This window comes from Lathyrus oleraceus, chromosome 7 (assembly GCF_024323335.1).
Source record: "Lathyrus oleraceus cultivar Zhongwan6 chromosome 7, CAAS_Psat_ZW6_1.0, whole genome shotgun sequence".
In the NCBI taxonomy this organism is placed as follows: domain Eukaryota; kingdom Viridiplantae; phylum Streptophyta; class Magnoliopsida; order Fabales; family Fabaceae; genus Lathyrus; species Lathyrus oleraceus.
This window is the reverse complement of record NC_066585.1, coordinates 434,442,142-434,514,230: the sequence shown is the minus strand read 5'-3', so window position 1 is coordinate 434,514,230 and position 72,089 is coordinate 434,442,142. Positions and strand designations below refer to the sequence as shown.

The 72,089-nt window shown below is 38.7% G+C and overlaps 1 protein-coding gene across 1 annotated transcript; it reads left to right on the top strand.

Moving 5' to 3' along the window:
- The first annotated feature begins 38,918 nt into the window (after nucleotides 1-38,918).
- Nucleotides 38,919-41,496, top strand: LOC127104213 (uncharacterized). The gene is made up of 3 exons (XM_051041411.1): nucleotides 38,919-40,020; nucleotides 40,102-40,888; nucleotides 41,196-41,496. Exons 1-3 carry the CDS (start codon nucleotides 38,919-38,921, stop codon nucleotides 41,494-41,496), a joined length of 2,190 nt encoding a protein of 729 aa, XP_050897368.1.
- The last annotated feature ends 30,593 nt before the right edge of the window (nucleotides 41,497-72,089 follow it).

Here is a 72,089-nt window from a genome sequence, read left to right as displayed (position 1 = left end):
AAGTAAACCCTTGTAGAGGGTTACCATCCCCGGGTAGGGGTGTGGATGTGGAAGTATCCTTCCTTTTATTAGTCTCATATTCCCTTGCCAACATGTTGGTAATGACTCTAGTGAGTTGATCCATCTTATTCTTCATTTCCTCCATATTTACGTTGACCGAGTCCATGTCCACCATATGTGTTTCCTGGTTCTGTTCAAGTTTCTCTATGACCTTCTTATGTTGAGCTCGAGTTTGGAGAGTCAGGTTGTCACATTCGAAGGTACTGGGAAAGTATGAGGAAAGTGATTTTCTTTTCTTTTCAATGCATATGAAATGAAGTATGCATGAATACATGATAATGTATGCAAAAATATTTTGTTTTTATTTCTTTAGGGAACATTCAAAATCCATTATCGCACATTTTTATGAATATGAACACTATTGTAAATATCATAGAAATAACTTTACTCATAAATCCAAAGTAAAGGTTCGTACGAGGGTGATTCCCCACTTATAACAATACATCAAGCAATAATAAAAAAAACAGAAAGATAAATTCTCAAAAGAAAATAAAAACTAGAGTGGTGCCTCCATGGCCTTCTTTAAGTGGGCCTTGAATTCTTTCAACATGATGCCACATAGCCTGATAAACTCGAGTACTTCTTAGGGAGTGTTGTGGAAGTTTGACACACCATCAGCTCTTCTGAACATCCTAGGAATGTATCTCACTAAGTTGTTGACGAACTCGACCAAATTGGAATGTTTGATCCTCCATGCTTCAGCTTGGTCACCTTGTTCTTGAATTATGACTTGAGCAACAACGGAGAGGTCCCTTAGGTGCTAGATTTCTCCCTCTAACTGTGTGACTTGAGCTGTTAGGACTTAATAATCTTGATTTTGAAGATGCACCTGTTCTCTTAGGTTCAGGATCTCTTGGTAGATCCTTCTCCAATTAAGTGGCAGCATCTACTCAGCTTCTATTCTTAGTTGTCGTTGCCTAGCAGCAATAGCTTGGGATTTCATAAGTGCCTCTTTGAATCCATGGATCTGAGTCATTACATCACTTTCTCTTTCCTATTGTTCCCATACGACTAACTCCCATGCCCTCTTCCACCCCTGACCTTTAGATTGGACCTCTTTTAACTTACCATTGAGATTTTCAAAGTTAACTCCGGCACTGTATAAACCCCCAAAGTCTTTTGTCTTTTACTTCTTTCGGTCCAGAGTTCTTCCATATTCTCAAGGAGTTGTTTGTCCTTTTGCTCCAGGTCATAGCTTATTTGGTTCTTTTCATAGGTCGTGTCGTAAAGACTATGTTCTAGGATTTCCTTATCTTGTTCCAGTCTAGCAATAGTGGTTTTAAGACAACCAACCCCTTTAGTGGTCATTGTAATAGGGTTAGTTATGTTTGAGACATAAGTTGGGTCAATTACGAAAGGAAGCTTAAACTAGACGTACCCTTTCCTTAATACAATGGGTGTAGGACTCTTCGAACGAAGTATCCTTCCTTTTTGGCTTGTTGTCCTGGACGTGCACTTTTTCCCACGCCCGAGTAACCTTCCTAAGAAGTTCTATACATGAAGCCTCTCCCTCATGCAATATAAACTCCTCTATCTCGTCTTCTTTAGGTCTCTCCCATATGGGGTGACCCAACTGTCTTAGAGCCAGTACATGATTGTAATTAATGCATACCTTGGAACCAATGAGGGGTACATTGGGAAAACTCCCACAACTGATAATTATGTTTCTGGTGTCTATCTTTTTCGGATACCAGAGGATCAATCCTTCATTGAGGGACGCCAATTTTTAAGCCCAAGCATGATTACCCTTGGTCTCTATTATATGGATGTCCCTATAAAGATGTGAGGCAAACCATTGGTACAACAATGGAATGCAACAGTGTAGTGATCCCTTCTCCCTACTATGGCAGATGCTCATGGTATAGTAGACATCAGCGACTAAAGTAGGCACTGGATCTATTTCTATATTTTTTACAGCCCAAAAGATACTAATGGTAGCGACATCCACAAAGTCACTCACATTAGGGAAGAGGACTATCCCAAACATTATTAAAGCTACTACATCAATATAAACCCCCCACCTTTCTTCCCCAGCCATTCTCCGGGCTACCCCCTCCAAGTAACTTCTTCTGAGACCATGGGCGTCCATATCTTCTTTATAATGTGACAGAAGGTCCTCAGTGGATATCCTTAAATTCATTGCCAAGTCTTTAGGCTTTACCTTCTGCCTCATTCCCATGTAGGGTCCCTTTCTGTTTTTAGGGGTGTTTACATATAACCCAAACTCTTCTAGCGTGGGGTTAGGAGAAAGTCTTGAAAGAGGAAACACCGCAAGGATGGATCATATAATTGAGCTAAGGCAATGATTGCCTCTACCTTCACAGAGACTCTCAAGAGGTCAAGAATCCCCCCATATTTGAGTGTAAACTTCCGTTGAATGGAGTTGGGCATCAACCCCTGAAGAATCTTTAAACTTTGGAGATTTGGCATGGTTTCCTTGATGTGGAGAGTTGTCCTTTTATTCATTTCCATTGGGTACCTAAAACAGATTTTGAAATTCCCCAAAGGATGGTAAATATATGTAAACGCTTTACTTTAATGGTAATGGCATGATGATATGAATGTTTCTTAACTTTAAAGATTTTTGTTGGGGTAGTCATGTAAGTAAGCCTTGTATTGGGTAGGATGCTTGAGATTATGTTGGATCTAAGGTTAGACTACCCAATCCCTTCACTTGTAGGATATAAAGCTTTGGGTAAGATAATGGCCCTAGAGTCATGGATTATACCCTTATTTTACCATGAGAAGGAGAAAGCCTTCCTACGGTAATCCTTCGAGATAAGTCTCGTCTAGGTGGGACCTTAGTAATAACCTTTGCAAGTTGATAACATAAGGTCACCCTAAGTTAAGAGAGTTCTAGAAGAGGTTCCTAGAGTCATGGACCGAACTCAAAGTTCTATCATGAAAAAGTGTTAGCCTTCTCATGACAAACCTTTTGAGTTGATCTATTCTGGGTGGAATCGTCATCAAAGACCCTACGGGATGAGAACCCCGGTTGCTGAGACAGGACGACTCCTTACTTAAGCTTTTTTTTTTCTCGAGCTTGGGTTTTAGCTTATCATATAGTATCAATCCCAACCAATGACAGTTTCATATGAGAGAGTAATAAGAAGAATAGAATTTAAAATAAAATGAATAAATGAGAAGCGATAAAAATAGATAAATAAATAAAAAGGAAGAAAACCAAGAAAACACACAAAACCCTAGAACTGTAGGTTAGGACAGACTCTCTTTAGGGAATGTATAAGAACTCCCTAGTAGAGTCGCCAGTTGTCGCGACTGGAAAAATGACAGCGTCACCATCATCATTTATTCATTCCCATTGAACAGGGAAATAATGATAAAACCTAATGGTTAAGGGTGAGAGACTACGTTCGGGAGTCAGTTAAGTAAGGGGAAGGTGTTAGGCACCCCTTACCTCCATTGTACTCAATGGTATCCTCCTACAACTCTAGGTCTAGTGTATGTTTCTAAGGTGTTTGCTTTAATATTTATTAATTATTAATTATTAATTTATTTACAAAAGGTATTACATTTAAATTGATGAGAGACCCAAAAAGGTTTTTCATAATTATACTTGCTAGAGTTTACAACTATATGCCTACGTACCTCTGCATTAGGCGAGGGATCAGAGTACCGTAGTTTTTCTTGAAAATGTTGATTGTTTTGTTGTTTTTATCCCTTGAAAACTCTCATGCATTAGGGGAAGAGAATTGTTTTTAAAAAATGCCTCAATACACTAGGGTAGAGGTCTTACGGTTTGAAGTGAATTTGAATTGATTTTATCCCTTTATCCCTCGCAAAATATCTTATTTTAAATTATTTAAGAAAATAAGATAGGAGTCATAGTCATGTGACAACCCCTTATCATGACTTTAATCCCAATTTAATATTTGATAACCCCTTTATGCTAAATTATATCTCATATCTTTATCACGTTTTAATTTGAGAATATTGTTTAATTTAATAATAATATATTAAATATATAATACAAAAATAAATCAAATTAAAGATAATGCAAATAATTTAAATAGGATGTCATAAGATATATCCTTCTTCCCAATTTTTATCCGATTTTACATCCCTAAAACCCTAATAATTATCCCCGATTTTATGCCCTAATTCATGATTTAATTAATCCTAATATAAATGATAAAAAACCCAACTAATTAAAATATTATAATCATACTTAATTAATTAGATAAACATGTCACACAAAAAATTAGAATAACAAAAAAATAATTTTTATTTTTATTTGAATTAATATTAAATGGATAAATCATAATTAATAATTAATTAAGTAATTAATTAAATAAAAAGTAAATGGATAAATAAAAATTAATAATTAATTAAGTAATTAACTAATTAAAAAATAAAACACGAAAGAGGGTGCATTTTAAACTGGGTTAGCAATTGGACTGGAGTTTGGGGGTGCTAAGAGAAATGGAGAGAGGCCCATTGGCCTTTCTGGGCCCACTGCATCACGAGGCATCCTAGGAGAGTCAACGGTGGACTTTGAACCAGAAGCGTCTGATACATTGACTGGAGAGTCAACAAGATCGACTCCCACGCGTTGGATAGGATGACCGGAGAAAGTCTTCCAGATGGAGGGATGAGATTGCGCTCAAACAAAGGTGCATCGTGGACTTAACCACTCGGGATAAGTCAAAGTATGTTCATCATATGACCATCAAGGGGTCACACGTCTTAGATCCAATAACAAAGAGAGAAGGTATATGAGTGTCACCCCTTCACAAACTCTCATTTTTCTCTTTTCTTTCTCTCCCTATGCTCTACTCTTCTATCAACTCTCTATAAATCTCTCTAAACTCTCCCCCTGAGCCACCCTTCTCCGCCTTGCGCCACCACCCAAAACCCCACCTTCCTCAGATTCCGGTTGATCTTCAATTAGAATCTTCAAATGTTCATCAACATTATTCCATAACCCCTTCTACCATTCAACCTGGGTTCCCAAAATGAACCCTAGGGTTTATAAGATGAACCCTAATCACCCCTTTCAACCCAAAAACCCTCTTCGAACGAAGAAACCTATGAACCCTAACTTGGGTTCGCGATGAACCCTAACCCTTATGAATCCTAGGGTTCATATGATGAATCCATATGAACCCTGACCCTAATTTTCCAGAAACCCCTAAATCAAACATAATTTATATTCGGAACATATCCATACAAGCAACAATTTAAGCCAAAGGTGAGAGACTAAGAAGACCAACCTTCTGTTCCCTTCTTTTTCTTTCGATTTAATTGCTTCTCTTTCCCCTTTTAACTACCTCGTTTTTCTCTTTTGTGCGAGGTTGCTTGATTGAGGCTTAGCTCAAGAGAGTTAGGGTTTAGATATTAAACCCTAACTTCTATTTGATTGGAACTTTGGTGGGGGTTTTGTGGATTGCAGGAACGAGATTGTTGGGGATTATCTTTAGGGTTTTTCTGCCTTCCTCTTCATCTCAATTCATATTATATTTATAGGTTAATTTAGGTTTTATGTTTTAATTAAATTGATTGTTTTAGGAAGTTTTTGAACCTGATTGATTATAATTTGATTTGATTAGGTTTAGGAATTTTTAGGGTTTTGGGATTTGATTATATCTGGTCAAAATTACCTTGTAAATTATATTGTATAATGTATTTATGAATTAATATGAAAAGTTTTGATTGAATTTGAAATTGCAGCTTTTTGATTCATTTTGTTTCCAATCATGCGTGCCAATTAGGGTTTCTGGATTGAATAGGAAAGAAGATGAACATGGTTCGAGCCAGGCTTGACCCAGTTCGGCGTTGGGTCATGGGTTTGATCCAATTGACCATTGGATTCTCTAATTGACCCAAGTGGAAGGAGGCCCGGATTGGGCCCAATTCACTTCCAAACTCAAACAAAAAGGCCCTAACAGACCAAAAAACAATAATGATCCAATTAACTTCAATTTAATTCTAATAATCCAATAATAATAATAATAATCCAATAATAATAATTGAAGATAGAGAAAAACAAGAGAAGGGGGGTTTGAATTGTTTTAGGAAAATAAAAACTTTTTAAAACTTGGACACACGCAGAAACAAAAGGAGTTCAACACAAAATTTTATACTGGTTCACTTGAAATTCAAAGTTACTCCAGTCCATCCGGCCAAGGTGATTTCGCCTTCAAAAAGGAATTAATCCACTAATCTTGAAAGATTACACAAACATCCGTCTAAGAGAATAATAATCTCTTAGCCCTCTCAAGTAATCAAACTTCACAAAGTCACTTGAGGAAATATCTTAGAATAATATGATTATAGTAATGAAAAGTGCTTCTAACAATAAGCAGATATTACACAAGATGAGTACAAAGGATATTCTCATGTTAGAGCAGCAGCTCGTGAGAGAAAGAATAATGAATGGTGGAAGTGTTGTATTCTCGTGTGTTTCAGACGTATTCTCTGGATGGCTTTCCGTCCTTTATATATGAGTAGAGAGCAGACCGTTGAGTGATGTTAATGTCAGAATCTTGAGCATTGAAGGATGATTAAAGTCATTAATCTTCGTGTTCTTTCCAAAGCAATATTTGGAGCGTCATAACATCCTTCTAAAAATAGTTTCTTTCCATAAGGGAGTTTCTTCGCGGTTAAGCTTTCTGGATCAGAGGATCCTAACGTTAGAGTCTTGATTGCCACTTCAGATGATGATTCTTGCTGACTGTCTTCAAAGTTTCTTTTTACTTTGACTATGTCAGAGCGTACGTCTTCAGATCTTGAGTCATTCTTCCACTTCAGAGTGTCTGACTTCTTTAGTTTAGCTTGCACTTGCGTTTGATCAGAGTCAGAGCTTCTGGTTGCGTATCTTCTGAGTAACATCTTAGCGCTTGATTCTGTATCTGATGATTGTCTATCTGATTGTTTTGATCAGAGTCCTGCACACTTAGAAAAAAAATTTCGTTAGGGTACCATTTTTGTTTCATCCTTTGTTATCATCAAAATCTTAGAGATACATTGTAGAACTAAATTTGTTCTTGTAGTCTCCCCCTTTTTGATGATTACAAAACGAGTCAGAGTGATGATGAAACAGTAAGTAATATCTCAGAATCAGATAAAGAGAATGGACTCCCCCTGAGTTAGAGCATCAGATTTAACAGAAGTTCTTACCGGACCTTCCTTGTATGGTAGTTTGTTTTGTACCTTAGCTATTATCCTGCATAACTTTAGTTCTCATAAGTCATTAAGATATTTAATGTTCGCGGTGCCTTAAGAGGTTTAGATATATATTTTCATCAGAGTTGTTTTAGTTCTCCCCCTTTTTGTCAGAGTCAAAAAGACAGAGAAATATAGGCAGGAAATGGATATTCATATATAAGAGAAAACAGGTACAGATAGGCAACAATGAAAGCATATATCAGAAAGCATAAGAAAAAACATCAGAAGAAAAGCAACAAGCAAAGAGCCTAAGTGCCTAAGGGTTTAGGGGCGGAGGCATCCTTTGGAGTAGTTGAGTCAGCAGATTCTGAATGTTGGTGTTGACGGAATCTTGGTGATCCAACCTTGCTCGTACCACTTATTGTTCCTTTTGCAGTTCCTCCAGAGTCTTTAAGACCAGAGGGGCAAAACCAGAGTTAGATTGCTCCCCCTGAGTCAAAGCATCAGCATTGGCCTTGGCAGCTTCCTCTACATCGATGTGTGTTGCTTCTTCACCTTCGGCTTTTGCTTGTGCCTCATCCTCAGCAGCAGTAGCTTCATCATTAGCCTTTTCTTCAACTTCTCTGATCCTTTGCTCTTCTTCCAGACAAGCTTTCTCTTCTGCTTCCTTCCTGGCCTTTTCCTCGGTCTCTCTGGCCAAGCGAGCTTGTAGCATTATTCTAGCATCTCTGATGAAGTCATTGCAGACTTGTTCAGAGAGGCCTTTCAATTTGAAGGCTTCATAGGTCATCCATCTGATCACTCTGTTCCAGTGGATTCTCACTGTAGAGGGATCATCACTGATGCCAGAGTTGACAGACAGAGACTTGATCTTCTCCACTAAAGACTTTGCAAATAAAGTTATTGCTTCTTCTAAAATGGGGAAGGCAGTTTCTGGTTCAGAGTTAGAGGCTGGGGAGGCTGGTGGAGTTGGATTAGTGTCAGCGGGATCATGAGTTGAAATGATGATGGAATCAGAGGTTGGTGGCGGGGGAATATCAGAGGGAGGTAGTGTTGTTTGTTCAGGTTATGGATTTGGTTGATGTTTAGATGGTGAGGGTATTGGTTATTCAGGAGGTGGATTAGGTTGTTGTTCAGGGGGTGAAGAGGTGACTTCAGGTTCAGGTTCATGTTGTGATGGCTGTTGTGAGGCTAGAGCACGTACCTAAAGTTGAGCTAGAGTGGGGGGTTGGAGGTCAGATGGTTCGTTGTCTGATGAGAGAATATAGTATGGTGGGGAGGAAGGTGAGGAAGATGATGGTGATGTGGTTTCGTTCAGCATTTCTGCTTCAGAAACGGGTAGGGTAGTGGTTGCGAGATTAAATTTGAGGGATTATGGGTTAGAAGTTCTGGTGGTTGAGGGAGGTGTTTATGATGGGGTGTAAATGGGAATGTTTTGAGGGAGAGAAGAAGAAATATATTTAATTTAACAGAGTGAGAAGGAGGCATAAACTTACTTGGAGAATTAGCCAGAGGGACTGGAGGTCTTGACCCGGAGGTTTCCCCCAACTTTGCCTTCTTTGCCATCTTAGACTTCTCAGAGGGATCTCGCATCCTTTTCATGAAGTTTAGTGGGTGCTCAGGTAGCCAGTCCACTGAGAACTCAGAAATGTACACCCCTTTGTTTGCAAGATCTTGCATATAGTGAGCTACCACTTCTGGAGGGTCAATCTTGGAGAACAGATAGAGATTGTTGGGGATCTTTCTCTGGTCCTTCAGTGCTTCCCAAGAAGTGTCTAGAGTTGGCTTAGCTCTGACCTGCTCAATCATCCCCATACTCTTCATATTTCGAGCATTCAGAGGTCTTCCCGTGTCAACAATGACATCTTTCATCAGATTGTGACGGATCAGATGATCCACCAATCCATTCTCAATCAGAACATCCGAGATAAGTCTTCCCAGAGGAATGTAGTTTCTGGTCTTCATGTTATTTTTGGTATCTTTGACAGAATCTCTGAGATACTTGAAGAGCAGCGCTGGCAGATTCAGTTTCAGCCCAGTGTGGATGTAGTAAAGGATACACTTATGATTTTTGTTGATGTAGTCAAAAGAGTTTGATGCAGGGCATTGATGGATGGTGCCCAGGATGATCTTTAGCCATACACGGAGATTCTGATGCAGTTCTTTGTTCTTGGAGTGTATACCCTCAGCGTTCTGTTGAAAAATGGTGGGGGCTATTTTCTGGGACAAGTATTTTGCCCTAGGATTGATGTTGTAGATTCTTCTTCCTCCTGTCTTTTCCATGTTCAGAAGGGAGGCTATTGATTTCTCAGTGATGAATATTTTGACTCCCAGAACGTGAGAGACGATATAGTGATAATCTGAGTCTGCGAAACGCCAGAACTTCTTCACCAGATAGGTGTACACTGGACCGTAGAGTCTCTGAAAGTAGGTTTCCCACCCTTGCATTCTTAACTCCTCAATAAGGTCTATGCCATTACGCTTCATATTGTCGAAATCTACCAACGATTTGCACAGTAACTCAAGCTTCTCAAATGGTGTTGCAAGATGGATGTGAGGTTCACGGTCAAGAATGTGGGGTTCTTTGTAGATGGGGGTTGAGACGACACCAGTCATGGCAGTTGTTTGTTGAGTAGAAATGGGTGTTTGATCAGTTGATTCCATCTATTGTGAGTAGTTGTAGACTGATTATTGTTGAGCATCCATGTAGAAATTGTTGAAATGGTTGAAGGATGAAGAACTTGCTTTGAAGATGACGAAGACCTTGATGAAGATGATGAACTGAGAGAGAGGGAGGGTTTGTGTAGGGCGTGAGTGTAAAGTGTGAGCTTGTGATGAGTGAAAAGTATTAATACCCAAATAGATGCATACAAAATGATAGTGTTAGAGGAAGTTTAGAAGTTATGAAATTAATGATGCACGTTATCCAAGTTTACACGATTAGGGGAGAAATGATTACAGCCCATGATGAAGGTCTAATCCCCAAATGTTTAATTCAGAGCCTTATTTTCCTATTTTAGAGAAGCACATTTGGGTTATTCTGGGCAAATTTGAATGTTTAAATTTTTCAAAATAAAAGAGAATCTGTCTTCAGCGAGGGGTTTAGTAAAAATTTCAGCCCATTGATGGTCTGTATCAATAAATTTTAATGATATTACCCCTTTTTGAACATAGCCTCTGATAAAATGATGTTTTATTTCTATGTACTTAGCTCTGGAATGCAAGATAGGATTCTTACTTAAACAGATGACAACAATATTATCACAGAAGATAGGAACGTTACTCTCAAAGATCAGAAGGTCCTCTAGTTGATTTTTCATCCAGAGCATGTGAGTAGTGCAGAGTGAAGCTATATATATTCTGCTTCTGCAGTAGACAAGGTGATGGTTGACTGTCTTTTGTTGGGCCATGATATGAGATTATTTCCCAAGAACTGACAGTTCCCAAATGTACTTTTACGTTCCATTATGTCCCCTACATAATCTTCATCGTAATAACCAGAGAGCCTATACTCTAATGTTTTCTCATACATCAGGCCAAGGTTAGGGGTTCCTTTCAGATACCTTAGGATTCTTTTAACAACTGCTAAGTGAGATTTCCTAGGATCTGATTCTAATCTGGTGCAAAGACATACACTAAAAAGAATATCAGGGCGTGTAGCAGTTAGATAGAGAAAAGAGACTATCATACCACGATAGAGCTTTTGGCAAACCTCCTGACTAGTTTCTTCTTTCTCCAAAATGTAGGTTGGATGAATGGGTGTCTTAGCAAGTTTGCATTCTGCCATTTCGAATTTCTTCAGAATATCTTTTATATACTTACTTTGATATACATAAGTAGCTTCTGAAGCTTGATTGATTTGAATTCCCAGAAAGAACTTTAGTTCTTGCATTAAGCTCATTTCAAATTATGCATGCATTAGCTCAGAAAATTCTTGACACACAGAGGGGTTAGCTGAACCAAAAATAATGTCATCAACATATATTTGGCATAGCATGAGATCATTTCTAATGTTTTTATAGAAAATTGTAAAGTCAACCTTTCCTCTAATAAAATCATGTTCCAGGAGAAAGTTACTCAATCTTTCATACCAAGCTCTAGGAGCTTGTTTTAGTCCGTACAGTGATTTCTTTAGTTTAAAAATGTGTTATGGACATTTAGAATTTTCAAAGCCTGGAGGTTGATTGACACACACTTCTTCTGATATATAACCATTAAGGAATGCACTCTTGACATCCATCTGATATAGTTTGATGGAATGATTTACAGCAAATGAAACAAGTAAGCGACGAGATTCTAACCTGGCGACTGGGGCAAAGGTTTCATTGTAGTCAATGCCTTCTTGTTGACTGTAACCCTGTGCCACCAGTCGTGCGTTGTTTCCGACTATTTCTCCTTTTTCGTTCAGTTTGTTTTTTAATACCCATCGTGTTCCAATAATGTGAGTTCCTTTAGGCTTTGGGACAAGATCCCAGACATCATTCTTTAAGAACTGATCCAGTTCTTCTTTCATTGCCAGAACCCAGTCGTTGTCTTGAAGTGCCTCATCGCATGAAGTAGGCTCGATTAGAGATATTAATCCTAGAGGAGTTTCTTCAGATACTTTGAATGTTTACCTAGTTCTGATAGGTTCATCCTTGTTTCCCAGAATCAAATCTTCAGAGATGTTAGGGCGACTTTTTTATATTTTCTGGATAATTGAGAATTCAGTTGCATCTGGACTTTGTTTCTCATATTCTTCTGATGCTTTAGTCTTTTCGTCAGAGCCTGCAAGAGTTATCTCCAAATCTACAAGTTTCTCAACTAGCTTTGACTTTTCAGGGTCAAGCTTATCATCAAATCTAACATGTATTGATTCTTCCATAATTTTGGTTTCTGTGTTGTATACTCTGTAGCCTTTAGAGCGTTCTGAGTATCCTAACATAATACCTTTTTTTACTTTTGAATCAAACTTGTTCAGATGTTCTTTAGTATTGAGAATAAAACAAGAGCACCCAAAAGGATGGAAATAAGAAATGTTGGGTTTTCTTCCCTTACACGGTTCATAGGGAGTCTTTTCCAGAATAGGTCTTATAGAGATTCTATGTTGAATATAACACGTTGTATTTACTGCTTCACCCCAAAAGTGCTTGGCCACGTTTGTTTCATTGATCATGGTTCTGGCCATTTCTTGGAGTGTCCTATTCTTCCTTTCTACAACTCCATTTTGTTGTGGAGTTCTAGGGCAGGAGAAGTCATGGGATATTCCATTAGAGTCAAACAGTTCTTCAAAGAACTTATTTTTGAATTCGCCACCATGATCACTTCTGACTCTGATAATTTTAGAGTCAAATTCATTTTTCACTTTAAAGCAGAAGCTAGGGAATATAGAGTAAGACTCACTCTTGTGCTTATGCATGTGTGTAGTGATAAGAAAAAGGAGATTTGAGTTTGTCATCTGTGGAAGATTTATCTTCACTAGGATCATACCCTATTCCTCTTTTATTATTCTGATTGACCCCATAAATCATGGATGCCATTCTGCTTCTTTCTATCCCATTTTTCAGAAACTTTTGAAAAGATTTTCATATTTATATATCATTGTGTTAGAAGTTTGTGGGGCTTGAGATAAATCTTCTTCAAGTTTTAAACATTGTTTATTTGTGGAGTCTCTTTCTTTTGTCAGAGTTAGATTTTCATCTTTTAGTTCTGAAACTGTCATCTCAAGCTTATCACATTCTTCGATGGTTCCTTCAAGAACCCTTTTTAGTGCTTTAAATTTTTGTTAAAGTTTCTGGTATGAGTTCAAAGATTCAGAAAGACATGATTCAAGGTCAGAGCGAGAAAGATCAGAAAATACCTCTTCAGGATCAGATTCTGCATCTGATGTGTTTTCAGAGGTGGTAGCCATGAATGCAACATTTACCTGTTCTTCAGAACCTGATTCAGAGGAATCAGATCCACTGTCATCCCAAGTGGCCATCAGTCCCTTTTTGGTCTTGAAGGAGCTTTTCTTGAAACTTTCTCTTCTGGAGCTTTCCTTCTTTAGCTTTGGACATTCGTTTTTGTAATGACATGTTTCCTTACATTCATAGCATGTTATTTCTTTGTTAGATTTACCTTCGGAAGTTGATTCTGAGCGATCTCCCTTGGGTCCTGGTCTTCTGAAGTTGTTGTTCCTTTTTCTCCAGAGTTGTTTTACTCTTCTGGTCAAAAGGGATAACTCTTCTTCATTGTCAGAGTCTTCCTTTTCAAAGTCGTCATTGTCTTCCTCTTCATCTTGGAAGGCTTTGTTCCTTTCTGGTTTGCATCTTTCAGATTTGGACTTCAGTGCTACAGATTTGATCTTCTTTTGAGGCTCATCTTCCTCAAGTTCTATCTCGTGACTTCTGAGTGAACTAACGAGTTCTTCAAGGCTGATATTGTTCAGATCCTTTGATAATTTTAATGTTGTGACCATGGGTCTCCACTTCTTGGGCAAGCTTCTTATTATCTTTTTGACATGATCTGCAGTTGTGTAGCCTTTGTCCAAAACCTTGAGTCCTGCAATTAAAGTTTGAAATCTAGAGAACACTACCTTTATAGCTTCACCGTCCTCCATCTTGAATGCTTCGTACTTCTGAATTAGAGCCAGAGCCTTTGTCTCTTTGACTTGAGAATTTCCTTCATGAGTTATCCTCAGGGAGTCAAGTATTTCTTTAGTTGTTTCCCTGTTGGTGATCTTTTCATATTCATTGTAGGAAATGGCATTCAGCAATATTGTTATGGCTTTGTGATGGTTTTTGAAGTCGCGCTTCTGATGATCTGTCATCTTGCTTCTGGTAATGGCAACGCCATCGTCAGATACAAGAGGTATGTAGCCAATAGTAACTATGTCCCACAGATCAACATCATAGCCCAGAAAGAAACTTCCAATTCTATTTTTCCAGTAATCAAATTTTTCTCCATCAAAGATTGAAGGTTTAGCATTGTAACTATCTCTTTCATTGGTGTTGGCCATAGTGTTTTTCTCATGTTGGATCTCTCTACATTGTTAAGTGTTTGATTAGAAAATCAATAACAGAGTCGAAGCTCTGATACCAATTGAAGGTAGAGAAAAACAAGAAAGAGGGGGGGGGGGGGTTGAATTGTTTTAGGAAAATAAAAACTTTTTAGAACTTAGACACACACAGAAACAAAAGGAGTTCAACACAAAATTTTATACTGGTTCACTTGAAATTCAAATCTACTCCAGTCCACCCGGCCAAGGTGATTTCGCCTTCAAAAAGGACTTAACCCACTAATCTTGAAAGATTACACAAACAACCGTCTAAGAGAATAATAATCCCTTAGCCCTCTCAAGTAATCAGACTTCACAAAGTCACTTGAGGAAATATCTTAGCAATAATATGATTATAGTAATGAAAAGTGCTTATAACAATAAGAAGAGATTACACAAGATGGGTACAAGAGATATTCTCACGTTAGAGCAGCAACTCGTGAGAGAAAGAATAATGAATGGCGAAAGTGTTGTATTCTCGTGTGTTTCAGACGTATTCTTTGGATGGCTTTCCGTCCTTTATATAGGAGTAGAGAGAAGACCGTTGAGTGATGTTAATGTCAGAATCTTGAGCATTAAAGGATGATTAAAGTCATTAATCTCCATGTTCTTTCCAAAGCAATATTTGGAGCGTCATAACATCCTTCTAAAAATAGTTTATTTCCGTAAGAGAGTTTCTTCGCGGTTAAACTTTCTGGATCAGAGGATCCTAACGTTAGAGTCTCAATTGCCACTTTAGATGATGATTGTTGCTGACTGTCTTCAGAGTTTCTTTTTACTTTGACTATGTCAGATCATACATCTTCAGATCTCGAATCATTCTTCCACTTCAGAGTGTCTGACTTCTTTAGTTTAGCTTACACTTGCGTTTGATCAGAGTCAGAGCTTCTGGTTGTGTATCTTCTGAGTAGCATCTTAGCGCTTGATTTTGTATCTGATGATTGTCTATCTGATTGTTTTGATCAGAGTCCTGCACACAGTGGCGGAGCCAGATAAAAAAAATTGGGATGACCGCTAATGTAAAATAAAGATTATAAATAAAATGTAAATAGTATTTTAAATAAAATATTAAAGTTAAAATAAATACAAAGTTAATTACTAAAAATTTAAATTACATGACTTAAAACTATCTTAAAGTAATGCTTTACGCATTCCGAGTGACTTGAAATCGTCAATAATTGACTCCGAACTAATGTTTGCACTAATCTCCCTTTCAATATATATTGTCATGCTATCTACAAGAAACCCATCATACATCTTGTTTCTCAACTTAGTCTTAATAATTTTCATTACTGAAAAAGACCTCTCAGTTGTGGCCGTAGAAACGGGAACAGTCATGATAAGACGAAGTAGTCTATCAATCAAGAAGTAAGTTTCAGCCTGTCCAGATGCAACCAAACATGAACATAGTTCTTGAATAGTTGATAAATTATTCACGAATACTCTTTTTCACCCTATTAGAAAGAATTTGCAAGAGCTCTTTTTGAATTTGATGTGAAGTATACTTGCAATTTTGTAGAGCATTTTCCAACACAACTTTTGCAACTTCATCATTGTAGGATGCTAAAAGTTTCAATAACTCAAGAAAGTTACCTTGATTTCTTGATTTGCTACTTTCTTCGTGACCCCTAAAAGCACAAGCTTGTAGTGTTAACCAACGAACAGTGTTAATTGAAGTCTTGAGTCGTAACCGATTATTCATTCTTTGACTTGAACTTTGCACTTGAATAACATTTCTAATATGACCATCTTGATTCAACAAGTCTTGACAAGCTTTCATTGCATTATTGTGTGGTGAGCAAGGATCCTTCCCTATGTGTTTAAGAAAGGAACAATGTTTTTCATTCCTAACTTTCTTCCAATTTCTAAAACCCATAGAAATAAAGACAAGTGATCTGGGACGTCCACTTAGTTTTTTGCTAAAAAGGTAACATGGTAAGCAATATGCGGCATCTTCAGATGGTGAATATTCTAACCATGATGAAAATATGCTAAACCAAGTATGTTGAAACCTTCTCGGATGATCCTCGTTACCGGACAAAGGATAGTTTTCTAAATGAATTTGATATGGACCCCATTTTAGATAAGCTCTTCGTATTGCATCCACTTGATTTGGTGGATATTGCCAAATCGGAGGACGCTTTCCAGGATCGCGTTCCAAAGAATTTTCAAAACCATGATGTTTTTCCATTGTTGGATTCTCAAGAACTGTTTCAGATTCGGATGTCGGGATTATAATTTCTTCATCTCTCTCTTCTCTTTCAATTTCACATGCTTTTCTTTTGAAAAAATAATCAATTTTTCTATTATTCATCTTTACTCTTCCTATAATATCATATCAGATCCAAAAATCAATTTAGAGAACATAAAAATTAAAAAAGAAAAAAATTAGTAAACTTAATTAATCAACTTTAATCCGTTTTCAAATACCGGTAACTTCACTATTAGAAATTAGCAGCAACAATGATTAAATAAATCTTATTACAGTGTATAACTATATTTGTAAATTACAGTGTTATGAATTGGCTTAATAAACCTCATATAGATTATTTTAACACATCAAGAAAGAAGAACCCTAAAAATCTCAAAAACCCATATGAGAAAGAAAGGAAAGGTAGGAGTTTTTTACCTTATCTGTATTTTAATCTAACTTTGAATGAAAAAGAAAAAAGAAAAATTAATTTTAATTTAAAATAAGGATGTTTTAGTAATTTAATATATATGAATTAAAAAAAATAAAAAGTTGAGGGGTGGTCGTGGTCTTCCCACGTCCCCCCTCAGTTCCGTCACTGCCTGCACACTTAGAAAAATTTCGTTAGGGTATCATTTTTGTTTCATCCTTTGTTATCATCAAAATCTTAGAGATACATTGTAGAACTAAATTTGTTCTTACAATAATATTAATAATCCAATCATAATAGTAATAATATTAATAGTAATAATCCAATAATAATAATAATAATAATAGGCCGATAATAATAATAATCCAATAATAATAATAATCCAATAATAATAACGACAATATTAATAATAATAATATTTTTTAGACATAATATCAATAATATTCCTAATAATAATACTAATAAATAATAATTATATTAATAAATAATAATAGTATTAATAATAATAATTTAACAATAATATTAACAATAATTATTCACCATTAGTAAGAATATTGATACTCTAATAAACCCAACTATCCCATTAATATTTCCCTCATTATAATAATTTGACGAAAAATTGATTTATCCCTAATTTATCCCAATATTAACATATTTTTAATTAGTAAAAATACAACCTAGCAAATAATAACATTTACCCTGTTTAACTAATAATGATGTCATAAACTGTACCATCTTAATATTAATATATATACCTCTAGTACGATGATATTTCATATTATACCCCTAAATCAAAATTAAATCCCTGTGAGAGACAAAAAGTCAAAACGGTCCTCCTTTGACTTTTTAGGTTATTGGAGTTGACTAGATGACCTATATGGGACTCCGAATATGTTAGTGATCTACATCCGAAGTAAATAGAAAGCACAAAAAGGGTGGTCAAAATTGGGGTACGACACTACCTCTTTTTCTATGAAGATGCCTATAACATTTCCCTCTTGAATTTGTGGTGTGATTCTGAGTCAGCGCCCTAGTATTTTGATCAGTTTAGATGCTGCCTGCAAGAGAGAATCTCCTCTTTATTTGCATTATAGGCTATTTATAGGGAAACATGTCCTAGACATTATCATGACATCTGGCAAGAAATCTACCAACTCTACTTCTAGGACATAAATCATTGATCAATTAAAGGACACATGCAAAACTTTGGATGAAACCATCAAAGCTTGTACTGAAAAGAAGAGAAGGCTTGAGATACTGATAAATGCTTTGTCTAAAGAAGATATTAAGTAAAACATGGATGGTGATAAGGATGAGTTTAATAAGGTTAAAGAAGATGCTAATGCAAGTGGTGATGAGTTGAAGAGACAGCCAATAGAATGATGACTGATGTGATATGCTCTCTTTGTGTTTTTTCTTTATGTTTCTGCTTCATTTATGGGCTATGCCCTAGAAAATTTAAAAGCCATGTGTGCCTTTTTGGTCTATAATATGATCCGCTACATCTGATATTTTTCTGCTCCTAATTAATGTTTTTCCTATTTATGTCAATTTTTGGCTAGAAATGGGGAGTAGTAGTATTAGTATATAGAATTTATTTTTGTATGCCTTAAGCACTACTTGAGGGGGAGTAGTAGTTTTTGCTCCTGATCTAGTGTTTAGAGGGAGCATGATGTTTTGATGCTATCATGATTGTGAGATGCTTGAGGTAATGACTGATGTCTTGACATCCTGACTGGAGATGATTATGTGTTTAATGTCATACCTAATGTCTTGACATCTTGTTTGGGAGAATTTATTTTTCTGCATAAAGTTTATGTTGTGAGAGCTTACTTCTCTCTGATGTGACATTCTCTGTGAGGTTGTTTTTATCTTGTTCTGCTGTGTATGCCTCTAATGTATCTTGGAGAAGTTACAAGTTTGTTTATTATGCTTTTCTTTGAAGAAGTTCTCTTGAGTTTATTGGTTTTTATAAGATATTTTTTCCAAAGGTTGTTTTAGCCAAAATTTGCCAAAGGGGGAGATTGTTAGGTTTTTTGTATTGTGATTGGTAGCATTTTGTTAAAAACAAGTGAAATAGAAAGATGTTGGACAAGATGTCTTGACATGCTTGTACGACATCATGGCGTGTTGTGGTTTTACATTCTTGGAATATTTATTTTTTAGCATGAGATTAGTGAAGATTCTTTGAAGATTTGATTCACATGTTTTATGGTCTAAGAAGCGTTTGTTTTAGAAGCAAAGGTCAGTTTAAGCTTTGCCTTGTTTCCTAAGAAAGGATGTAAAAACATTTAAGGAGATATCATATTTGATTTGATTTTACAGAAGGTTGTGCTTCATTCTGATTTGGATCTACTGATTATTTAGCTTGAAGCTCATAATATTTTGGGGCTATTTAAAGGACATTTCTAAACCTAAAAAAAAACTAAGTTGCGTATGTGATAGTCTCTATTAGGGTTTAGTTTGTTCATTGTTCATTGTGAACCATTCTCGTATCACTTAGATGCTTGAATTGGACTGAGTTTTGAGTTGTAATTGTGAATCACTCATGAGCTTTTAAGCAAGAGTGGATTCTATTTCATTGGAAGTGTGTCTTCTATTTATTGTTGGAAGTTGTTATCATTGTTACGTGATTGAAGGGAAGTGAGAAGGGTCTCATATCTAGGAGAGTCTTAGATAGAAATTCCAAGGGTAGTGATTAGGTGAGAAATTTGTAAAACCAGATGTTGTTTAGAACTTCAAACTAATACTATTATAGTGGATTTCCTTCTTGGCTTGGATGCCCTCAGATGTAGGTGACGTTGCATCGAACTGGGTTAACAATTGACTTGTGTTATTTACTTTCTGCTATTTACTTTAACACTGTAATTGTTTGTGTTGTGACAATGTCCTGATCCGGGTGTCGTGACATCATATATGACATATATTATCTGCGTACCAGAATTTTAGGCTTTAAATGATGCCAAGCAGGTTGGGCTTTAAGAGATGCCAAGCAAGTTGGGCTTTAAGTATATGTCAAGCAAGTTGGGCTTTAAAAGATGCCAAGAAAGTTTGGCTTTATAGAGATGCCAATCAAGTTGGGCTTTGGAGGTGCCAAGCGATGTTGGGCTATGGCTCTTCTGGTTTGTTCTACAAGGCTTCATGCTATGCTAGATGAATGATATGCATGAGTGGAGCGACATGATTAATGCATGGTGATGATTTATACATGGTTCACCAAATGCTCATGTGGTGGGAGATTGAAGATTTAAGGCTAGGATAAGGGTTATAAAGACACGATTCTCCAACACCTACTTCAGGCTCAATAGTTATTGATACACCTTTTCACTTGCCTTGAAACATGGAGAGAACTTGTACCTTATTATCCTATCTTTGGCCCAGTCTATTTGATATTTGCATGAATTTCCCCAATCAAAACTTATGAAGTAAGCTCGTCATGGACGGTATCAATCTAACCTTCCTTAGTGTCTTAGAACTATATGCCTTTGGTTAACTGATTCCTAGACTGGTTGACTTCTTGTGCTCTTAAGTTGTCCTGCCTCAGTACGAGCCTTAAAGTAATTTTGCCTTTGGCTAGATGATCTTGGAGAGATTTGTCGAATCTTGACGTGATTACCCCAGATTGACTGAGTCTTGAAGCGGCTTGCCCTTCTGCTCAACTAATTCTTCAGGCATTTTGCCCCTCAGTGTGATCTAAATTCTCATGATGGAAACTTTCTTGATGTCAAGGGCTTATTCACGAATAAAAGTATTCATTTTGAAAATGATAATGCTAATATGATGCTTATGTCAGTTTTGAAATCCAAGTTTGTTCACTGATATTATGACATATAGTGAATGAATCACTAGTTAGGGTGTCATATCAATACCAATACAAATGATAAGCAAAACTTTAAGATTAAGCTTTAACCCAATTATAATGTAGTATGCTTTCGAACTAAACCTTGCTTCAATTAGGTCTTTTGAGGGTTGTAACACGGCCTAGCTCACGGTTTCCGAAAGAAACGATTTATGGCTAAAAATTATTCTAACCCACCCATTCTCTTTGATGCTCTCTAGTCCTATGTTCAACTAGTTCAACACAAGTGTTCATTTTCCAAAAGGATTTTGAAAGGCAAATGTGATGGTTAAGGAATCAATGAGGTTTTTGAAGTGGAAGACACTCACCTTTTATTTTGTTATTCGTAGTCACACGAATTTGTTCTTGCTGAGGATTTTTCTTTTGATTCCTCTTTTGTTCTTTTGTTTTCCCTAACTTTTTCCTGGACTATTTTTTTCCGAGTTTAAAATCTAACGTAATGCCCTAATTTTTGTCTAAGTCACTTGTTACTTAGTTTTCGAATTATCGGACTTTTCTTTTACTTTTTTCTTTTTGAATTTCTCACTTTTTTATTGGAAAAAATCATGTGACATTTGTTCAATTCGTTTGCTAAAATGGTTATGATTGCTTTGTTCCTTTTGTTGGTAAGGGACAACCATTATGGATTTGTGATTTTCAACCTCGCGTGAGGGATAAGATGTGGTTGATCCTCAGATGGGATGCTTTCTTTTTGAAATTTGAACGCATGGTCAAATTAACATAAACGGGTTGACTATCTTCCTTATACCTCTAGTATTTATGGATTTGAAACAATGCCTTACATCGTCAGCAAGGTTTTATTCAAAAGCAAACAACTAGTAGTTTCGTGTATTTTGCTTCACCATTCTCCTTTTGATTTTTTCTTAAACAAAATTTGATACTGATAAATAAAATATGAGTGAAAACTAATGGATTGATTCAAAACATGCATATTCATTTCATTATTATTATCATTTGAAAACAAATTATTTTTACAAGTGAATAACACTTAACAAACAAAAAAAGATTACAAATGAAAATGATTGAACAGTCTAATGATCGCCGACATGATTAGCCTTTATATTCACCCATAGGTTGGGGTCATCGTGCTTGTACAAGTTGACGTGATAGTCCCTTAAGAATCTTCCAACATATACAACCTCTTTGGATCATTGCTTCAAATTGCACCCGTTATGGCATTGCATATGTGCCCACATGCGGAGGCATGGGATTATTCAATATGTTTGGGTTGTTTGGCATGAACATGATAACCTTTGAATCGATCAAATCTTGTACCTTAGACTTCAAGGCTCTGCAATTCTCGAATGTGTGCCCAGGGGCCCCTGAGTGAAACTCACATCTAGCATTCGCGTCATAGCCTAGAGAGAGAGAGGCGTTGGTGGAGGTCCTAGTTACCTTAGTTGAACTAATGAGAAATTGATAAATTGAGGGAGTAGTTGACTGTAGGGCATATGAATCGGGTCAATCATTATTTCTGGTTTCCTCTGTCTCTATTGTCTTTGCCCTTGGTTTCTGTTGTTCTAAGCAGGTTGTTGATTTGCGGGAGCTTGAGCATGTGGAGGCTATTAATATCAAGGCGGTGCTTGATGAAACACCCCTTTTTCTACCCCAAAATACTTAACATATAATCAGAGTAAATAAGCACGTATATAAACAAAAGGGCGTCACATCGACGTTTTCAAAAACTAAAAGCTTTCAAAAACCAAACATCATTCATCATCAATATACAATACACCTGGTCATTTAAAATAACACATTTCAATTATCATGAATATTCAAGAATATGCGTTCGCAGCGGAAAATAATGAATATCCATGCATTTCATAAAATAATTCATGTCCCATACCATGATCATCTCTCAATAATCTCTTCAAGATAAACTAAAACCATATCCAGGATATTTGACACTGTCGCCTCCCAAACAGCGAATTTCAAATAAACATGTTCACAAGTAATAACATAATACATACCCAAATCAGATATGAGTTCAATACTACTAATCGCCCCCGTGTTACATGACCAGGGCATTGACTCACTACTTAGTCTCTAAAACAAAGCACCGAAGCTCTCCAGCTAATCTCGAGTGAGCTACCGTCCACTTACTTCAACAATACTACTCTGGAGTATCTGCACGATGCCATGTAAAGCAACATTCAAACAGAAGGGTGAGAATTCAAATCATTATGAAGAAGTATAATAAGGCACAATGATTAAATCAACAATTAACGGAATTCATCACACCTTGTATAACCATGTAAATAATACTAACCAATATTTATTTCACAGGTTTCAAGCATACATCAAAACTCAATGAGTATAATATTAAAATCCAATACTATATTCCCAAATATACACGTAACTACAATTATCACATAATCATATATTTTGCCAAGTTATGTATCCAAACATCACCAAATTCAATTACCATATCTCATACACACATCACAATCACAACAATGCATACACTCCATTATCACATAACTCTAATGTGACTCAATGCAAGACATGTGACTCTATGCATGTGGTACCGCAATGTGAACCCAATGTTTCACCGCTTTCCGATTCAATATCTAGAATCCAAGCCACGCTTCCGATCCGGACAAGATCAAAGCCACTACGTCTATTTCCAACTAAGGATCAACGTCTGCTACGCCTATTTCCATTCAAGGATCAACGTCTATTACCATGTGAACCCACAGTTTCACCGCTTCCACCATGAAGCCGACCATGCCATGAATGAATGTACAAATACCAACACATATGCAATTAAGATCATCTCTACCATCTTAACATTCCACATATCACCATAATTCAACTCTATGAATTATCCACCAATGGTACATATACACATTCATAACAATATATCATTCACAAATATGGCTAATTATCAACTACGCACACTTAGATTTCATTTTAAATTAATACAACTTTTAAAATCTCAATTTTTCATTTTTCAACAGCAAGTAACCGGTTAACGCTCGGAGGGTAACCGGTTAACACAAAACAGAATCCAATTTCCTGCGCAGATTTTTAGCAAGTAACCGGTTAACACTCTCAGGGTAACCGGTTAACACAAAACAAAATCAACTTCTGGGCAGGTTTTTGAGCAAGTAACCGGTTAACACTCGGAGGGTAACCGGTTAACATAAAATAGAATGCGGAATTTTCTGCGTTTTTCATCGTTGGAGGACTTTCGGGCCTCCGATTTCGATTCCGTAAAAAGCCAAACATTCAGAAAATTATAACTCATACAATACTCTAAGTATATAACGTTAATTTGCAGTTTTAACACAATCAAATCACCACAAATCAAGAATACTCATCAAAACCTAACGATTCCAAAACCATGAAATTTAGGGATTTCAACGTAAACATATTTCTACCCATTGACCCAATCATACTAACCCATAATAATAAGGATTGTCCCCCTTACCTCTTCAATTTTCTGGAAACCTTAGCTTCTCTCTTGCGCTTCCCCTCTTCCCCTTACTCTTCCTCTTTTCTTTCTCTGTTGCCGTCAAATGATCAAAATAATCCTACTACTCACTCTCCTCACCTCTTATATCCTAGTATTATATTTGGGCTTAAAGAATGATGCCTCTAATTTAATTATTAGGCCCAATAATACCTAGTATTATAGTATCTCTATTTAATTCAAATAAATTAAACCAACTCAATATGCACACCAAGTTAATTAATTCAATTATTCATTATATCTCATATCAACTAAATAATTAATTAACACACCAAATTAATTAATATAATCAATTATTATACTACCTAACAACCAATTAATTAATTAACACTCTAAATAAATAAAATAAAATATAATAATAATAATATAAGAAATAAATACAAAAATTGGGTTGTTACAACTCTCCCCCACTTAAAAGATTTTCGGCCTCGAAAATTTACCTCAAACAAACAACTCCGGATACGATTCCTTCATCTTATCCTCGAGTTCCCAAGTAATATTGCCATTGGCGGCTCTGCCCCATATCACTTTCACCAAAGCAATCTCCTTACCACGAAGCTTCTTCACTTCTCGATCTTCAATTCGCATAGGTGATGTATCAACCGTCAAATTATCCCTCACTTGAACATCATCTAATGGAACAACATGCGATGGATCCGCAATGTACCTCCTCAATTGAGACACATGGAACACATCATGAAGATTAGAAAGTGATGGTGGTAATGCAATCCGATATGCCTCTTCACCTATCCTCTCGGAAATTTGATAAGGACCAATGAAACGCGGCGTCAACTTACGCGACTTCAAAGCTCTACCAACACCCCTTATTGGCGTAACTCGAAGAAACACATGCTCATCTTTCTCAAACTCAAGAGCTTTCCTCCTCTTATCATGATAACTCTTTTGACGACTCTGAGAAGCCTTCATCTTCTCTTGAATCATCTTAATCTTATCCATAGTCTCTTGAATCAACTCGGGTCCAACCACAACACTCTCTCCCGATTCGTACCAACATAAAAGAGTTCTACACCTTCTACCATAAAGAGCCTCAAAAGGTGCCATTCCAATACTCGAATGGAAACTGTTGTTATACGTAAACTCGATCAAAGGCAAGAAACTATCCCAATTTCCTCCTTGTTCCAAAACACAAGACCTCAAAAGATCTTTAAGTGACTGAATAGTCCTCTCCGCTTGACCATCAGTTTGCGGATGATATGCCGAACTCAAACGCAACTTCGTACCCAAAGCACTTTGCAAACCTTCCCAAAATCTCGAAGTGAACCTCGGATCTCTATCTGAAACAATGCTCGACAGAATACCATGTAAACACACAATCCTTTCGATGTATAACTTAGCAAGTCTCTCCATCGAATAATCCATCCTTATCGGAATAAAATGAGCACATTTCGTCAACCTGTCCACAACGATCCAAATCGCCTCACAATTACTCAATGTCCTCGGCAAGCCCGAAACAAAATCCATAGAGATACTATCCCACTTCCACTCGGGAATAGATAACAGTTGCATCAAACCAGATGGCTTTTGATGTTCAATTTTTGACTTTTGACAAGTCAAACATGAATACATAAATTCCGCTACATCCTTCTTCATACCTTGCCACCAAAACATCTTTCTCAAGTCTTGATACATTTTAGTAGCACCAGGATGAATACTCAGACCACTTCTATGCCCTTCCTCAAGAATCCTCTTTCTCAAATCCGCAACATCCAGAACACAAACTCGATCACGACACCTCATGATACCATTCCCATCAATCCAAAAGTCACCACCTTTGTCTGAATTAATCAATGTCATAACATCGACTAATTTCAAATTTGACTTCTGACCTTCTCTAATCTCGTCAATAATGCCACACGTAAGCTTCAACATACCAAGCTTAACACACGAAGGCGTCACTTCACAAACCAAACTCAAATCTCTAAACTGCTCCAACAATTCAAACTCTCGAATCATCAACATAGACATGTGCAATGACTTTCTACTCAATGCATCGGCTGCAACATTCGCCTTTCCAGGATGATAATTCAAACCAAAATCATAATCTTTCAAGAATTCCAACCATCTCCTTTGCCTCATATTCAATTCCTTCTGATCGAACAAGTACTTCAAACTCTTGTGATCACTAAACACATCACACCTTGATCCAAACAAATAATGTCTCCAAAGCTTCAACACAAACACAACAGCGGCCAACTCTAAATCATGCGTCGGATAATTCCTCTCATGAACTTTAAGTTGCCCTGAAGCATAAGCTACCACTTGCCCTTTTTGCATCAGAACACCTCCCAAACCCAACAAAGAAGCATCACAATACACAATGAAAGTTTCTAACGGATCTGATAAAATTAAAATAGGAGCCGTAGTCAATCGTCTCTCAAGCTCTTGAAAATTCTCTTCACACTGCGAAGTCCAAATGAAAGCTTGACCTTTCCTAGTCAACTGTGTCAATGGTAACGACAACTTAGAAAATCCTTCAATGAACTTCTTATAATAACCAGCCAAACCAAGAAAACTTCTAATCTCAGCAACAGACTTAGGAGCTTCCCATTGAGATACAACTTCAATCTTCGTAGGATCCACAGAAATACCACCACTTGAAATTACATGTCCAAGAAAACTTACTTCACTCAACCAAAACTCACATTTAGAGAGTTTAGCAAACAACTTCCTCTCTTTCAACACCGATAACACAACCTTCAAATGCTCGGCATGATCTTCTTCACTCTTAGAATAAATCAATATATCATCGATGAACACAACCACAAACTTATATAGATAATCATGAAAAATTATATTCATATACTCCATAAATACACCAGGTGCATTAGTCACACCAAAAGGCATCACGAGGTACTCGTAGTGACCATACCTTGTCTGAAAAGCAGTCTTTTGAATATCCTCAGCCTTTACATGAATCTGATGATACCCAGACCTCAAATCAATCTTGCTAAACACACAAGCTCCAACCAGCTGATCCATCAGATCGTCAATCCTCGAAAGTGGATACTTGTTCTTAATCGTCACTTTATTCAGTTGTCTATAATCAACACATAATCTCATATAACCTTCTTTCTTCTTGACCAACAGAACAGGTGCACCCCACGGCGACACACTAGGACGAATAAACCTCTTCTCGAGCAAGTCTTCAAGTTGACTCTTCAACTCTTTCAATTCAGAAGCAGACATCCTATAGCACTACGCCAAAAACTGGAATAGACAGCGCACCTTAGAGGGCGCTTTATTACAAAAGCGCACTCTAAAGTGAAGCGAAAAAATAAGAAGCGAACAACTGGAATAGACAGCGCACTTTAGAGGGCGCTTTTGTAATAAAGCGCCCTCTAAGGTGAAGCGAAAAAATAAGGAGGAGATAGAGGGACAACAATACAGGGCGCTTTTTAGAAAGCTCCCTCTAAGGTTACCCTTAGAGGGCGCTTTTAAAAAAGCGCTCTATAAGTCCATGTGCATTTCCAGTTTATAAAGCGCTTTTGGAAAGCCTTAGAGAGCGATTTCATAAGCGCCCTCTTAGGCCCCCTTTAGAGGGCGCTTTTTTCCAAAAGCGCCCTCTAAGGTCCCCTTTAGTAAACATTAAAATTATAACATACTGCGCGTTTTGTTATTTCACTCTCTGTTATTTTCGTTCTTTTTCACGTTAGGGTTCTCACTGCTACGATTTTCGCTACTTCTAAGGCGTTCTCCTTCCACCTCTGTTAGATCTATGACGTTTCCTCCTTCTATTAATTCGTTGTTAGCTCTTCGATTTTGACACCATAGGTATTTTTCTAATCTTCATATTACTTGGTTTCTCTTCTGACGTTCGCTATTGTTCATTTTTGGTTTCATTTTTCTTGGTTCATACATTTATTGAGTATTCTCAACAATAATTATTGTGTTGCAATGCTAGCAATGGAGACTAGGCATTATGGGTTAAATTTCACCAACTGTTCCATTTGTTTCTCGATGTAGAAAAAGGAGGCAGCAATATCTAAAACACCTTCTACCAATCAAAGGTACACTATGCAGCTTATGAGTGTATTTATTCTAGCATACATAGCTTAGCTAGTAACTTAAGAAGTTTAGGTATGGATGTTATTTGATATAGTAAATTAGAGTCGACTATTCTTCTGTTAGCTTTCAGTTAGACCATTATACAATTCTACATATATATTTTCTAGTCAATGTTTATCTTTTGTAAAAACTATATGATGATATATAACTATGCTACAAATTAGTGCATACCACTAATGCTTAATGCATGGTTCATACATTCTCATGCTATTGAAGTCAGAGATATCTGAAAATGTTGAGAAACTAACTCAATAAACCAAAATTGTTTTGGTTTTGGGTTGTTGTTGGAGACATGAATGCCCTGCACAGAGACTAACTCAATAAAGCGAAATTATTTTGTCTCATCCCATTTTTGGTTTCTCTTCTGAAATTGTTTTTTGTTTATTCTAATTAGTAATGGATAATACATGGATGTCTTCCAATCGATTGTCGAGAGAGTACGAGAATTGGGTATCAGAATTCGTTAAGTTTATCGTTGCGCACGCCGAAGACCCCAGTAGAATGATATGTCCTTGCTTGGGTTATTGTTATGGGAAACGGGTTGACACAGTTCAGTTGACATCGCATCTAATGAGGCATGGAATTGATCGAAGTTATACATGTTGGAATTTGCATGGTGAGAAAAGTAACGAGAATTGTTCTAAGTGAAGTTAAAGTTCCAGAAGGGTACTCTTCAGATATTAGAAGACTTGTGTCTATGAAAGACCTCAAGTTAAAGAGTTTAAAGACCCATGATTTCCATGTTATAATGGAACATTTTCTCCCAATAGGTATACGTTCTATTCTTCCAGAAAAAGTAAGAAGCTCTATAACTAAGTTGTGTTCTTTCTTCAAGTCAATTTGCAGTAAGGTGATCGATCCTGCGATCTTACCAATGTTGCAAAAAGAAATCGTTATTACTTTGTGTGAGCTTGAAATGTTTTTTCCTCCATCATTTTTTGACATAATGGTACATCTAGTTGTTCATCTTGTGAAAGAGACACAATTGTGTGGACCAGCTTATATGAGATGGATGTACCCTGTTGAACGTTATATGAAAATATTAAAAGGGTGCGTGAAGAACCGAAGTCGACCAGAAGGTTGTATGGTTGAAAGATACATTGTTGAAGAAGCGATTGAGTTTTGTACTGAATATTTGTCTAATGTTCAGTAAATCGGACTCCCCAAGTCTCAGCTTGTCGAAAAGAAAGAAGGAAAAACTATAATTGGAAATAAAATCGTGGCAGTATCAAGGGTCGAACGGGATCAAGTGCATTTGTATGTTCTGCACAATGAGAATGAGGTTGAGCCGTATGTTGAAATTCACAAGGATGTTCTCCGAGGTTTAAATCCCAATAGAAATGAAAATTGGATAGTACGAGAGCACAATCGATGTTTTATACCTTGGTTTAAGGATCATATTTATTCAAAGTATTATTCAGATCCCACTTCAATAACAGAAAGGTTGAGATGCTTAGCATATGGTCCAAGTTTCCATGTTTTTTCTTATAGCGCATACGCGATTAATGGATACACATTTTATACCAAAGAACAAGATGATAAAAGTACTATGCAGAATAGTGGTGTCACCGTGGTAGCTGAAGCAATGCACATATCAAGTGTGAAGGACTTAAACCCCAAATTTGCAAATCTGTCGTATTTTGGTGTTATCGAGCGCATTTGGGTGTTTGATTATGAGAAGTTTCAGATTCCTATATTTGGTTGCAAGTGGGTTGAAAATAATAACGGCATTCGAATGGATAAGTCAAGATTTTTGCAAGTGGATCTTAATAGGGTGGGATACAAAGATGAGTCTTTTATTCTAGCCTCTCAAGCTAGACAAGTGTTCTATGTCAATGATCCGAAAAGTACGAAATGGTCTATAGTTCTTTTTTCCAACAAAGTAATTGATGAAAACATTGGAGATCAAGGTGATATTGATGTTGAGATTGAATCGTTTACCAGAAATGATCAAGATGAGAATATTATATCAAATGATTCATATATTTGAAATGATCATAATGAGGGTATTTGGATCAATCCAACCGTCTGTGTTGTTAAGAGACATGTAGAACATATTCCAACCAAGAAAAGAAAGAGAACTTAGTGAAAAAGGTACAGGTCAAATGATTTTAATTGTTTTCTTTATTACAGGTAAAATGGCTTTTATTACAGCAAATCGAGTCAGTTGCATAAAAAAAAAGGTATAAACACAATTATATGATATTTATGCATAGAAAATGTTAATTCTTGATCTTATACTTCACCTCACTAATTTTATGATATTTTAGGTTCATGCTATTGATATTGAACAAAAAGAGGTTGTTGCTAAGAAGACTGCGGCTAGCAAAAAAAACATACATCTCAGAGATGCTTTTGCTACTTAGTTTTATTTCTTTTTAAGTTATGAATTGGTTGTATATTTAGAATCTTTAGAAGTTAAACGATTATATATCAGTGGATTGTTGTATATGTATGGATTGTTGTATATAAGGCTTGTTGAATGCAATGTGTGAAAAAGGGCTTCAAATTATACAGTTTTAGGTGTACTGCTTCAATATACAGGTTGTCTAAAATAAATAAATAAATATAGCGCTTTTTTTAAAAAAAATTAAATAACCACCCACTTTAGAGGGCGCTTTCCAAAATAAGCGCCCTCTAAACCCTTTAAATTTCCACTTTAGAAGGCGCTTTCCAGTAAAAGCGCCCTCTAAACCCTTAAAAGTTTCCACTTTAGAGGGCGCTTTCCAGTAAAAGCGCCCTCTAAACCCTTAAAAGTTTCCACTTTAGAGGGCGCTTTCTTTAAAAAGCGCCCTCTAAAGTGGCCCTTAAAGGGCTTAAAGACCACTTTAGAGAGCGCTTTCACCAAGAAAAAAAGCGCTGTCTTTACCTATGTCAGCGCCAGATTAGAGGGCGCTTTAAAGCGCTGTTATAGGCCAAAAAAAGAGCCCTCTTTTCCCTTATTTGGCGTAGTGTAGGAAGCCATCGATACAGGACTAGTTCCAGGAACTAAATCAATCGAAAACTCAACCTCACGTTCCGGCGGTAAATCACTTATATCTTCAGGAAATACCTCCGCAAACTCACAGACTATTGGCAATTCTTCAATCGTCCTCTTCTTACGAATATCCAAAGTTGCCAACAACATAAACAACTCGGCACCATCTTGCACCGATTCATCAACTTGCTTAGCAGACACAAACCAATCTTCCTTAGCACCAACCTCAGGAAAAATAACCGTCTTCTTGAAACATTTGATATACACCCGATTAAATTCTAACCAATTCATACCCAAAATCACATCAAGTTGCTCTAAAGGAAGACAAACTAAATCAATTCCAAAATCCCTACCAAAGATACTCAACGGACAATTCAGACACACATAGGAAGTAGAGACAGAACCCATTGTCATACCCCAAAATTCACCTTACTCTGATACAACTTTCATCTGATCCATGACCCTACTGCACATGCATGCTTTCATTCTCTCCTCATCATAATTATATTACTTTCATAACCAAATACATATTGCATGGGACCAAGGCATGATCTTAAAAAAAAATTAAAAAAAAAATTAAAAAAAAAAAAGAAGAGAAAAAGGGAAACCAGATTTGCCTTGCACACTCCAAAAAAAGAGAGCCTTTTTTGCACAAAGGGTATTTGGTTCCCCCCATTTTCCCACCAACTTTCCCTATAAATAGATGCATTATTCCCCTTCATTTTTCATGTTTTCTAGCCTTCAAAATTGATGAAAAAATATCATTCAACCCCTCTTCTCCAAACCTAAATCAAAACCCAAAAAACTTTTCCCTCCCAAAAGTCACCACTACCAACTTTTTTCCATTTCACATTTTTTTTCCTCAAAGTTTCTCACTCTCTAACACTCATAACCCAACCCTTTTACTAAACTTTCACCACAAATATTTTCATCCCAAAACCCCTTGCTTCACATTCAAGCTCAACACCATTTCTACCTAGCTTTTTTCACATTTTGTGGGTAATGATTTTAACTTAAACTTTTTAACTTTTTGTTTCTTTTTTTTGATTAAAAATGATTGCTTGTTCTTGGTTGGTCTTTTGAGATGGTTTAGATTCAAGCTTGCAAAAAAAGATTGACTTTGGTTTACTCATCCTTTTTTAAAGATTTTTTTACTCTTACTATTCTTTTTCACCTTTTTGTGGTTGCTTTGTGTATGTTATCATTTTCTTTTATTATGGACTTGTTGTTGTGTTTGTTTGGTTGATGAGGTCTATTAGATCTTGACCATGGTTGTTTAGAGTTGATTAAATCTTCAATGTTTCAAACCTATCTATGGTTGATCAATAGATCATTCATGATACTTTGAGGCATTGATAGATTGCCTCTATTTTAACCATATTTGGGTCATTTGATGCATAGATGAAACCATGTCTTTACATTAACTTGCTAATCCATTTGCTTATTGTTACTAACTACTAATTACTAACTCCTAACATTTATATTATTGCACTTTATTTTTTTGCAATTTATTTTATTGTTCACTTTATTTCAAGTATTTTATGTTTATGTTTATTGTTATCTAACTATATCATTTACATTATATTAATTTATTTACTACCTTATTATCTTGTTAAATAAAAGAGGAATAAAAATAAAAGAAAGAGAACAAATCACTTTTTGTTTATTTTTTTAATACTAATAAATGAACTTAAGGTTGCATAACTTTCTTTGTTACAAATCTATTGTTAGTTGATTTTGTAATCATCTTCAATACTTTGCATCAATGATAAGCTATCCCTTAATGTGTCATATTTTAAGTCTTTTTGGCATAAGAAAATAGTCTTAAAAAATATTCATTTTTATACATATTACTAACCACTAATTTTACTTCATTAATTTTGTTTGCCATTAACCTTTGTTATTGTGATTTTGGTATTATTGACTTATATTTGTTTTATATCATTTATATTCACTAATCATTATTATTGTGATATTGTTTCTTTTTCTTGTAATTTACTTTTATGTTGTTACCTTGTAATTTATATTAAAGTACTCATCATCATCATCATTGTACAAATTCATCATGCATGTTTATTTACTTGTTATTTATTTTATTATCATCAAACATTAAAAACAACAAAAACATGATAAAATGATAAGACAAAAATATTCATTTCACTCTTAATCAACTTGGATTTAGAGGATTTCATTTTAGGACCCTTGCTTGGAGGTCTTTCCCTTATCTTTGTGATACTTTGTAAATGTTGGATTTTATTTGTAACTTACATTCATGTTGTAAGAATGGCATCATGGCACCACCTTAGGGGGACATGTTTGTAAGGCCATTATCCTTTGTTTAGCTTAGGTCACTTTTTCACACAAAAGGCTTTCTCTTGGGCTACCTTACAATGAGACCTTTTAATTTCTTGTTGGTTACTTTGCATTCATGTTGCATAAGCCAAATTTCATAATCAAAATAAAATAAACCCTTGATTCAACGTCAAGTGGCATTTTCTTAGCCAAATTCAAAAATACTTAATAATTACGATTATTATTATGCGCCATGAGCCTTAAGTGGTGGAGAATGAGTGAGAATGGAGCATTCCTACCCTTACTCTGATTATTTTGGACGCAAGACGCTTGACTTGTTGTCTAGAATAATCACTTCCGCCCATAGACTTTAGTACAATATAATCACAAACATTCTTTCATAAAACCCTTATTCAAGGTAAAAACAATATAACTCATCAAACTCTTTTTTGTGCCTTAGGGCATCATCCCAAAAACCTTTTTTCAAAGGTAAAATCAACAAACACACAAATATTTTCTACTCCGAACTACGGAGCTCTGATTCCTCATCCCCGAATGAGCGATACGTAGGCACAAGGGCCACAATCCTTGGCGAGCACTATAATAACAAAAACACCCCCTTCTTTTCACACATTCTTTTGAAAATAAAACAATAATAGATAAATCCCATGTATGTAAAACAACCCAAATGGTTCCCATGGAGTACCATGGACGTAAGGGGTGCTAACACCTTCCCCTTATGTAACCGACTTTCGAACCCAAATCTCGGTTGCGAGACCGATTCCTTATTCTCTTTTAAAGCGCTTCCCGTGCGCGTCTCTTTTCCGAGGGTTTTATCGACTATTTCCCCTCTCCTCTCCGATAGAGGTAAACTAAGTAAAATTCGGTGGCGACTCTTCTGACTTTGCCTCTCTTTGGCATTCTCTTTAGTCCCGGATTCGTTATCGTGAAATCCCGTTAGCGACAGCTGGCGACTCTGCTGGGGACCAAAAAATCCCTAAGCAAGTCTAGCCTAGTTTGGGTTGTTTCCTCTTTTACGTACGTGGAGATTTATCTGTTATCTATTTTTCTGTATATATTGCTTTCTTTGCTAACTCGTGCATATTTTCTTTGTTTACCTATTGGTCCGAAACTCTGGCTCTGTGACGAAGAATTTTTGGAAGCAATAATGATTGCAAAGAAAAAACCTTGTGTGAAGGACTCCCCACCCGAGTCTGAGAGTTTGCTTGAGATAGGAGAGGTTGAGTAGTATTGATCCGCGAGGTTCCTTCCTCGTTAGGATCGTACGAGAACCTCACTTAGTGGTAGATTCTCTTAAGGGGATTGATGACCGTCGTGCTTTCGGCGTAAGCATCTTTTCTTTTACTAGAGTCAATGACCCTAAGACCCCTTTTAGAACCTTTAAAACTACGGCTAGCCTAGACCGATGGTCGCGTAGTATAGGCCACCGAGGTGCCTTCCTCGTAAGGGTCGATACGAAGATCTCACTTAGAGTAGATGACTTTGATGGAGCAGTCGCCTGGCAAGTAAATTGACATAAGCGGCTGACAGTCAAGGAAGTCCATGACTCTAGGGGCAGTGTCTTACACCCAATTTTCCAAAAGCCTTAGATCGCACAAAGTGAGAACCTTGGTTTACTAAGCAGTCATTATTAACTCCATGTTTCGCCACGATGGTCCAAAACCACGAACCCATGCCTAAAACCCTGTGGAAATAATAAACCAATCATTCATTCATACATTCATTCATCATCAAAATAATAAGCAAAGCTCTTAAAATCTTTCGTTTGTTCAAACGCAAAATTACAAGACTATTTTCCGACATAATCATGGATACTACAACAAAGAAAAGCACTTCTTCTTTCCGCTTCAAGAGTCCCGACATCAGGTCATTAAAGGTCCTCTGTTCAAAGGTCGTAGCTCTCAAAGATAACAAGTTTAGAGCCAATTTTGGGAACATCATAGATCTTCTAACCGAGAAGGTTGACTATTGTGCTATCACTACAATGTCCCAATACTATGACGTCCCTTTAAGATGCTTCACTTTCCCCGACTTCCAAATCTCTCCAACCTTGGAAGACCTCGAGAGACTCCTCAATCGACCAATCAAGGAATACAACCCCTTCCCGAAATTGGAAGAAGGGTTCTGTTTGACCGAGCTCTCACTCATCTTGGGTATCAACACCAACAAGTTAGTGGACAATTGGGGCGTTAAAGGATCCCTCAAAGGTTTAACTCAAAAGTTCCTAGAAGCCCATGCTTGGGAAATGATTAAAGAAGGAAGACCCGACTTTTGCAGTGCAACTTTGGCACTTTTGATTCATGGAATTGTCCTCTTCCCAAATCTGGACAAGTTCGTGGATCAATTAGCAGTTGAAGTTTTTTTAACAAAAAATCCGGTGCCTTTTTTACTTGCCGATTTCTACCATGCCTTACATACAAGACATGAGAAGAAAAGAGGTACCTTCCTTTGTTGCGCTCCTATGCTACATCTTTGGATGAGGGCCCGCATGCCTTAAAGTGGACCCTTCGCCAAAAACAAACTGACATGGCCGCAAAGGTTCGCATCTCTCTCTGCCAACTCAATCCTATGGTACAAGAGGGAATGGGATATAAAGGATGTCATCGCAAGATGTGGAGAGTTCTCTAACGTACCCTTGATAGGAACACAAGGTTGCATCAACTACAACCCTGCTATACTCAAGAGACAACTAGGGTACGCCATGACTAGTCCCCCCGAGGAAAGAGATTTCATTCCATTTATCATCAATACCGTGGACCCGCTTGATTCGAACGTGAAAAGAGTGAGAAAAGCTTGGACAAGCATAGTCCGTATTAGCCATGAATGGGGTAAGAAAAATATCCTAGCCAAGGAACCCTACTATGTGTGGGTAAAAGAGAGGGCTAGGGTGGTTAAGATGCCGTTTCTGTTTGATCCTTCTTCATTCCCGTTGATGCCTGAGCCCGAGCCTATCCTACAAGAGGACATGGACAAACTTACCAATCAAATCAAAAAGCTCGAGTTGGAAAACACTCAACTACGAGTCAAACTCAATCGCACCAAGGAACGTAACCACGTCTTGGAGGATAAGGGTAAGCAAGTCTGCGAAAAATTTGAGGATAGCAAGAAAAGGCTCCGATTAACCGAGGGACAAAGAGTTAGGGTTGGTGGAGCTTTACAAGGAGCTAATTCTGAGCTAGATTTCCGCAACGAGGAGTTGGATCGAGCATCCCGAATCATCAAGGACCTTGAAAATACTGTTAAGAGGTCTAATGCCATGAAGAAAGAAGCGAGGGAAGATTACGAGGCCCAAATTCTCGAACTAAGGACCACTCTAAAAGAGCATAAGGATTTGCTAGCCAAGGAGCAACTAGAGAAAGAAAAGATTCATCGAAGCTTCATGCGTGAGCAGTTCAACCTTGGACGAGCTTGCGAGCAAATCAAGAACTTGAATAGGGGAATCTATGGTCAAGCCTATGTAGAATTGAAAAACAACTGCAGACATTGGGAAGAGCGTTGCTATGAATTCGAAGTTGCCATTGTTCAAAGGGACGAAATCATCCATAATCTCCAAGTCCTTTACGAAGAATGGAGGGACAAGTACACCAACATGACCGTATTAACCAACTATGCCCTTCAAGACTTTCCTGACAAGTTGAAGGAGGCAGATCTGATCATGTGCCCAGATAATACCCCTAAAGAGGTCTACCAATTCATCAAGTTCTGCAAAAGAACAATGGCCGAACTCATCACCGACATTGAGGCTCTCCGCAAGTCTCAAGGGGTCACTTTTAGGGTGGATATCTAGTTGGTTTATTTGCTTCCATTACTTGTATTTTGCAACTTCTATGTATTGTTGTCTATTTTCCCTTCAAAGGATGAATGAAAGTTGCGATTTTTCTCTATTGTGTTTTCCTATTTCATGATTGTGAACGAGAATCGTCAAGTAATTGTTGCAATGAATAAACATGAATAACTAAAAAGAGCTTTGCTTTAACAAAAAAAAAATTCATGCATCATATGCATCTTTCGAAACACAAAAAAAAAAAACAAAAAAAACAAAAAAAAAACTCATCCATCCACCCTTTTTTTCAGAACCACTCTCCAAAGCTGACTTTTCGGTACGATACACGAGGACATCGACAAGCGGTCATGGAGCAACTTCAAGAGAACCAAGTTGTCCTTCAGGAAGAAGTTTCCAAATGCGGTCCCAAATGCGGCAACTGATGGAGACTATTCAAGCAGTCGCAAGAGGCCAGGAGGTTATGGCAAAAATGCAAGAAGAAATGAATCAAGGTGCCAGTACTACCAATCCTCCTACCCCTCAAACGGTCGAGAATCCGACTCTAGTTCCTCAAGCTGATCCTCTAATTAACATTAATGCACCCGGCGGTGTTCCAAACGACAATCCTCGTCCTCATGCTCTTGAGACAGACAACCAACTTGATGCATTCTTCAGCCCAAGGGACGCTTCTCAGGATGACGCTTTCGGTTCCGCAACCAACAAGATGGAGAGGAAGGTAAAGGCTATCGAGGAAAAGCTCAAGGCAATGGGGAGCACTGACATTTTGGGCCTCGATGCGACAGAAATGTGCTTAGTACCTGGGGTCATCATTCCAGCCAAGTTCAAAGTTCCGGACTTTGAAAAATGTAAGGGAAATAGGGACCCTAGGACACACATTAGGGCATACTCCCGAAAGATGGCTGCCTATTCCAGCGATGATCAACTTCTAATGCATTTTTTCCAGGATTCCCTCAGTGGGGCATCTTTGGATTGGTACATGCAACTCGAGGGCAACCATATTCACACCTGGAGGGAAATGGCCGAGGCATTCCTCAAGCACTATCAGTACAACACTGATATGGCACCTAATCGCACGCAGTTGCAAAATTTGACTCAGAGGTCTGAGGAGTCCTTCAAAGAGTATGCTCAGCGGTGGAGGGAATTAGCTGCTAGGGTACAACCCCCATTGCTAGAAAGAGAACTGGTAGACATGTTTATGGGAAACTTACAAGGTCCATACGTTGATAGAATGGTAGGGAGCACCTTTTCAGGCTTTTCTGACCTGGTTTTAGTCGGTGAAAGGATAGAAAATATGATTAAAATGGGAAAGATCCAGAACTCTGCCAGTACTTCTAGTGCATCAAAGAAACCTTTTGTTCCCTATGGTAAAAAATGAGAAGGCGAGACCAATTCTGCCTCCATCATTCGAACAAGAAATCCCACTTATCCACAAGTAGCTGCCATAGCTCCCGTCCAACCAAGTCAACAACAACCATTTGCAATTCCTGTTCAAACTCAACAACAACAACGGTATCAACAACAACCGCAACACCAGCAACCACAATATCAACAACAACAAAGGATGCGAAGGCCCGAGAGAAGATTTGACCCAGTTCCCATGCCTTATAGCCACATTCTACCATATTTATTGAGGGGATCACTTGTGCAACTAAGGGAGTTAGGACCCCCACCAGCGGTTCTTCCTCGCGGTTATGATGCAAATGCCCGCTGTGAATTTCATTCTGGAGCTCCTGGGCATTCGATCGAGAATTATAAAGCATTAAAGTACAAGGTTCAAGATCTTATTGACTCTAAGGCAATCACGTTCGCCCCTAAGAGGCCGAATGTGAATAATAACCTGATGCCCCCTCACAACAATGCATCGGTGAATATGATGGAGGCTGACAATGGAAGGAGATTGATGTCCTGTGTGGACGAGTTAAAAACACCACTCATCGAGATCAAGAATGCTTTAATGAAGAATAATGTCTTTCCCATCTGTGGTAACTACTGTGAACACTGTCTGATTAACCCGCAACAATGTGGAACATTGAAGTCTGTCATACAACAATTAATGAACCAAGGGATCTTGGTGGTAGACTATCCGTCCACAAAGGAAGATGTGTCTACCCTCGAGATACCATACGATGAAGTCCCTCCTCTGCAAATTCCATATGACTTCTCTCAGTTAACTCTATCGACAAATCCTATTACTCCAATCGTAATAACAGTTCCCACACCATTCCCATATGTTGATACCAAGGCAGTCCCATGGATGTATGACACCTCAGTCTACACTCATGGTCAGGAGGTGCAAGAAGAACCGTTGAAGTCTAGTGACCCAATGATCAATATCACCGGCACTAGCGGAGTCACGAGAAGTGGAAGGATATTTGCGCCGACACCCACTCCAATTGGAACTATCAATCCTTCAACTTCAGACAAAGGCAAACAAATTGATGGCGCTCAGCAAAGACAAGACCCCGCACCTTCAAGTGAAGTAGACGAGTTCTTACGCATCATCAAGAAGAGTGATTATCGAGTAGTTGATCAGCTTAACCAGACACCCTCGAAGATCTCAATGTTGTCTCTATTGATGTGCTCGGAGGCCCATAGGGAGGCTTTGGTAAAGTTTCTGAGGACAGCTCATGTACCACAAGAGATATCTGTTTGTCAGTTTGAAGGAGTAGTTAACAATATCGCTACTAGCTTAAGCTTAGGTTTCAGTGATGAAGAGCTTCCCGCCGAGGGGAGGAATCATAACAAGGCTCTCCATATTTCCATTGAGTGTGTGGACACAGTCCTATCAAGAGTTTTGGTAGACACTGGGTCTTCCCTCAATGTGATGCCTAAGAGCTCCTTTGCTAAACTAACTATTGAAGGACTCGTAATGAAGCCGAGTGAGCTTATAGTAAGAGCATTTGATGGGACTAGAAGGACTGTAATCGGTGAGGTGAATTTGCCTATGAAGATTGGTCCCCATATTTTCCTTATCACTTTCTTCATAATGGATATCTATCCAGCCTACAGTTGTCTGCTTGGAAGGCCTTGGATCCATTCAGCTGGTGCAGTCACTTCAACGCTCCACAAAAAATTGAAATTCTTAGCTGATGATAAGCTAGTTGTTGTCGAGGGTGAGGAGGACATTGTGGTAAGTCACCTCGCATCTTTCAGATACGTTGAGGGAGAAGGGGAGATAAGGGAAGTCCCATTCCAATCATTTAAAGTTATCAATGTTGAAATGGTTTGCCCAGAAAGAGGTGAATCAAAAGATGCCGAATCTCCCATGGCATCTCTTAAAGACGCCCTGAAAATCATAAAGGATGGACACCCCCAAGGATGGGGAAGATTGCTTGAACTCCCTGCCAACAAGGACCGCATCGGTTTGGGATACAACTCCCAGAATTTGAAGAAGCCCGCGCCGATAGCTACAAGGGGATCAGTGCTCCCGCTGTCCGACAACTTCTCAAGTGCTGGTTACCTGGATGACAATCGTATTTGTGCCGTGGAAGAAGAAGAAGAAGAAGAAGAAGATGATGGCTTGATCTTCACAAAGACTGATGGAAACGGTGCTACCAAATGGACCGAGTTTGAAATACCTAAAGTGACCTTGATCAAAATGAATTCCCAATGTTGTTTTCCTTCCTTTTTATCAAAAGAACCCATGTCAAGCCCAAGGCATGGGGGAATCATTTGTAGGGCCTCATCAAATTTCCTTATTAATCATTAATGAAAAAGGATTCATGTTCGCAGTCAATTTTGAGATCCCTGCCTTTCATTTATTTATTTCACTTTTTTTTGTGTGGCATTTTTCTTTTTTTCTTAAAAAAAAAAAAATCTTTTCAAATCATCCTTTCTTTCATACCAATAAAAGCGTGAACCTTAAATCATGCAGATCATCCTCGACAACCACCAATGACAATCCTGCTACAGTCTCATACGACTTTGACAACCCGATTAATCAAGCTGATGAAGAGTGTGAGGAAGAGGCCGAACTCCCAGAAGAATTGGCAAGGCTGCTCAAGCAAGAGGAAAAAGTCATCCAGGCGCACGAAGAATCAGTGGAAGTGATTAACCTTGGGACAGATGAGGAAGCGAAAGAAGTCCGAGTCGGCTCCGCTCTACAAGACAAGGTGAAGACAAAATTGATTGAGCTCTTGAAGGAATACAAAGATGTGTTTGCATGGTCATACTAAGATATGCCCGACCTCGATACTGACATTGTGGTCCATCATCTACCCCTTAAAGAAGAATGCCCTCCAGTAAAGCAAAAACTACGAAGAACCCGTCCCGACATGGCTATGAAAATCAAGGAGGAGGTATAAAAGCAGCTCAACGCCGGCTTCCTAGCGGTCTCCAATTATCCTCAATGGATAGCTAACATTGTGCCTGTACCTAAGAAGGATGGCAAAGTAAGGATGTGCATAGATTACAGAAATCTAAATAGAGCAAGTCCCAAAGATGACTTTCCACTGCCACACATTGACGTGCTAGTAGACAATACCGCTCAGTTCTCTGTTTTCTCTTTTATGGATGGTTTCTCCGGTTATAACCAGATCCGCATGGCTCAAGAAGATATGGAGAAAACCACTTTCATAACACCATGGGGCACCTTCTGCTACAAGGTGATGCCTTTTGGATTGAAGAACGCTGGCGCCACATACCAACGAGCCATGATCACTCTCTTTCACGATATGATCCATAAAGAGATTGAGGTCTACGTCGACGACATGATAGCTAAGTCTCAAACCGAAGAAGAACACCTTATCAATCTAGAAAAGTTGTTTGAGAGGTTGAGGAAGTTCAAATTGAGGCTTAATCCCAACAAATGCACATTTGAGGTAAGATCCGGCAAATTGTTAGGTTTTATCGTCAGTCAACGTGGCATTGAAGTAGATCCCGAGAAAGTAAAAGCCATACAAGCTATGCCTGCACCCAAAACCGAGAAGGAAGTCCGAGGATTCCTAGGTAGATTGCACTACATTGCTAGGTTCATATCTCACCTCACTGCCACCTGTGACCCAATCTTCAAACTTCTTCGAAAGGATCAAGCCATCATTTGGAACGATGACTGCCAAGGCGCATTTGAGAAAATAAAGGAATATTTGCAAGAGCCTCCTGTGTTGATGCCTCCTGTACCTGGTAGACCATTAATCATGTATCTCACCGTTCTTGAAGGATCAATGGGTTGTGTCCTCGGCCAACATGACGAGACTGGTAGAAAAGAGCATGCAATATACTATTTGAGCAAGAAGTTCACTGATTGCGAGAGTAGGTATTCGATGCTTGAAAAGACTTGTTGCGCACTAGCATGGGCTGCCAAACGTTTAAGACAATACATGCTCACTCATACGACATTGTTGATCTCTAAGATGGATCCTGTCAAATACATCTTCGAGAAACTGACTCTAACTGGTAGAGTAGCCCGATGGCAAATGGCTCTGACCGAGTACGATATCCAACATGTCACTCAAAAGGCCATCAAAGGGAGTGTATTGTCTGATTATCTTGCACAACAACCCTTGGAGGACTATCAGTCTATGCGTTTCGAATTCCCCGACAAGGATATCATGTTGATTAGGGATTGCAACATCCCCGGTCCCGAGGAAGGACCCGAGCCGGGATCCCGATGGACCATGGTTTTTGATGGAGCTTCTAACGCTCATGGCAATGGCATTGGGGCAGTAATCACTTCTCCAACTAATTTCCACCTCCCCTTCACCGCCCGATTATGTTTTGAATGTACAAACAATATGGCCGAATACGAGGCTTGTATCTTTGGTATTGAAGCTGCTATCGATCTTAAAATCAAAATCCTGGAAGTTTATGGGGACTCAGCCTTGGTAATCAGCCAAGTCAAAGGAGATTGGGATACTAGAGACCATAAGCTCATTCCTTACAAAGAGCATGTCTTGAAACTAGTCCCTTATTTCGATGAAATTACATTCCACCACATCCCTCGAGAAGAGAATCAGCTAGCTGACGCTTCGGCGACTTTGGCATCCATGTTTAAAGTTAAATGGAAGAACGAAGCGCCATCCTTTCACCTGAACTACTTGGACGAACCTGCTTATTGTCTGGCAGCAGAAGACGAAGCTGACGGTCATCCTTGGTTCCATGACATCATGAAATTCTTAGAGAACCAAGAGTATCCTGCAGACGCATCTATCACCGACAAGAAGTATCTTCGAAAACTGTCATCCAATTTTTTCTTAAGTGGAGGGGTATTATACAAGAGAAATTATGATTCTGTTTTGCTTAGATGTGTGAACAAGCAAGAAGCAAACCAGATTATAATGGAAATTCATGAAGGATCCTTTGGGACGCATGCCAGTGGGAGTACTATGGTGAAAAAAATCTTAAGGGCCGGATATTACTGGATGACTATGGAGATTGACTGTCATCGCCACGTCCAAACCTGCCACAAGTGCCAGATTTATGCTGATAAGATCCATGTGTCGCCAACGCCTCTCAACGTCCTAACATCACCTTGGCCTTTCGCCATGTGGGGCATTGACGTGATCGGACGCATAGAGCCAACTGCCTCGAACGGACACCGCTTCATCCTTGTAGCCATTGACTATTTCACAAAGTGGGTAGAAGCAGCCTCATACGCCAACGTTACCAGACAAGTGGTGGCCCGATTCCTCAGGAAAGAAATCATCTGCCGTTATGGGGTCCCCAACAAGATCATTACTGATAATGGATCTAACCTCAATAATAAAATGATGAAAGAGCTATGCCAAAATTTCAAGATCGACCACCACAACTCATCGCCTTATAGGCCTAAGATGAATGGCGCTGTTGAGGCAGCTAACAAAAATATCAAAAAGATCGTGCAAAAGATGGTGGAAACCTACAAAGATTGGCATGAAATGCTCCCATTCGCATTACACGGCTATCGTACTTCCGTACGCACTTCCACTGGGGCAACTCCCTTCTCCCTTGTGTACGGCATGGATGCGGTCTTACCAGTCGAAGTAGAGATTCCTTCCTTAAGGATTTTGACAGATGTTAAGCTTGATGAGTCTGAGTGGGAACAAGCTCGATTTGATCAACTAAACCTCATTGATGAGAAGCGCTTAGCAGCCATCTGCCATGGCCAACTTTATCAAAAGCGCATCAAGAGGGCACATGACAAAAAGGTTTTCCCCCGGAGCCTAAAAGTTGGAGACCTCGTATTGAAAAAGATTCTTCCAATCCATACTGACCCAAGGGGAAAATGGACGCCAAATTATGAAGGTTCGTATATTGTAAGAAAGGTCTTCTCCGGAGGAGCCTTGATCCTCGTAACTATGGATGGTGAAGATCTTCCATCCCCGGTGAATGCGGATGCAGTCAAAAAATACTATGCTTAAAAAATAAAATATACAGCCCGATATGTTGAAAACCCGAAAGGGCAACTTATGCAAAAATGGGTATCCCGGTAGACTGAAAACCCAAAAGGGCGGTCTAGGCAAAAATTAGGGATTTAATAAGAGCAAGAGGCTGCATCCCGTAAGGAATTCTTCTTCATTCCTTGGCAGGTCAATTATGTGGGCCCCAAGCAAGCCAATCCTATCACCCTCCTTCAAAAAAGCAAGATCAAAGGACGACCAAAGGCATGAAGACTATAGCAGAGTTAAAATCTGGTGGAAACTCGAGATGTTTCATTGCCATTACAATTATCATTTTCTTTTCGCAATCACCTCTTTTAGGAATTGCTTTCCTTTGTACAAAATTCCCTACTTGTGGAATCACTTGTCAATAAAAATCAAGTTCCCTCACATATGTTCCATATTTTTACTTTTCCTGCTTTGTCTGCGAAATATGACCTTTCTCTAAATAAGATTACATGGGAAATTATCGATTAAAAGACCTTTTTTTTTTCAAAGAAAAACTATAAGGAAGACAATATCGAGTTATATTCTTTCTAGAATTTTGCTAAAGGTAGTCAAAACACATTTCCAACTCAAGAGTGCCACATAGCTCTTTAGACTAAGCCGATCATTTCTCCCCCCAATGGGAATTCCAAAACATTACATTCAGCGCCTGCTTGGACGTCGAACTTCAATTTCTCAAGTATCGGAAAGTCAGTACGATTCACCCAATCACCCTTTTTAAGCCCAATCACCATTGGCATTCCCTAAACACACTCCTCCGCAAAGCCCAAACATGCTTGGCATAACTTGCAGACCATGCATTTCATATATTCCCCATGAAAGCCCAAACATGCATTGGTATACATAACATCACATCATGAGTATCTCCTTAACTTACTCCAATTAACTCGTCAGAGTTCAGAATTTCCCAACCGTTGTTAGGAATTTTCCCCAATAAACTTTTTTTCATCAACCCTTTGACGAAGACAAATTACCTTTCCGTCAACCCTTTGACAAAGACAAATTACCCTTCCGTCAACCCTTTGACGATGACAAACTCTTTTCCGTCAACCCTTTGATGATGACAAACTCTTTTCCGTCAACCCTTTGACGAAGACAAATTACTCATTTCCGTCAACCCTTTGACGAAGACAAATTACCTTTACGTCAACCCTTTGACGAAAACAAATTACTCTTTTCCGTCAACCCTTTGACGAAGACAAATTACTTTTCCGTCAACCCTTTGACGAAGACAAATTACCCTTCCGTCAACCCTTTGACGATGACAAACTCTTTTCCGTCAACCCTTTGATGATGACAAACTCTTTTCCGTCAACCCTTTGACGAAGACAAATTACTCATTTCCGTCAACCCTTTGACGAAGACAAATTACCTTTACGTCAACCCTTTGACGAAAACAAATTACTTTTTTCCGTCAACCCTTTGACGAAGACAAATTACCTTTCCGTCAACCCTTTGATGAAGAGGAATTACCTTTCCGTCAACCCTTTGACGATGACAAAAAATTTCCATCAGCCCTCTGATGACGACATTTTACAACAGTTTCTTTCCGTCAATCGTTTGACGAAGACAAGTTACCTTCCTGTCAACCCTTTGACAATGACAAACTCTTTTCCGTCAACCCTTTGACGAAGACAAATTACCTTTCCATCAACCCTTTGATGATGACACACTTTTCCATCAACCCTTTGATGATGATCCCTCATTGGAAACAAAAATCCCTATAAAAATCCAAATACCCAGTTGTAGTCCCACATGCATTGCATGCATCACTTCATGCATGAGTTTTCCCTCCGAAACGAAAAGTTCCACTAAATCCCAATCATATTTGGCACAATCTATAGACCATGCATTTGCATACCCCAGCAGCCCGAGCATACTTCGGTATTCTGCGTACACCATAACATACATTGTATATCATACACATCATGACATAACCATCATACATCTGACCCATGTCCTCCCCACATAATACCATAAACTATCCTCAACAGATGATTTCATATCAAATTTATTTTCCACCACATGAACAATCTTCACAAATACCCATCACTTCATATCGCATTCATTTCATTCCCAGCAGGTTGAATTTCTGGATATTTTTATTTATTTAATCCTATCATACCTTGGATGTGTGGAAGTCGTTGCTATCTAAACATTCAGGTTCGAGAAGATTAAATAGGGGCAGCTGTCATACCCTAAAATTCACCCTACTCTGATACAACTTTCATCTGATCCATGACCCTACTGCACATGCATGCTTTCATTATCTCCTCATCATAATTATGTTACTTTCATAACCAAATACATATTGCATGGGACCAAGGCATGATCTTAAAAAAAAATTAAAAAAAAAAAGAAGAGAAAAAGGGGGGAAACCGGATTTGCCTTGCACACTCCAAAAAAAGAGAGCCTTTTTTGCACAAAGGGTATTTGGTTCCCCCCATTTTCCCACCAACTTTCCCTTTAAATAGATGCACTATTCCCCTTCATTTTTCATGCTTTCTAGCCCCCAAAATTGATGAAAAAATATCATTCAACCCCTCTTCTCCAAACCTAAATCAAAACCCAAAAAACTTTTCCCTCCCAAAAGTCACCACTACCAACTTTTTTCCATTTCACATTTTTTTCCTCAAAGTTTCTCACTCTCTAACACTCATAACCCAACCCTTTTACTAAACTTTCACCACAAATATTTTCATCCCAAAACCCCTTGCTTCACATTCAAGCTCAACACCATTTCTACCTAGCTTTTTTCACATTTTGTGGGTAATGATTTTAACTTAAAATTTTTAACTTTTTGTTTCTTTTTTTTGATTAAAAATGATTGCTTGTTCTTGGTTGGTCTTTTGAGATGGTTTAGATTCAAGCTTGCAAAAAAAGATTGACTTTGGTTTACTCACCCTTTTTTAAAGATTTTTTTACTCTTACTATCCTTTTTCACCTTTTTGTGGTTGCTTTGTGTATGTTATCATTTCCTTTTATTATGGACTTGTTGTTGTGTTTGTTTGGTTGATGAAGTCTATTAGATCTTGATCATGGTTGTTTAGAGTTGATTAAATCTTCAATGTTTCAAACCTATCTATGGTTGATCAATAGATCATTCATGATACTTTGAGGCATTGATAGATTGCCTCTATTTTAACCATATTTGGGTCATTTGATGCATAGATGAAACCATGTCTTTACATTAACTTGCTAATCCATTTGCTTATTGTTACTAACTACTAATTACTAACTCCTAACATTTATATTATTGCACTTTATTTTTTTGCAATTTATTTTATTGTTCACTTTATTTCAAGTATTTTATGTTTATGTTTATTGTTATCTAACTATATCATTTACATTATGTTAATTTATTTACTACCTTATTATCTTGTTAAATAAAAGAGGAATAAAAATAAAAGAAAGAGAACAAATCACTTTTTATTTATTTTTTTAATACTAATAAATGAACTTAAGGTTGCATAACTTTCTTTGTTACAAATCTATTGTTAGTTGATTTTTTAATCATCTTCAATACTTTGCATAAATGATAAGCTATCCCTTAATGTGTCATATTTTAAGTTTTTTTGGCATAAGAAAATAGTCTTAAAAAATATTCAGTTTTATACATATTACTAACCACTAATTTTACTTCATTAATTTTGTTTGCCATTAACCTTTGTTATTGTGATTTTGGTATTATTGACTTATATTTGTTTTATATCATTTATATTCACTAATCATTATTATTGTGATATTGTTTCTTTTTCTTGTAATTTACTTTTATGTTGTTACCTTGTAATTTATATTAAAGTACTCATCATCATCATCATTGTACAAATTCATCATGCATGTTTATTTACTTGTTATTTATTTTATTATCATCAAACATTAAAAACAACAAAAACATGATAAAATGATAAGACAAAAATATTCATTTCACTCTTAATCAACTTGGATTTAGAGGATTTCATTTTAGGACCCTTGCTTGGAGGCCTTTCCCTTATCTTTGTGATACTTTGTAAATGTTGGATTTTATTTGTAACTTACATTCATGTTGTAAGAATGGCATCATGGCACCACCTTAGGGGGACATGTTTGTAAGACCATTATCCTTTGTTTAGCTTAGGTCACTTTTGCACACAAAAGGCTTTCTCTTGGGCTATCTTACAATGAGACCTTTTAATTTCTTGCTGGTTACTTTGCATTCATGTTGCATAAGCCAAATTTCATAATCAAAATAAAATAAACCCTTGATTCAACGTCAAGTGGCATTTTCTTAGCCAAATTCAAAAATACTTAATAATTACGATTATTATTGTGCGCCATGAGCCTTAAGTGGTGGAGAATGAGTGAGAATGGAGCATTCCTACCCTTACTCTGATTATTTTGGACGCAAGACGCTTGACTTGTTGTCTAGAATAATCACTTCCACCCATAGACTTTAGTACAATATAATCACAAACATTCTTTCATAAAACCCTTATTCAAGGTAAAAACAATATAACTCATCAAACTCTTTTTTGTGCCCTAGGGCATCATCCCAAAAACCTTTTTTCAAAGGTAAAATCAACAAACACACAAATATTTTCTACTCCAAACTACGGAGCTCTGATTCCTCATCCCCGAATGAGCGATACGTAGGCACAAGGGCCACAATCCTTGGCGAGCACTATAATAACAAAAACACCCCCCTTCTTTTCAGACATTCTTTTGAAAATAAAACAATAATAGATAAATCCCATGTATGTAAAAGAATCCAAATGGTTCCCATGGAGTACCATGGACGTAAGGGGTGCTAACACCTTCCCCTTATGTAACTGACTTTCGAACCCAAATCTCGGTTTTGAGATCGATTCCTTATTCTCTTTTAAAGCGCTTCCCGTGCGCGTCTCTTTTCCGAGGGTTTTATCGACTATTTCCCCTCTCCTCTCCGATAGAGGTAAACTAAGTAAAATTCGGTGGTGACTCTTCTGACTTTGCCTCTCTTTGGCATTCTCTTTAGTCCCAGTTTCGTTATCGTGAAATCCCGGTAGCGTCACCCATAGCAGGTGTATCAATAACCATACTTCTACGCATATCAGATAATATAAGATTCAGTCTCTTAGCACAATCCAAAGAAATGAAAGAATGTGTTGCACCGGTATCAATAATGACAATCAAAGGTGTACCATTAATAAAGCACGTACCTTGGATTAGCCTATCATCGGTAGTGGCCTTCGCACCAGACAATGCAAACACCTTTCCCTTCCCTTGCTCCTTCTTCGGCTTATCACATTTGGTACTAATGTGACCTTTCTCACCACAATTGTAACAAGTCACACTCGAACCAACTCCACACTAGTTTGCTCTGTGACCACTCTTGCCACACTTGAAACACGTCACCGAATCCTTACTACAATCAATAACACGATGACCTTTAACACCACATTTGAAACACTTAAGTGGAGTAGAAGATCCTCCCCCACTTGGCTTCTTGCCAAAACTAGATTGTCTCCTCTTGTCATCATACGGTTTCCCACGATCCAGGTTTTTCCCCTTCAAACTCTTGTAGAAAGAAGCACTTTCCCTACTATCCTCATCATAAATCCGACTCTTGTTAACCAACTCCGCAAAACGAGTAATCTGTTGGTAACCAATGGCCTTCTTGATGTCATGTCTCAAGCCATTCACATATAAACAATGGCCTTCTCTGATACCACTAATGAAACACCCCTTTTTCTACCCCAAAATACTTAACATATAATTAGAGTAAATAAGCACGCATATAAATAAAAGGGCGTCACATCGACGTTTTCAAAAACTAAAAGCTTTCAAAAACCAAACATCATTCATCATCAATATACAATACACCTGGTCATTTAAAATAACACATTTCAATTATCATGAATATTCAAGAATATGCGTTCGCAGCGGAAAATAATGAATATCCATGCATTTCATAAAATGATTCATGTCCCATACCATGATCATCTCTCAATAATCTCTTCAAGATAAACTAAAACCATATCCATGATATTTGGCACTGTGGCCTCCCAAACAGCGAATTTCAAATAAACATGTTCACAAGTAATAACATAATACGTATCCAAATCAGATATGAGTTCAATACTACTAATCTCCCCCGTGTTACATGACCAGAGCATTGACTCACTACTTAGTCTCTAAAACAAAGCACCGAAACTCTCCAGCTAATCTCAAGTGAGCTACCGTCCACTTACTTCAACAATACTACTCTGGAGTATCTGCACGATGCCATGTAAAGCAACATTCAAACAGAAGGATGAGAATTCAAATCATTGTGAAGAAGTATAATAAGGCACAATGATTAAATCAACAATTAACGGAATTCATCACACCTTGTATAACCATGTAAATAATACTAACCAATATTTATTTCACAAGTTTCAAGCATACATCAAAACTCAAGGAGTATAATATTAAAATCCAATACTATATTCCCAAATATACGCGTAACTACAATTATCACATAATCACATATTTTGCCAAGTTATGTATCCAAACATCACCAAATTCAATTACCATATCTCATACACACATCACAATCACAACAATGCATACACTCCATTATCACATAACTCTAATGTGACTCAATGCAAGACATGTGACTCTATGCATGTGGTACCGCAATGTGAACCCAACGTTTCACCGCTTTCCGATTCAATTTCTAGAATCCAAGCCACGCTTCCGACCCAGACAAGATCAAAGCCACTAAGTCTATTTCCAACTAAGGATCAACGTCTGCTACGCCTATTTCCATTCAAGGATCAACGTCTATTACCATGTGAACCCACAGTTTCACCGCTTCCACCATGAAGTCGACCATGCCATGAATGAATGTACAAATACCAACACATATGCAATTAAGATCATCTCTACCATCTTAACATTCCACATATCACCATAATTCAACTCTATGAATTATCCACCAATGGTACATATACACATTCATAACAATATATCACTCACAAATATGGCTAATTATCAACTACGCACACTTAGATTTCATTTCAAATGAATACAACTTTTAAAATCTCAAATTTTCATTTTTCAACAGCAAGTAACCGGTTAACGCTCGGAGGGTAACCGGTTAACACAAAACAGAATGCAATTTCCTGCGCAGATTTTTAGCAAGTAACCGGTTAACGGCCTCAGGGTAACCGGTTAACACAAAACAGAATCAACTTCTAGGCAGGTTTTTGAGCAAGTAACCGGTTAACGCTCGGAGCGTAACCGGTTAACACAAAATAGAATGCAGAATTTTTTGCATTTTTCATCGTTGGAGGACTTTCGGGCCTCCGATTTTGATTCCGTAAAAAGTCAAACGTTCAGAAAATTATAACTCATACAATACTCTAAGTATATAACGTTAATTTGCAGTTTTAACACAATCAAACCACCACAAATCAAGAATACTTATCAAAACCTAACAATTCCAAAACCATGAAATTTAGGGATTTCAACGTAAACATATTTCTATCCATTGACCCAATCATACTAACCCATAATAATAAGGATTGTCCCCCTTACCTCTTCAATTTTCTGAAAACCTTAGCTTCTCTCTTGTTCTTCCCCTCTTCCCCTTACTCTTCCTCTTTTCTTTCTCTGTTGCCGTCAAATGATCAAAATAATCTTACTCCTCACTCTCCTCACCTCTTATATCCTAGTATTATATTTGGGCTTAAAGAATGATATCTCTAATTTAATTATTAGGCCCAATAATACCTAGTATTATAGTATCTCTATTTAATTCAAATAAATTAAACCAACTCAATATGCATACCAAGTTAATTAATTCAATTATTCATTATATCTCATATCGACTAAATAATTAATTAACACACCAAATTAATTAATATAATCAATTATTATACTACCTAACAACCAATTAATTAATTAACACTCTAAATAAATAAAATATAATATAATAATAATAATATAAGAAATAAATACGAAAATTGGGTTGTTACACTTGATGCTGAAAGGGTGGATGTTTGTATTGGACTGCAACAACATATGGATATGGGAAATATGGCATTTGAGCCATATGAGCTTGAAACTAAGGTGAATATTTGTCATAACAGCACTTGTCTCCCTTTTGTCTTCTTGGTAAAGCTACCTTGAGGTTTCCTGGCCACTGCTTGCTGATTAGCAGCACCAACAATCTTTCCAGTCTTTAATCCATTTTCAATGTGTTCCCCTATCGTGACAACATCAAAGAAGTTGTAGGATATGCTACCGACCATTTTCTCAAAGTACATTCCCTGCAGTGTACCCATGAAAATATCAACAAATTCAGTGTCGGACAACGGAGGTCGAACACGTGCAACCTGTTGCACCCTAAAATTTGCCCTTCCCTTTTTATTTTTCATCCAACCTAGGACTTGAAATTCAGTTGTACTCGTTCATGCCCCATTCATGTGCATCATGCATTCATATTAACACCTTCTCATAAGCATCATAGATTCAAATCTTGTGAACAATAAAAACTTGGTTTTGCTTAAGGTTTGTGACATTTGCTCATCATTGGGGAAAAACTCTAATTTCTTGATCTTTGGGACATGGATTCAAGGAGACAACATCTTAACATTCATCATGACATCAAAACTCTAATGCTTGGCTTTGTTCCTATAGGATCTTTTGATTTCTTCTTGACTATTGATTTGATTACCTAAACACTAATCAAGGATGTTTGGTACTTAGGTGCCCTTGTGAGTTGGCTTTTGACCATGGAATTGACTGAAACCCTAGCTCATTGGGAAGAGGTTCTTGTTCATATTTTCATACATCTTGTCACCTAATATGCATCCATTCATATGGTGTTTCAAGCTTTTAAGTTTTGATTCATGGTCTTTGAATCTATTCATTTGGTGTTGTCAAGATTATCAGTCTATAATCATTTTTTGACTCATTAAATCTAAATGTCATTCTCATTCACATTTTCATTCATTTACTTATAGATTATCCATGTACATACAAAAGTTGTATTTTTCGCCAAATTTGTTACAGTTGACCTTTGGTAAACAATTGACTTTTTGGTCAACCAGTTGACCAAAGTCAACTGACTTTTTCTTGACCACTAAAAAACTATTCATCCTTTGACGGAAAGGGAGCGCAGGATTAACCTAAGAAAGGGAAAGGAACGGTCTTACGACCAGAGATTGCAAGGTACGGGAGTCGACTACGCAAGGGGAAGGTATTAGCACCCCTCACGTCCGCCTTACTCGACGGGATCCACGCTCAAAAGAATAGGATAAGGTTGCTAATAAACTGCTCAAAGAAACTGCACCAAACTGGAATGATAAACAGGTGAAAGACTGAGGAAGTGGACTCGGCAGGATGTCGCATCCTAGGCCTACGTAGTTTGTCAAAAACAAACATCAGAGTCAACGTAGTTCGGGGGGAAATGGGGAGCATGCTCGCTAGGACATCGCATCCTATGCCTATGTATCTTCTCTATCCAGAGGAAGAATCAGAGCACTCGTAGCTCGGCTAACGCACGCCGAAACAAAACACTAAAAAAGGGACGCTAAGACGTCACAAGAAAACACACAACAGGAAACAGAATGCCAATAGATGGACTTGCATCCGACTCCAAACAAACAAGGAAGCAGAATGCCAATGCATGGGCTTACATCCGACTCCAAACAACAAACGCAAACAAGGAAACAGAATGCCAATACATGGACTTACATCCGACTCCAAACAAACAAACAACAAACAGGAAACAGAATGCCAATAGATGGTCTTACATCCGACTCCAAACACACACAAAAAGGAAAAAGGTTGGACACACACACAACAAAGAAAAGAAAAATAAAAGGGTGCCCGGAGAGATCTCGCTCAATCTCCTGCCTACATATCTCATCTGGTATGAGAATCAGGGCGACGTAGTTCCCCTTAACAGGAGAGAAACTCTCTCCTAACCAGAGACTAGGGAGACAACAAACTAATAGGGAGACTACGACTCGAGCCTAAAAGTTGTCATGCAAACGATCCCTAAGTTGAGGTCTCTAATCAGAACCTAACTCACACAGGAAGCAAGTCAGCTCAAACAGCAAATAAACATCATCACAAGTGAACAGACATCACTCATTATATGCAAAAAAAGGGCTCAGACAAATGGTTGGGCTTTAGTCAAGAGGGGTCATATCAACCTCGACAAACAAGCCAAAACTGTAGGGGTGTTCTGAAGCTCTTAACCACTAACATTGAGAGTTAGGGTGAAGCTGATGAAAGGTGGTAATGAGGATAAGACCTCATGCTCTTAACCCTGGCCTGGGTGAGCTCAAATCAAAATAAAGTGTGGGGATCCAGAAAGAGGGACCCTATTCCACTTGACTGACACTATACAAAGATCTTGGGAACTTGTTCAAGAGCATCAGTACGTAGTGCGAGCATAATGAACGACTCACTGAATAATAGGGGATTGATTGCTAATCCCTTCTATCTGTCAATTGTCTCTTCACTTAGGAGTACTTATCAAGTAACATGCCTCATTAGAGTTCTTTAGCACAAATGTAAACATACACAATCATGGCCTCTTAAGGAGGACTTCAGCCAAATGCCGGCCAAAAAGGTGGCAGGACTTCCAGACTACATGGAGTAAAAGGAGTGGCTACCTAAGTGGTGTATCAACCACACTCCAAAGCAAAGCTCAAGCAAGAGCTAAAAGCGACTAATGTACCTGTACAAAAGCCAAACAGTCAATATCTCAGACAGAAAAACCAACAGACAACAACAGTGGAATTATTCAATATCTATACAATGCAAGTCACAAGTTGCAAGCACTCAAGTGAGTTCATCACATCAATGGACCTACAACACAACAAGAGTTAGTAATCAAAGCAACTTGCATCTTAAATAGTGACTAAACCAACCATTGGTGCCAAATGCTCAAACCTGAAACACAAAGCATAATTAGTATGCATACAAACCACTAGTACAAGGACTAGGTTCAAAGGCAAGTCAAATGAACAAAATAGAAGTCAATATTTCACATGAAGCACATTCAATCAAACAAAAAAGAATCCTCAAAAGGACCAAAGCCAATTCATAAGGCAAAGCCATCAAATGATCAAGGTAAAGCAAAGGCAAGCAATATGATCAAAGTTGGACAATCAAATTAGAACATCCAAATTAAAACAGAAAAGCATCCAATGGCTATGAAATGTTTTATACAAGCTTATCATGTTATGAACAAACATCATGCAAAAAATTAGATCCAGAAGAGCTCAAATGATAGGTGAATGAAAATGCACAAATGCAAGGCACAAAATGTTACACCAAATGTCACACTACAAGTTCACGTGTCCAAAACAGTGATGGTATGTGATAAAAATCTCAAACCAAAGCCAAATAATCATATCACATGTTAAGATCAACCATGCCAAATTTCAAATCAATTGGATAAAACATGAGCATTTCACAAACAAATGAATGTAGCATATCAATATGGCATCATGTTCAATCAAACAATCACAATTAAAAATCCAGCATCAAACAATTCATGCAAATAACATCAAAAAATAATAGACATTAACACAAGCATGTGAAAAAAAAATGGATCAATTTGGACATTCCTACGATTTTTAGTGATTTTTTGAAGTTGATGAAATAAAATGAAATAATCAAAGAAATAATGGAAGAAAACAAAAATTGAAGTAAATCAGCATATGCACTCAAGCAGATTCGAACACATGCGCTTATGGTAAATGGAAAAATGCAATTGGAAATCAGAAAAGTGCGCACGCCAGGGATCGAACCTATGTGCGCCAGGTAAATGTGAAAAATTCAACTGAAATTTGAAGAAATACATGGCAAAGGATCGAACACGCACACATCAAGTTCAAGGCCTGATGAAACGCAACGTTTCATTTATTGCGTGGCATGCCAACAAGCGGTCAACAACACACGCAGGCTTGGCCAAGCGCATGAAGGCCAATCAAAAGTACACGTGAGCACACACGTAAGCGCTGACGAGGCAAACCCTGGCCATACTTGCAGACGGCGGAGCGCCACCCTCCGATCGTCTTCTCCGGTTGGATTCCGGCGGAGACTCAACATTTTTTTCCAGAATTCATCGTATCATACATGGATAGAACCGTCTTGCAACATAGAACTCAAATATCATATTCATTTGATCTAACTCTCACTGATACGCACGGATCGAAGAGAAACATTTTTCACATCCAAACTTTAAATCATCATAACTAACTCAATTCTTAACTAAATTCCAAACAGAACCTATCAACATGCTCAGTGAATCAAGATCTTCATGTTCATGGCAAGAAATTGGAGAAATGAGATGGTTGAAATTCAACTTACTTGAGATGCAGTGATCAAAAACCGTGTCCTCAGCTGCTATGGAGTTCCAGATCTACTCTTCTATGCGTACCTTGAAGCTTTGTGTACAAAGAATCCACTGCAACCTCTTAGATCCAACTGAATTTCAAGCTTCCATCAATGTATGAATGTTCATGAACCTGCTCAAATCTAGCTCAATTCTTCAAACCAGGCGTGGATTCTTACTCAAAATTCCATGATTAACCAGAATATGCAGAGAAAATGAGGACTTGTGTGAGAAAATTTGGAGTTTTGAAGAGAGAGAAAATTGGGAGGGAAATGAAATTTTGAGATCTGAAATTGTTGTAATGAGCAAAAACAGTTGTGATTAGGCTTTTATATGGTCTCTTAATCATGCTGCTAATCACATTAGGCAATGGCTAATTAAGATTAGAGAGATAGGAGGTGTTTTGCAAAATTGCAAGTGTGAGGTAGCATGACCAATCCACACGTGAACAGTGCCATGTTGAGCCTTGTATTCACTTAAAATCATTCAATAATCATCATGGAAGTGTTAATTTGCTCGTATAATCCACCAAATTTGAATTGTCAATTTTCCCTCCAAAATGCACATGCATGGACACATGATCATGAGAGCCTCTTTCATGCAACAAAATGGTTGATTTGGAAAGCTTTGGTCATAACAAGCATTTTGCAAAAAGAGTGGACCAATTTGGAGGTTTGAGTCAAAAGTTATGTCATGTTGAACTTCCATGTACACTTTGTGATCATTTGGCCATATCTTCTCAACCAATCATCAGATGATCATGATCTTAGACATTTTGAAAAGAGGAGAGAAAGATGTTCAACTTTCATGTTCACCAAAAATCCATTTGAAGCTTCTTTGATGTTGGAAAGTCAAGTTGAATGTGGACCAAAACTTGCCATTTTTGGAAACTTGAAATTACAGGTCACTTTCCATTTTTGGAAACTTTTGCCATGACTTCAAAATCTTCAAGATATATGTTTGGAATGATGAATGGACCTCTTTTGAACATGATTGAGGTGTCTCAACTCATCTCCCCACCTCATAGCCCTCAGCTCTTGCACATTTGACTGTATAGGTCCTCAGATGGCCTTGACATGTCCTGATCAGCTTGAGCCTCTACCACTTGGGGAATTTGCTCAGAAATGAAACCCTAGCTCATGTAAGCTCCTCAATATAATGATCATGTGATCCTCTTCATCATAAAATACCTCATCTCCTTGAAAAGCCCTGGTTGGAAGAATGTCATTGATTAGGGTTGACCAGAGGTCAAAACCCTAATCCAAAGGAACTTGAGAATGAACAATGAAACCGTTGATGATGATAGAACCATGATGATGGTAATATATCCTTGCAAACAAGATAATGCTCAAGACCTTTGACGGATCAGGAAACCCTAATTGAAGTACAAACCCTCAGATGGTTGATCATCCATTCATAAAAACCCTCAGGCTTGAATCATGCAACTTGCCAACTTCTGAAAAGACTTTGGAGGATGATCTGCTCATTTTCAAATGATATGCAAGATGCAATGCCTAATGTCCTAAAATATGAAATGCAGTGTCTCAAACTAGTCCCAAGAAGAGGAGGGCAAATTTTGAGGTGTTACAGCTGCCCCTATTCAATCCACTGTGAACCTGTCGATATGAACAACCTCGGCTTTCAGATGATCAGAGTGAAGAGTGGTTGAATACCAAGAACAGACGAACAATTTGCACTCCGCTGGGAATTATTATCTTTTTTGCTTTTCTTGAACCCCAAAACTTCTTTGATTTTTTTTCTGCTTTTCTCGAACCCCAGAATTTTTCGCGCGGATGATCCCTGATCACCGCATTTGAACCCCGACAACTTCATGTCACTCTTGCTTCCAAACAATCAACCCCATTCTCCATTTGAATCCCATGCTAATTCCGTTGGTAACTCCGGAAATAACTCCAAACACCACTCTGATGGCGACATATCAGAGGGTACACCTTCACAACAGGAAGGTAATCATGTGCATTTCTTCCCTCGAAGACACCCATAACGACTTCTCTGGGCCTTGCCAAAGTCTAAGGTGACACATGATCAGAAGATAATCCTGAGGACCTCATCCCGGATACAATCTTCAACTCCACTCTCCAGTTGAACCCCGTTCTCCAGAAAATGCCCCGCACTTCCTTTTCTCCATTTGAACCTCGTTCTCCAGAAAATGCCCCGCACTTCCTTTTCTCCATTTGAACCTCGCTCTCTAGAAAATGCCCAGCATTTCCTTTTCTCCATTTGAACCTCGTTCTCCAGAAAATGCCCCGCACTTCCTTTTCTCCATTTGAACCTCGTTCTCTAGAAAATGCCCAACACTTCCTTTTCTCCATTTGAACCTCGTTCTTCGCGTTGATCGCGTAACGTTCTCCGATCTTCATTTCCATCTCCACCCGACGGAAATTCTTCCTCCAGTATCGCGCTACCGGGGAATATTGTTGCTCCAACGTCATGATGCCAACTCCTCAGAGGAACATCTTCACCAACCAGCTAAACCAATTCTCAAACGGTAACCACGGCTTTAGACTAGTTTATGCTTGCAATGTTGATGCATGAGTTTGAATTTTTCAATGGCGTAATGCTCCATAACCATGGAAATGCTACGCAATGAGTTATGCAATATGCTATGCTTTTCTAAATGATGAATGTATAAAAAGTATCCCCCTCAGGGGACAACACGAGCAACTTTGCCGAGGAACTCGATATCTCTCCAATTTCCAACCCTGCTGGGGATAACACCGCTGCTGGGGAAAGGACAATCCTTACTAAGGATGACCTCCACTGAACCCGATCCGCTTGGGGACTTCGTTGGGGAAGCAGATACCAACGCACACCTCCGCTGGGGAAATAGCAATCTTCAGACCCGCTGGGGAAATAACAATCTCAACCCTGCTAGGGGAAACAACAACCTTCAGGCCTGGCTGTCGAGGAAATACCGATCTCGAACCTGCTGAGGAGATACTGAATGTTGGACACGGAACACCTGTCGACTCGTCGAACACTGGCATCCACCATCTAACCAAAGTGTTAACTTTCCACTTTCAGACTTTGAAGTGTCTTCTTGATTCATCACCTTGTATTCTCGACTTCTCTCTACTCCGAGACAATCGATCTCCTCAGATTCGGGCCAACTCTCCAGTCCTCAGACTTTGAAGAGTCTTCTTGATTAACCCTCAAGGATCGTCGCAATTTTTTCACCATCTCTACACACCATTCCTCAACTCCTTGTCCCTGATTGGACTCAAAGGAACCTTTCGTCAAAAAGCTTCACATCACAACCTGCAAGTGAGTGAAAATATCTAACAGCACCTACAAAAGAGATCGTTAGATAAAAACGTGCCCCAGGCGTGCCAAAATTTCAACACCTAGGTCACTCAACCTTCCGAATAAGACTTCAAGTTTTTAATCCTATAAACATGCATTGGAAGGGACCCGTATGTCTCAAAATGCAAAGATTCTTATCAAAATAAACGGATGTTTCTGCAATCAAAGCGGTAATGAAAACAAAAACAAAATTATTTGACTGAATATGCATTTTATTGATTGAAAAATGTGGCTCGTAACTGAGCAGATATACAGGAAGCAATCCCTGAAAATAGGTAATTGCGCACAAAAGGAAAAATCTATCCTAATGGCAATGTGAACCCGTGATCTCATCGGGTTCCAACCCGGTTACACCCCATATGTCCTCAAGACTCTCCATGCTTTCTGCCTTCTGAACAAGACGCTTCCGACCGATCACTGCCGGGGATTATCCATGGTCATATCCAAAGTGTAAACGATCATGTTGGACGCAGTTGTTCATTTCAGTCCCTCTTTTTCCTGGACCGCCCTTTCGGGTTTTCAGTCCACCGGGATACCCTTTTTTGCCCAAGTCGCCCTTGTGGGGTTTTCGACTTGCCAGGTGTACAATTCTTTTCTCTTTTTATCCCTAATTTTTGCCCGAACCTTTTTTCATTTTTTCTGGTTCGCCGGGATGCCCATTTTTGCCTGGACTATTTTATTCTTTTCATCCAGCGGGTCTCTTATACGAAGTATTTTTTAACTGCGTCCGCATTCACAGGGGATGAAAAATCCTCGCCATCCATGGTCGTCAACAACAAGGCTCCGCCAGAGAAAACCTTCTTGACCACGAATGGACCTTCATAATTAGGTGTCCATTTGCCCCGACGATCGTTTTGAGGAGGAAGGATCCTTTTCAACACCATATCTCCCACATGGTACTGTAACACCTCAAAATTTGCCCTCCTCTCTTGGGACTAGCATTAACATATATTGCATTTCATTTTTAGGTCATTAGGCATTGCATATTGCATATCATGTGGTTACATTGTGCAAGCCATTCTCCCAAGTCTTGATCAGAAGATAAGGAAGTCAGAGTGCAAGCCTAGGGTTTATTGATTGATCATTGGCCATCTGAGGATTGGGCTGTGAATTAGGGTTTTATGATTCTCCAAGGATATTGATCTTCATCTTGATTACAATGATACATCATCATCATGGTTGGTTATCACCAAGTGTTGAAGCTGATTCCTTGAGATTAGGGTTTTGACCACTGGTCAACCCTAATCAGTTGCATTGGGCCAATCAGGGCATAATCAGGAGATGAGGCTTATGATGGATATGGGGTTCATTCTATGATTATATTGTGCTTATTGAGGCTAGGGTTTCACCCTTGAGCCATTTCATTAGAAGATTGGAGCTCAGATTGATCTATGCATTGCCAGATTCATCTATCAGATGAAAAGTCAACTGTGGTCAACTGTACATGATCTGATGGATTTGGAGGTGGAAATGAGTTAGATACACTTCATTCATGTTGGAACAAGTGTTAAATGACATTGCAAAGCTTAAGAATGAAGAAAATCAAGTCAGGACAAAAATTGCCAAAAATAGAAAGTGACTTGTAATGGAAGTTTCCAAAAATGGAAAGTTTTTGACCTCAAGACCACGTGTCCAAGTAAGCTTCAAATGAAAATTTGTTCAACATGAAAGTTGTAGATCTTGTTCTCACCTTTCCAAAAAGTCCAAGAACTTGAAAATCCCATGTATGGTTGGAAAGTTATGGCTCAGTGAATTTCAAAAATGACCCATAATCAGGAGGCCATAACTTCCACATGGTTTGTCCAAATTGCAAGTTCTTTATATGCACAAACTCCATTTGACATGTACTTTCATGGTGCATAATTGGATTTTTCCAAAAGTGGTCAATGCAAAAGGTCAATTTTCAACTGGACAGTTAAATTGGACTAGGGGCAAAATGGTCCAACTTGTGAAATAATTGGAATTTTTGAGTGGGGATTTTTGCTACACCTCATGAATGGCATTTTAAGCTTGTTTGAATCATTATTTTATGACTAGGCTTCATAATTTGGGATTTGGCTTGAAAAATGAAGTGGCTAAATTTGGACATAAAACCATACACATGTGAATTTGAGAATTACATAACCAATGAGAGTGAGACAAGTTTCTACAGCTCACACATGGCATTTGGATGTTGTGTGAGCTGTCATTGAGGTGGCATGAGCTGTCCTATGGAAATTCCATTTTTGCCCTCATTTGGAAATTATCATTTTCATTAACAATTCAATTTGGCTAATTAACTTGGTTAAGCTTGGATTAGTGCATGATATATAAACTTAATCTCCTTCTAATCATAACAGAAATTCATTCATCCCAAGATTGGATCTGAAACCATTCCAATTCTCTCAATTTCATCAAGAACACCAAAGCTTCAATTCCAAAATTCATCATCGATTCTTGATCAATATTGAAAATTCTTTTTGCATCGAACTCCATTCATCATCATCTCAAACTGTTTTTGGAGATTGGAGGAAGAAGAGCATCGAATCGTGGCTGTCATTGCAAGCTCCATCAATGGTGAAATCGAATTTTGAGCAACAAAGGCCATAGCAATTGATTCTGAGCACATCATTCATCTTCCTGGAGCTTATAGTTGGACTGTTTGTGGAGGAAACACGTGAAGAACTTCGATTTCCACACTGCCATAGCAGGTATGTTGAAATTTCGAATGTCATGAAATGCTCAATGTTCATATGCTTTTGGAAGTTCATGCTGTGTAGGTTATAGTGATACTCTTAGATTTGTGAATGATGAACCATAGGAGGAGAAATCTTGAATTGAATTTTCGTGTTCAAACCCTAGATCGATCGATTCGCATGATTTAGGAATTGTTAGGTTAAGATAAGTTCATATTCGTGTTGTTGATGTTCATACGGTTCGAATGACTATAGCCTTGCTCGTTTTGATGAACTTTTGATGTTCTTCGATTTTTTGGATTTCTGGAAAAGCCTGGGTAGAAGACGATGATATTCAGCTGTTTGATCTTGTTTTCGTTTTGAATTTTCAAACTGCATGTTTCCCGCTCCCGCCATGTTTAATTACAGGAATGCCATTGGCATTTTTTAATTAAGTTAATTAATTCACAAAAATTCTAAAAAATAGATAATCATGTTCAAAAATTCATAGAAAATTGTAGAAAATTCAGAAAAATGTGGAGATTTTTTCTTTGACTTTGTTGTTGACTCTAGGATTTTTTTGACCTTTTGGTCAAGGTTGTGCATGGTAGAATTATCATTTGACCTAGGCTTCTCTCACATGTATGATATTTTGATACCTTTTACCAATTTGTTCATGAAATTCTCATAATGTAAAATAAATTCTTGACAATTTTTGTGATGATTGTTGACTGGCTGATGTTCATTTATATGTAAATTTCATGAGTTTTTGATACCTGGCCATGGAGTTATGAATTTTAGAACTTAGGTGTGACAATTTGTGTCACACCTCTTGATGTCAACTTGAGTGATTTAATTGAGTGACTTATGCTTGGTGAAATGAAGTGAAATTTTGTATGATGAATCATTAACATGTTGAGATGTTGTATGAATTTTTGTGGAATTTTACATTGAATTTTCAAATTGATTGTGATTTTTCATCTCTGTTGGTCAAATGTGCAAGCTTGTATGACATAGGTTGGTAGATTGATTGAGAAATGCTCATATGGTATTGGATTGTCATGAAATTTGATATGCTTGTAATAGACACATAATGTGACATCCCTGTTTTGGTCCCACTCATTTATTTGCTGTTTTCATTGAGTTATGAATTTTTGAAGTGGAAGCATGTATTGATGTTGTGATTTGGAGCATATAGTTGTGTCTGTTTTTGTTGATTTTCATTGACATGGTTCCATTTGCCCAATTAAGCTGAAATTTGGTGTGCCATACCTGGATTAGGTCCTGTTTAGGTGTAATTTATTTGAGAATTTTTGGAAGTGTTTTGATGTGGATTTGGATGCAATAGTTCTGTTTGCATGTTTGGTGCTTCATTTGAACTAGTTTGGATTGTTTTGTGCATAACATGAACATGATGAATGATATAAACATGAGACTAATGGTGTTTGCTCTTGTTTGACATTAATTTGACTTTGGTTGGTGAATACCTTGCTGTTTAGGAATTTTTCTTGCCTTTGGACCCTAGGCTTAGCCTAGTGGTCTTGTTGCTAATGTTTGCTTGATTTTTCAGGATCAAAAGCATAATGCACATGGAGAATGAATCAAGTTAAATGCAATTGATGTTGTTTGATGTTTGTACACTAACATAACATTGTTTTGTAGGTTGTGAAGTTTGGGCTTGAGCTTTGAACTTGCTTTGTTGTGCATTGATCTGTATAGATTAACTGATTAAACTTTTGCTGTTTAGTTTTGTCTGTCTGAGTACTAACTGTGTTTGACTGTTTCCAGGTACTTTTAGTTGCTCAGTTCCTTGTGAACTTTTGCTTTGCTTTGCTTAAGCAACTTGCATTGAGGTAGGTCCTCTTGACTTCATGTAGTCTGGAGACCCGGCTGTTACCGGGCCGGGTAAATAAATGTCTGAAGTCCTCCTTAAGAGGCGATGATTGTGATTGTTTAATTTTGTGCCTAAGCAGGTAAAGTCCTTAATCAAGGCAATTGGTGGAAGGTAGGGATAAGCAATCTATCCCCCACTATTCAGTTGAGTCTTCTCCTTGCTCCCATTACATGGTTGTAGCATTGAGATCACAAGCCCAAGATCCGTGCAGTGCACATCGTGTCAGAGTCTCTGAGTATAGAAGGGTTCCCCCATTCTGGACCCATGCTCATTTGTCAGAAGCTCTCCCTGGTTAGGGATAAGAGCTGTGAGGTCTGATCCTCACTTCACCTCTCATCTGCTTCACCTTAGCCTCGTAATGGCAAGGTTAAGAGCAAACCCAGCCCGTACAGACGACTCGCTTCGGCAGTCAAACCTATTGTGTGAGCCACTTGTTTGGTTATAGTGCGTGCTGTGTGGATATCTGTTTGAGATGCTTGTTCTCATTTGATGTATGCTTGAATGTTTCTGTATGCTTGTATGTTTGCTTCTTTCCTGGATAGGAATAGTTTGCTTATGCAAGTAGGATAGAGAACTGAACTTAGGGTAAACGATGCATGACAACACTAGGCTCGAGTCTCAGCTCCCTAGTAGTGTGTCTTTCCCCGGTTTCTGGTTAGCAATTCAGTCCCTTTCAGGGGAACTACATCGCCCTGATCCTTGTTCCAGACGAGGTATGTAGGCAGGTGGTCGTGCGAGACCACTCCGGGCAACCTTTTTCTTTTTTGCGTGTGTTTACTTGTTATCTGATTGTGTTTGGCTCGGATGCCGACGTAAGTCCAGAATTGGCAGTCGGGCTCCACGTTTGCCGTTTTGAGCGTGTTTTGGTTCGGATGCTGACGTAATTCCATCGAGTGGTTGTCGGGCTCCATGTTTGCCATATGTTTGTATGTTTTGTGTTGTTTGGCGTGCGTAAGCCGAACTACAGTGGCTCTGATTCTTGTTCCAGACAAGATATGTAGGCATAAGGTGCGATACCTTATCGAGCTCGTTCCTCTTAACCCCACCTGCGTTCCCTGTGTGTGTGTGTGATGTTTAGCAACCTATTCTTTATTCTAGGACGTGGATCCCGTCGAGTACGACGGACGTGAGGGGTGCTAATACCTTCCCCTTGCGTAACCGACTCCCTTACCCATTCTCTTTGGTCGCAAGACCATTTCCTTTCCAGGTTTTTCTGAGCGTTTCCTTTCCCTATCTTGGGATAAATAACGCGCAGTGGCGGCTCTGTGTGTGTTTTGTTTTCGAGCCTCGCCGGTTGATTTTTCGCAGGATGCGACAGCTGGCGACTCTGCTGGGGAGCACGAGATGTAGACCTATGCTGGTCCATCGTCCCTAAGCGAGTCTCTCCTAGCGTTCTAGGATTAGTTTAGGTTGCTTGTTGTGTGTTATTTATTGCATTTATTATTCTAACCCTCCATATTTGCATTAAATATTTGCATGCATCATACTATCATGTTGTTGTCGTCCTCTATGCAGGTGGTTCCTCTGTTTGGGGTGGGTGTTCTGAGTGGGGCTAAAACCCAGGCCCGAGTATACACCTAGGACTAGTGTGGTCTCATGTCGCCTTTTTCGTGTTAGGTTAACATGTGTCTGGCGGCGTGATGTACCACAAGCCGGACGAGGTTCATTTGATAGTGCTTTCCTCTGTGGAGTATCCACTTTGGCTTAGTTACTTCATCTGAGTTGTTGACTCTGGTGACCGATCATTTCCCGGATCTTTGGTTTAGACGATCTCAAGAGAGCTACAATGGCACACCCGAAAGGGCAAACCCATTGAGTATCTTTGCCCGATTGTCGAGACTATTATCCGCCTTAGGATGACCTGTTTAGAATTTACCTGTGAGGGGAGGGTGGTTCTTACAGATGCATGTTCAGATGGTGACTCAGATGGTGACTTGTTGTTCAGTGGATCAGGGTCCTATTTATAAGTCGGATTTATGGTCATTTATTGCCGTGACGCCGGAGTGCTGTCCGATATTTATCAGTGGGGATCCGTTTATTTCAGGATTCCCCGGGCCGAGTTACTTATCAGTGGGGATCCGTTTATTTCAGGATTCCCCGGGCCGATTCAGATGGTCGTGAATGTCTGCTCAGAGACTGGTGATGATGATGATGTATCTTTCTTCCGTTTATTTCGGAACCCGTGGGTCAGATTTGTGATTGTACACTCCTCAGATGGTTGTGATCAGTTCAGAGACCAGATTCAGTGCAGATGATCAGATGGCTTGGAGGATGGCAACGCATTGCATTCATTCATCAGCATCATTACATTTGGCATTACTTGCATCTAACACATGTTTATCCATATGCAGGGACATTTTTATTGATATCCTGGTTGAGAGACTTTCTTTGCTCAGAGATGAGGACCGGTCTGAAAGACAACATTGCCTACAGTTTCTTCGATCCAGAGATTGGTGTGCTGAAGGAGATGTTAGCATTGATTACACCCGACCATGTGGGGATGTTCAGAGAGTTATACGGTAGTATCCTGAAGATGGTTTTCAGACTCACTGACAGTGATAGGAGTGCCATTCATACTCTTCTCCAGTTCTATGACCCGGGGCTGAGGTGCTTTGTGCTTCCAGACTACCTGTTGGGACCTCTGATGGAGGATTATGTTAGCATCCTGGGTATTCAGATCCGTGATTAGATTCCTTTTCATGTCACTAGGGCGGAGCCAGATGTCCTTGGGATTTCACGTGCTCTTTATTTGAGTCCGGAAATGGTCAAGGAAGGTTTGAAGGAGAAGGGAAAATTACCTGGATTTCATTTGAGTTTCTTGGAGGCTAATGCCAAGGAACATGCTGCTATGGGTAACTGGAAAACGGTTTGTGCTCTGATTGCTGTGAGCATTTATGGGATTGTTCTGTTTCCTAATCAGAAGAATTTTGTGGACCATAATGCTATCAGATTGTTTATACAGAGAAACCCTATTCCCATTCTGATCGGAGATGTTTACTACTCAGTGCATAACAGGAATGAGAAGAGACGTGGTGGTTTGATCAGATGCTGTTCTCAGTTGCTCTTTAAGTGGTTCATGGGGTATTTGCCTTCTCGAGGTGCCTTTGCTCAGATTGATCCTTCGGTCAAGTGGTCCTTCAGGTTGATGGGTCTGCGGGCTGATGATATTGCTTGGACTCATAATGGTTTGGCTGGTCGAGACTTTATATGCAGTTGTGGGAGTTTACCTAATGTGCCTTTGGTGGGAGTTCAGGGTTGCATCAGTTACAACCCAACGCTTCTCAGGAGACAGATGGGGTTTACTGTAGAGGGTCCTCCTCTCGGGCGAGAGATTCAGGAGTCCTTCTATTTCCCGATTGATGGTAACCAAACCAGGCTGAGGCAGGTATTGGATGAGTGGCGAGACATTCAGAGGAAGGGTAAGGTTCCATTTGGCAAAGTCAACAGTCGGTATTTTCCTTTGTTTGAAGATTGGTTGCGGAAGAGGATTGAAGCTGCCTTTCTACCATTTCCTGGAGGTGATTTGGGGTGTCCTATGATTGAGGGTCCAAGTTCTTCTGTCAGCATGGAGGAATTCCTTGAGATGAAGAGGGCCAGAGATCAGTTGCTTGCAGAAAAAGCTGAATTGGAGAGAAGTGTTGCTCGGTTTCAGGCAGCTAATCAAGAGATCAAAGTGAAGATGGAAGATCAAGACAAGCGACATGCCCTAGAAGCCAAGCGCTTTGAGATGGATACAGCCTACTATGGGAAGATCAGCCAAGCTTTAGCATCGTCCAACCGGGAGCACGACATCACTAAGGATAAGCTGTTCAGAGCATTGAAAGTCATTGAGGATGAGAAGAGAAGGCAAATCCTAGTGAGGGATCAGAGAGATGAGAGAGCCAGAGTCCTCGCCGCAGAGTGGGAAGCAGAGAAAGCAAAGATCAGGGCTGAGAGAGATCACTACATGGCAGAGAGAGACCACTACTTCAGGCAGATGAAGATTCATCAGAAGGAGGTTGGGAGATTACAGCAGGAGAACACCGAGCTCAGGTTCACCGCAGAGTTCGCGAGGATGGAAGATGAGATAGGGCCATCTGTGGGACCCTCATCCAGTTAGATGTTTCATTTGTGTTGGATTACCGTCAGGCTTGTTGACGGAATTCACTTGCTTGTATTTCTTTCCCTATTCTGGAGGATTGTATTTGATATATCTGGCTTGATGTATGACTATGGCACTGATTGTGCACTCTTTGGTTATGTGATGGTTATTTTCGTTCAGCGATTGGTTTTCAGGCTTTATTTGCTTTACTGTATGCACTCGCACAAGCACACACATGGTTGGGGGTATCATGCTGAATCACATATCTCCGATCTGCACGATGAAATCAAATGCTGAATATCAGAATATCGATGCCGGATTATTGCTTGTCTCAGTGATACCAGGATCGAGAGACAAAGTGTTCTTCATATGGATAGACACTACATTCATGCATAATCATAATAACCTGTGTTTTATTTTGCAGGTGTCAGTTCTAACCTGTTTGATTGATAGAGGAATGATGAATCCGTCCAATGCTGACATTCTCGAGCTGAAAGAGAAGATGGGAGAACTGATCAGTGTCATGCAAGAGTTCGCCTTAGGGCAGAAAGTAATTGCCGAAAAGGTGAGGAGGATTGAAGACTGGCTGAAGATGGGGAACATGCAAGGAAACGCTTCGTTGTCTGGACCGAAGAAATCCTTCGGTAATGACCAGCGCAAGGATGAGGGTGGATCGAGTGCTGTGTATGCCCAGAGAGGAAATGGTAGGGATCGCTACTACCAGCACACTGCTGCTGTAACCATCCCTGCTGGTAATCAGTCAGTCCGACAGCAACGTCAGCCACCTCAACAGAGAGTCGGGTACCAAGCAAGGGGTAAAGGGATTGATCGCCATTTTGACAAGCCGCCTGTGACATATGCTGTTTTGTTCAAGAAGCTGATGGATCTTGGGTTGGTTCAGCCGAGGGCGATGGTTCCGATGAGAACAGATCAGAGGCCTCCCAACTATGATGAGAACGCCCAGTGCGAATTTCATTCTGAAACACCGGGGCATAACATTGAGGGTTGTAGAGCATTCAAGAATGTTGTCCAGGACCTGGTAGACTCCAAGGCTATTAATTTTGCGCCATCACCGAATGTTAATACTAATCCCATGCCGGCGCATGGTCAGGCGATGGTGAGTGCAATTGCTGAAGATTCGGATCACGCCTGTGTGATGGGTGGAGAGACTGATGGTAACTGCAGGTTTGATGGGTGGATAAAGCCGTGCGTACCAGGAAGCTGGAAGGCTTAAACAAGATCATCACTGACACTCGTCCGGAAGAGTAATATTTCTTGTTTTCAGTTTTATCTGCATGAAAGCCATACGTGTTGCCCGACACGTAATGGTCCATTGTAAGGGTCACCTCATGTTTAAATTTGCATTTTCTGCATCATAAATAAATGGATGTTTTTCAGTCAAAAAGCGGTGTTCTCTGTTTTTCATTTATTTTTGCAGTTTAAAAACAAATAAAAATGGCAATGTTTATTTTCATTTTTCTTTTTTGATTTGTCTCGTTCCGAGTTCAAAAATAATTCTCCGGATCTCGTTGATAACAATTTGGTTACCCCTCATATGACTTCGACAAACCGATTTATCTTGCTGAAGAAGAAGGCGAAGAAGATTGTGATCTGCTGGGATTAGCCAGGATGTCAAAACAAGAGGAGAAGGTGATTCAGCCGCAAGAAGAGCGAGTTGAGATTGTTAACCTGTATACCGCCGAGGTCAGAAAGGAAAGTGAAAATTGGGGCCGTTTCAGAGGCGAGTAAAGAGCAGAATGGTAGTCTTGTTGAAGGAGTATGTGGATACCTTCACCTGGTCGTGTCAGGATATGCCAGGGTTGAACACCGATGTCGTTGTACACAAGCTACCAGGGAAAGGAGACTGTCCTCTAGAGAAGCAAAACGCCAGTGCCTGTATCAGAGAGCCAGGGTGACTTTGTTTCATGATATGATTCATCATGAAGTTGAATGCTATGCTATGACATGATAGCAAAGTCCCAAACAGGAGAAGGGCATCTGGCAGACCGGGGCGAGTCGTTTGACCAGTGGAGATAATTCAAACTAAGGTTGAATTCAGATGAGTGCACTATCAGAGTGCGATCCGGTAAGCTGTTGGGGGTTCATTATAAGAGAGGAATCGAGGTTCATCCTGCAAAAAAAAAAAAAAAAAAAAAAGAACAATAAGAGAATGCCTGAACCGAGAAGAAAGAAAGAGGTGCGTGGTTTCTTAGAAAGATTGAACTACTGTCATGGTTCACATCTCATCTAACAGCCATGTGGGAACCCATTCAAGAAAAAAAATCAAACGGTCAGGTGAAATAATGATTGCCCAGGGGCATGGAAAGAATAAAAGAAAAGTGGCAGGAACCTCTGATTCCGATGTCTCCTGTGGAAAGAGCAATTGTCAATCTGTACTTGACGGCCTTCGAGGGGTCTACGAGGTGTATTGGGTCAGCATGACGCGTCTTGTCGAAAAGAGCATGCAATTTACCTTAGCAAAAAGTTTACCGACTGTGAAACAATACATTCACCGTTCGAGAAAACTTGATGTACTTTGGCATAGGCTGCTCGCCGACTGAGACAGTTTATGCTGGTTCATACCACTTTGTGGATTTCCGAGATGGATCCGATCGAGTATGTGTTTGATAAGCCAACATTGACCGGACGGGTTACAAGAGTGCAAAATAATGTTGACTGATTGGTGATGCTCTCAGAAAGCAATCAAGGGGTGTATTGTCTGATTACATCGCTCTGCAACCCATTGAGGATTATCAACCGATGAAGTTTGAGTTCCCTGATGAGGACATCTCGAGGTGCTCCGATCGAAAGATTGAGAGTAGCCGATCCCGGAGGAGGGGCCTGACCCTGAATCCGAACGGATTCTGATGTCTGATGGGGAGGTTAAGGTGGATAAGCTTTTGTTGCCTAGATGACAGTTGAGTGCACCCGCGATGGTGATTAAGTATGAAGTTTTGTATCCCGGGTATCGAACGTCGGTGCGCACATCTACTGGGACAACTCCTTTCTCATTGGTATATGGGATGGAGGCTGTGTTACCTGTTGAGGTTCAGATTCCCTCTTTGAGAGTCCTGAGGGACGTGAAGTTGCAAG

Excerpts from the sequence above, each read along its gene's own strand:
- LOC127104213 (XM_051041411.1), top strand. The coding sequence starts at position 38,919 with ATGCCTTATAGCCACATTCTACCATATTTATTGAGGGGATCACTTGTG. Across the intron at positions 40,021-40,101 it reads CGCTACTAGCTTAAGCTTAG|TCCTATCAAGAGTTTTGGTA; the intron begins GTTTCAGTGATG and ends GTGTGGACACAG. Across the intron at positions 40,889-41,195 it reads GGTGCTACCAAATGGACCGA|ATCATCCTCGACAACCACCA; the intron begins GTTTGAAATACC and ends TAAATCATGCAG.